Genomic DNA, 51,180 nt, shown 5'->3' on the forward strand with positions numbered 1-51,180 from the left:
GCGCCACGAGGAGCTCATCCTGGTGCATGACTTCGCCCGGCGCCGGGGGCTGCCGCTCGACGTGAGCGCCCCGGGTAGCGGCGGCCTCACGCCGCTTCATCTGGCAGCCCTGCAGGGCCACGACATGGTCATCAAGGTGTTAGTGGGCGCCCTGGGGGCGGACCCCACGCGCCGCGACCACAGCGGTCACCGGGCTTGTCACTACCTGCGGCCCGATGCGCCCTGGAGCCTGCGGGAGCTGGCGGGGGCCGAGGACTGGGAGACGGCGGTGGGCAGAGACCGGAACAACGCCAACAACAACAGCAGCGGCGGCGCCGCCGCGTGGACGCAGCGACGCACCCCGAGCGCAGTGGGCGCGCCGGCGGTGGAGACGACGGCCAGAGCGGCGGCCGCGCCGGCCAAGGAGAAAAACTCCGTGGGCAGCCGGGTGGCCCAAATACAAGGCCTTCTCCGCCATATGTTCCCCTTCTTCCAGGACCGTTGAAGGCGACGGAGACTGGTGAGCGTGGAGGGACCGCAATGCTGAGGCGAGGCTTCGGTCCCCACTTGTCCCGGGTCCCACCGAAGGGGCGGCGCCTCGGACGCAGCTCGGGCCTCAGCCGTGGGCGCTGGGCTTGCGAGGAGCCGACCACCCCGGGGTCTGTCTCAGGCACCCGTCCCAGGTCTCCTACAGACATCGGCCAGGAGACGTGGGGTCCAGGGCACCCCTAACTGAGAGAGAGCAAAGACCAAGACGAATCCCCAAACTGTAGGACTGAGGAGTTAGGAGCAGGAGCCTGGTGCTGCTTGGAAGAGGGAAAGCTGAGCTTCCAGTAGCCATTCTGGGCAGGCAGAAGCTCTAGGTTTATTAGGAAACATTTGCTAGAAGAACGAGTTAAGATTGTAAACTACTGATTTCTAAGTAGCACGAATGACTTCGTAAACATATTAAAGGGGAATATGTTTTCCTTTCAGATGGCAAAGCTGAGTGACTTTTTTTTTTCATTAACCACCGAGGAGGAAGCTTCCTACGCTTGCAGGGAAGAGGTCATCAACCCATGGCCACGAGCAAGTGATCCAGATCAGGCTCTGGACCTCATTCTCAGAGCAAGTGACCCAGCTGTGCACCGAAGGAGCTACCTTCACCTTGGCTCTGAGTAGAGACACACAGTTTGTAATACTGCCTAGCCTACCTCCTCCTGTCTCCTGGGCTCTCTGGCATCTAGGTCTGGCCTCCCGCACAAGTCTCATCCCAGAGGAGTTGTCTGCAGGGAGCAGAGGGGAAGTGAAAGGAAAAAGCCTTCAAATATATATTTCTAATATCTCCTGGTGAGTCATGTAACTTACTTTGACTTCTGCCCTCCAGTGAGACACAACCCCTGGCACTTTTTTCCAAGATAGTTCTTTAATAATCAGCATTTTAAGTGGGTTTCTTTTAATTACATTTAATGTAGAAGTTGTAGTTTGGAAAATTGCTCCCACTCAGAAATAGTATGAATTGAGTAGAATACAGGAGGGTTGATTCTAGCTGAAAGGAGGGAGAAGTAGTTGGTGGCTGGAAATCTATGCTGCCTTTGAGAACAGTGCATTTTCAAAATACTACTGTATCCCTGGAGGTTTGGGGAGCCCTTGCAATGGACTGCTGTGTCCCCAGTCCTCCTATCCCAGTCCTGGAATACCAGGGAGGAACTGAGTCACCACAGAACACAGCCCAGAGACACCACCCTGAGCCCATCAGTCCAGGTTTCCATCTTCGCCTGGCAGGCCTGTTTGCCCCTTCTGTGCTCAAAATGTTCCCGCCTTCCCTTAATAATCCATTAGATTCTTCTCATCCATGAAATGATCCAAATCCTTCGTATTGATTTTCTGCCTGTCCCTTGTCTCTAGGAACTACACCTTAAACATATGTACATAGTATTATGTAGCATTGCCTTTTTCTTCTTCTAAATCAACTTCTTTGATGTTTGAAGTGGGAGGGTGAGCAGTTCCTGGCCTGTGGCTTTGGCATCTGGCACAAACCTCCTCCACCCCTATGCCCATTTTATAGATGCAAATTGGCTAACTGATGCAGAACTGTGGTTTCTGCTCCACAATCTCTCCCCTGACTGCTGCCAAGGTGGGTTGGGCTCAGTGAAGGCTGTCAGGGTAGGGCCTTCCTGCCACATGGCTGAGTGCGGGCTCCTGGCTTGGAGGGAAGAGTGACGTATGCCTTTGCCCAACATTTAAAGGGCATTTAAAACGGTAGTCCCCTCTTCCTAGGAAAACTTTGAGCCTAAGCATCTTAACTATTAGCAGATTTGGGGACCTAAGGCCAGCATCTGCTCTGTCTTTCCAAAACGAAAACGAAGTCAGCTGGAAGATTTGAAAGCGGCTTTCTATAGTTTTTCCTGTAGTCAGCTATTCTTCCCCACAGATTTTCCTCATCATGTGATATTGCCTAGCCTACCTCCTCCATGTAAAATTGAGGTTTGGCTGCAGGGGACACACTCCCAGGCTGCAAACTCTCCATGCCTAACATCAAGTCATTGGCATTCCTGGTATGCTTTTCGAGGCAAGACTGGTATGCTCACCCCAAGAGAAAGAACAAATTCCCTGAGAAACTTCTTTCCAGGGGAGCAAAACAGAGTTAAGCAGATGATGCAAATCTGCATTCTAGTGGGGCCATCAGACAAGGAGACAGAAGCAGGGCTGTGACAGGTAAGTATGGGGGCTGGAGGAGGGGGCGCTGCACAGAGGGTGTGGCCTAATTCAGGCCAAAAGGTGCAGGCACAGCTTTTCCCGGGAGGAAGATTACACCTGAGCTAAGGCTGGAGGGCTGAGTGGGAGTTGGTTAGTGGAGACAGGGGAGGGGCCTCCTGGCAGAACCCCTGGAGTATGTATGGGTGCCTACAGCCAGTGCCCGGGGCTCCAAGTCAGCCGGTTTGGCAGGAAGGTGGGAGCTGAGTCACTCTAGAGAAATGGATGGGGTCCAGGTCACTAAGGGTCTCATAGGTCATGCTAAAAGAGGAACATAGATTTTAACCTAGAAGTAGCTGGGAGCCATAGAAGGTTTCTGAGCAGGGGAGTAACATGAGATTTTAGAAAAATCACTCTTCCAGTTGCGCGGAGAATGGATGTGTCAGGTGAGACATCTTGGGGGGGAAATGCATCATACAAGCAAAGAGTTTCAGGAGAAACTCTTCAAGAAAAGCCAGGCTTCAGCTGGGAAATTCAAAGACCCCTGTGGAGGGCAGTGGCCTTCAAAGTTATTTTCTTCTTCTCTGTTAGCCGTTGCTCAAATGAAGCTTACCTCAGAGTCCCAGGTGTAAAACTGACAAGTGCAGAGCCACTCTGGCTGAAGCTGGGTTGGGACCTCCCCTCCCGACCCCCTGCCTCTATCTTAGAGCCATAGGGGTGCACAGTGGCCCCTGGAGCAAAAGTCCCCAAACTGCTGGTGTGGTGGACAGCGCTCAGCCTAACCTGGGTTCCAAACCTGCTACTGAGGAGTGACCTTGAGCAAATCACTGACCTTTCTGAGCCGCAGTCTCCACATCAGTAAAATGGCAACAATACAAACTCCCTGGCAAGGCTGTTCTGTTGAGTCAAGAAAGTATGTCTGCAATGCCTAGCAAGGCTGCAGGACATGTAGGAAATAGGAAATAACAGAGAAGTGACTTATTAGCAAATTTATTAGAGAATTTATTAGCAAATAAATTCTTGTTTGGAAAAATTGAAAGGCACTCAGCAGGCTTTTGTGGTGAAACGATTTTCTCTGCTAGGATAGTCCAAGAGGAATCTGGTGCTCACCCACATTATCCCATCTCTAACACGTGTCCACGTTGATTGCAAATTATCTTCCCTCTGTGCCAGTTGAATGGCTGCTCCTCAAAGGAGATACTGGTTCCTTTGCTGATGTTCTTCACCACCTACCCACTTTTACTTGAGACAGAGCCATAACAGGCCAACTTAACTTGTTCTCAGCCCACAGAAGTAAAAGTAGCTACTTAATAAGTAATTGCCCACCAAATATTAAAGAAGTTAGATATTATTTCCAGATAAAGTCATAAACTGGAGTCAGAGCTAAGCCTGAAATCCTCTGAAGAGAATAAAAGCATACAAGCCCTTCGTCGCCTGACCCTGTTATCTATAGAAATGCCCCCCTCCCATCCCAGCCAACATACCCTACATTCCACACCCAGTCTCCCTGACTTCCTTCTTCCCGTTCATTTTAACGAAAGGAAGGAGCATGCCTGTCTCCTTTCAAGATTAACTCCTGCTCTCAACGCCGCCGCCTAATCCCATCCATTGTCTCTCTCCTGTGTGTTGGAGCGCACCCTCAGTTTAGTTCAGTGCCATAAATGTTTGTTGAGCGCTTCCCAGGAGCCAGGCTCTCTGGGTGACAAGCCGGCTCAAGTCTCCCTCAGCCTTCTGGCCCAATCACGTGATCATCTTCTCTTCCCAGCCAAGCTTTTCCAGAGGGAGGTCTCCTCCCCTTACCATCTCCATCTCACCTCTTAATCACTCCTCATTTCTCTGCCTTCTGGTTCCTGCCTCCATCATCCCAACACAATGGCTTCATCCCAACACAATGGCTTCCATCCCATGATGACCTCCCACCTGCCAATGCAAGTCCTGATCTTTGTTCACTTGGCAGCACTGGCCACTGCTGTCTATTTCCTCCTCCTTAAAACTCTCTTCTGCAGTCTTCCATGACCCCCTATGGCTTTATTGCTGGCACTTACCAGGTTGAAGTCCTGGAAAATTCACTCCATAATCTCTCCCTAAGTCATTGTGTCCCTTTGCCACTCACCCTCCCTCTGTCTGCTCCAGCCACACAGTCCTTGCTGTTCCTCAGAAGAGCCATGTTCTCCTGAATTCCTCTGGGATTCCTACATGCTGTTCCTTTCCCAGGAACACTCTTCCCTCTATTCCTTGACCCCTTTCACCTGGCCCACTCCCACTCATCCTTCAAATGTCAATCTAAATGTCACCTCCTTGGGGAGGTATTCTCTGACCCTCAGGCTAAGTTAGAACTGCACCTTTTCTAATCCTTATCACACTTCAGAAGTTATTCATGTAGTTATTAGATTAATGTCTCCCCTGCCCCCACTAGACTTAAATTCCATTGGGGCAAGGACCAAGTCTGTTCTATTCACCACATTATCCCTAGTTCCTAGTAGATGGAAGGTGCTCAATAAATAGGTACAATGGAGTCATACATATGACCTCAAAAGCACAAGAAACAAAAGAAGAAACAGATAAATTAGGCTTCATCAAAATTAAAAATTGGGGAGCCTGAAAGGAAACTACCAAAAGTAAAGAAAAACCCACAAAATAGGAGAAAATATTTGCAAACATGTATCTCATAAAGGGCCAGTATCCAAAATATATAAAGAACTCCTACAACTCAACAAGCTATAACACCCTGATTTAAAAATGGGCAAAGGTATCACCTCACACCAGTCAGAATGGCCATCATTCAAAAGTCCACAAACAGTACATGCTGGAGAGGCTGTGGAGAAAAGAGTACCCTCCTACACTGTTGGTGGGAATGTGATTTGGTGCAGCCACTATGGAAAACAGTATGGAGATTCCTTAAAAAGCTAAAAATAGATTTACCATATAATCCAGCAATCCACCTCTGGGCATATATCCAGTGGAAACTAATTCTAAAAGATACATGCACCCCAATGTTCATAGCAGCACTATTTACAATAGCCAAGACATGGAAGCAACCTAAATGTCCATCGACAGAAGACTGGATAAAGAAGTTGTGGTATATAAAAAATGGAATACTACTCAGCCATAAAAAGGATGAAATAATACCATTTGTAGCAACATGGATGGACCTAGAGATGATCATACTAAGTGAAGTAAGTCAGAAAGAGAAAGATGAGCTCAGTTCACTGTGATAAATGGTGTTTGCATGGGGGGCCTGGGTTATGACGACCAGATTAAAGTGTTTAGTATCTCTGTTGAAGAAGGCAGAGAAGTTTGTGATGCATCCTAAATAGACAACAGTCTAAAAGCTTGGGTTCCTAAGGCAGTAATCCTCAGTAATCCAGAAAATGAACATTTATGGAACACAGTCAACAGATGAGGTGCTCCTGGATTCAGAACAGTTTAAAGGTGTGATGGCCTATGTCATCTTGGCTGGGCTACTGTCCCCAATTACTCAAACACTAATCTGGGTTTTCCAGTCAAGGTGTTTTGCAGATGTAATTAGAGCCCATAGTTAGCTCACTTTAAGTAAAGGAGATTATCTTAGATAACCTGGGTGGGCCTGATTTAATCAGTTGCAAAACCTTAAAAGCAGGGATGAGGCTTTCCCAAGAAAAGAAATTTCACCCATGGACAGCAGCTTCAGCCAGTGGACAGCCTGTGCCTGTGAGGTCCTGTCGCTCTTCCTGAAGACCTGTCCTGGGTATTCCCAATTTGCGTAGCCAGGCCTCACAATCACAGAAGCCAGTTCTTTGCAATAAATCTCAATGTATATCTCCAACTGGTCTAGCTTCTCTGGGTGAACCCTGACTCATACAAAAATCAATTATGGTACTCCAAGATAATAAATTTGTGATCAAATTTAAGTGTATTCAGATGGAACATACCTAATGCCCAGATGGTGGTTTCTAATTCCATCTGCCAATAAAAGGAACTAAAGGCCCTTGTTTCCTTGGAGAAATGGCTGATTCTAGGGCTAGGGAAGTATTGGGTTATATCATAAATTATAAAATAAATATCCTTAAGTCCATTTTGAGATAAAGAAATCATAGGATAAATAAATGGAGAAGAGACAAATCTCTCATGCAGAAAAATTCCAGATTATGGAGATACTCCCCCCTTGAAGAGTTAAAAGACGGGGAGCATAACTCCCCGCTTTTTAGGAGAGCTGCACATTGTGATTTCCTTCCAAAGAATACAGTCAGGAAGGGGGAAAACAGAGTAAATGTACAGTGGAGAAACCTGACCAGCACTACTTTAGCCAGTTGATCATGGTCAAGATCAACAGTGATAAATCATGATGAGAATATTATCTTGATAGGATCTGATAAGAAAGGCACTTTACCTCTGCGATCCTCCTTCCCCAAACTCATAACCTCAGTCTAATAATGAGAAAAACATCAAACAAAATCCATTAGAGGGCATCCTACAAAATATTTGACCAGTGCTCCTCAAAACTGTCAAGGTCATGATGTTGAACCCAAGATCTTGTGCCCGATGCACAGTGAGGCCAAACAAACAAAATGTCAGAGTTTGGAGCAGAGAAAGGTTTATTGCTAGGACCAAGCAAGGAGCCAAGCAAGGAGTTCGGGCCTTGGGAGCACAAGCCCCCTTTTCACCTTGCTTGGCCCTGCAATAAAACTTTCTCTGCTCCAAATTCTGACATTTCGGTTTATTTGGCCTCACTGTGCATCAGGCCCACAAAATTGGGTTCGACACTAGTCATCAAAAACAAGGAGAGTCTAGGAGGAGCAGCACGTCTGGTCACTGGAGAGGTAGGTGCTTCACTAACAGCGATGGCAGCCAAGGCATTGGCGGTGAGGACGCGGTTCAGCATGTGGAGGGTCTGGGCCATGGAAAGCCGAGGCTTCAGCTCAGATCCGCCAGATAATGTCTGTCCCAGCGAGGGTGCTATCCAGGACGTCGGTGGGGCCTTTGGAAAGAGAGAGCAGGCTGAAGAGGAGCGAAATTTCTGAGCTCGGACTAGAGAACAACTGGCATCCTTGAAGAAACACCATGAAAGTGAGACATCTCATCATGGGAAGGAGATTGAGTGCCTGCAGAAAGAAATTGAGTGGCACAAGCAAGCTATCAAGAAACTAAAACAACATGATGATGATGATTAAGTTCACACAGTTCCCCATAGAATGACTACCTATTATTGCCCACTTCTATGTAGACATAGTTCTGGTTTAATTAATATCAATCTGTGTGCTGCCAACAAATTATAATAAATTGTCATCAATGAAAAAAAAAACGAGAGTCTGAGACACTATCACAGCCAAGAAGGACCTAAGAAGACATCATTCCCATATGCAAGTGGCATCCTGGATGGATCTTGGAGCAGAAAAAAAGGCTATTAGGTAAAAACTAAGAAAAGCTGAATAAACTATGAACTTTAACTCTCTGTGTTATCTTCTCAGTTTTTCTGTATATCTAAAACTGTTCTAAAAAATAAAGTCTATTGAAAAAACTAGATCAGGAAAAAATCAGAGGAACAAACACTTCTGAATATGTACTCTACAAATTTCCATACTAGGCAACAAAATGAGGAGTCATTCCACTGTTTCTATTGTAACTTTAATATAAAAGAAAGTCTTGATGTTTTAAGTGGCTGGCAGTCTATTGACCTTCTATTGATAATGACTGTCCTGCCTCCAAGTCAATGCCAAGTGAGTAAGTTTTCTACCCACAGAGACGTTAGCAGGTAGCCCTCCAGTAGATAACTTCACCTTCTATTTCATCAAAAAAAAAAAAATAGAAACCACCTAAAAAGAATTTGTTCAATTTCCTGCAACCAAACCTATGAACTGACCTGAATGTGCACTCATTTTTTTCCCTCTTGTGCTCCTGTTAAAGTAATAACAGCAGCTACCATTTATGCCATGTTAACTACCTGCCAGGCACAATGATAACTCGGACAAAAAAAAATGTTGCCTGCCATTTCAGTGAACAAGAATGTTGCATGTTATCAAGCCATCAGCCACTGCAGATGGTGCACCCTGAGGGGAATTCACTATAGAGAAAAACAGGATACTGGCCCTAGATAGTTAAGATGCATATCTGAGGAGTAGTCTCAATAAGCCCAGATTCTTGTATCTTCACATACAAAGAAAAGCAATAAAATCATTAACTTGAGATGTATGTTTCTTGTGATTATCAGTAATCTTTGATGTTCAAATACATTTTTTTCAGCAAAAACTCCTAGGTATCCTGGCTCCTCACTTCCCTCTTCTGAACAGTTCTTCAGAGCTATCTGAGAGGCTGTCTCCCGGGCTATAGCTCTTAGTAAGTTCCCTGAATAAAACATAAGTCGCAACTGTTAGGTTGTGGGGTTTTTTTCCAGTTGATGGTAAGCATATTATGTGCATTATCTCCTTTAATCATCAGATTGAACTTATGAGGTAGGTTCCCATAATTTCCCCATTTTACATTCAAGGAAACCTGACACTCAGGGAGAGTCAATGACTTGCCTAAATTCTCACAGCTAGAAGATGACTCCAGACTCCAGAGTCTGAACTCTTAACTCTTAGGCTGTCATCTTCTGTGAGACAAATCCCTAGTCCTGTGCTCTGACTCATTCCTTTCCAGCCCTTGGGAGCTTTTTGATCCATTGACTCTTCGTATTGTCCCCTCTGTCTTCCTGCTTCTTCCTTTCTGTGTCCTTCACTCCATTATGCAAATAAACTGTCACTCCCGGATCAAAACAAAACCCCTCCCCTAACCCCACAGCCACTTCCAGTTCTCTCTTGACTTGCATAGCCACAACCCAACTATCTACTGAACATCCTCACCTGGAAGGCTTACAGCCACCCCAAACTAGATGTACCCCAAATGGAACACTTGTTCACTCCACTTTCCCACAAAAAACTATTCTTATGGTCTTTCCCTCTCAGTCTACCCTGGTACACAAGCCAGAAACTTGGGCATCATCCGTGCCACCTTTCTGTTCCTCCTCCCCTCCACTCAGTCAATCACAAGTCTTGTAGATTCTATGAAAACTCTCATCTGTTCATTTAATTCCATCTCCACTGCCTCTGCCCTAGTGCTGGTCACCATCATTTCTCACCTGGACTACAAACCACAGCCTCTTACTAGTCTCTACTTGTAGCCGATCCTGCCCCACCTTCAGCTGGTCTGATCTCAGCACTCCACATGCTAACCTCGGTGATTTCTTAACCCAAACCAGATAGGCCTCTGTCCAATCTCAAGCTCTTCAATATTTTTCTGGGCCTCAAGATACAATCCAAGCTCCCTCTCAAGGCATAGCGGCACCCAGTCATCTGGCCCCTGCTTACTCACCAGCCTCCTCCTTCATCACTACTTCCTCTCAGCACCCTCTCCGGCCACCCCCGATATGTCCCCTTTCTACACTTCCACCACACAGAGTGACTTCCAGTTTCCTAAAGTGTCCTAGCTTTCTCTTGACTGGGTGTCTTCTCAGTCTGTCTCCCCTACGTAGGATAAGAACACACTGCACTCCATCCCCCAGATCTAACTCGGCTTGCTCTCCCTCAGCCCTTCCTACGCACAGGACAGGTTCCCAAGGTCCTGGTGCCTTTTCCTCCACAGCCCTCAGTATCAGGGCTGCAGCTCTCTGCACGCCTGCCCAGCACCCAGCACCCAGCACCTTGTGTCTGTCTCATAGTCTGCATGGGGTGTTTGCAGAATGAACAAGTGGGAGTTGGAGGCAGCTGACCTTAAATTTAGACCCACAGGCTTTCTGATTAAACTAATAGTTGCTTTTTTTGGAGCTCATTTGCCTTCTGTTCCCATGCCCTTCTCCCTTTGCTGAGTCCTATGAAAACACTTTTTCTAATAAATATTTTATCAGATGTACATTTAGAAAGTTACAAATGTGGCATTAGAGGTTCGTGGTTTTACAGCCAATTTCCTCATTTTGAGTGGCAGAAAACCAAAGTCCCCAAAGCTGACGTGGTTTGGTAGTAGTGGACTTGTAGCTGTAAAACTGGGACAAGGCCTCAGATTTCTTGGTTCCAGTACTCCATGCTGTGACTAGTTAAAGATGCCCGTGAGCTCTTTGATACTCTTCCCAACGACAGGCGGGGTCCATATCCCCTTCCCTTGAGTCCAGGTGGGTTCTGTAACTGCTTAGACCAATAAAATAATCAAAAGAGATAAACTGGACAGGGCCTAAATGGAAAATGCAGGATCCCTTCTAAAAATGTATTAAGAATTTCAAGATCAAAGCAGGGCATCAAACTAAGTGCAGGGTCCCTTGTGATGACACAGGTCACATGCCCATGAAGCTGGTCCTCCTGCCAGTTGTGGGCGGGGATTCAGGAGACTGGCAGCAGCTTCCGGTTCCTGTCTCTTGGAACACTCAGTCAAACTAGCTGCTACCTAAGCAGTCGACTACCTTGAGATCGCCCACTGTGAGCAGCCCAAGCCACAAGGAGGGGCCTGGAGGCTGAGATGCCCCGTGGGGAGAGAAAGGCCAAGGAGCACCAGGCACATGGGGGAAAAAGCCATTTCAGAAGCTGATCCCTCAGCCCTTGCCATGCCCCCCAAGGCCTGCCCAAGATCCCGCCCCACAGAGTGATGACAGAAACAAAATGCTTGTTTTAGGCCACTAAGTTTGGGGATAGTTTGTTACCCAGCAAAAGATAATGGAAAAAGATGCCATCGTTAGCCTTCTTCAAAATGTCAGTGAAAAGGTTTCTTTTAAAGCACAAAGTTTTGTTTGTATAAAATGTTGCATCCTGGGATCCCCAAAATTGCATGCTAAACATAGTCTGCATGGGGTGTTTGCATATGACAAACATATGAATGTCACTTTGGTCATTTAACCATATAAAATGTATCTCACACCAGGGACATATACAGCTTTGCCTTAACCAGACCTCTTTTACTTAAATATGTGAGTTCAGAATACTTCCCTTGACCCCTAGGAATACTTCTCTATCCCTGCACTTACAACACTGTATGATAATTAATTGTCTGTGTCTATCTCCTTGTCTAGATGAGTGTTTTTCAAACTGCAAATGCAACCTATTGGTGGGTCATGAAATCCATTTTTTTTTTTTTGGTGAGGAGAGCTAGTTAACTTTACTTACTTATTTTTTTAACAGAGGTCCTGGGGATTGAACCCAGGACCTCATGCATGTTAAGCATGTGCTCTACCACTTGAGCTATACACTCCCCCCATGAAATCCATTTTTTAATGAATTTATTATAAAAATATAAGTATGTGTTGCACATAAGTATTAAATCTAGAAACTTGCAGGGGTGTGTGTGGCCACTGGACTAGACCGTGAGATCCCTCAGGGCAGCGTCCACACCTAGTCTGTTCACCACTTGACCCCAACAGCCGGCACACTGTTTGGCATGTGTAGATGTTCTGTAAGTAGTTGTTAAATGAATGAATGTTATTCTGTACTGTTACTATTTGGAGATGAACATCCTCATCTTCTTGGGACTTTTTACTGTTTCCTAAGAACAGCAGCGGGCTCCAGACTTCTACTTCCTCCATAAGTCAGGGAGTCTTAGAACAGTTTAATTGTTATCCATTCACTTTCAGTTTGCACCTGAATATCTACACCAGCATCAGCTTTCTGGTAACTACCTGCTGAAATAGAAACCGTCCATCCCCTCCCCAGTCTGGTCAAAAAAGAAAGAAGGAAGAAAGGGAGAGAGGGAGGGAGGACAGAAACAGGGAAGGAAGAAAGAGTGGAAGGAAGGGAAGAAGGAAAAAGAAGAAAAAAAATATTGGTTACAGGTTTACACCAGGAACTCTCAAAGATGACAGCCACCATTTACTAAGTCCTGGCAATAGACCAGGCACTTTGGACATCTCATTTAATTGCCACAGCAAGTCTGTAGAACAGTATTATTAACCCCCATTTTACATATGCCCAGAGAGCTTAAGTAACTCCCCTAATGTCACTCAGCTGGTAAGTGAAAGGCATGTGATGTAAACCCAGGCCTGCCCAGCTCCAAAGCTGTGTGAGTTTTCCCTGTCACTCTGCTGCCTCCATGCAATTAACCAAAGTGTCTACATGGAGGGTTGTGCTATGAACAAACAGCAAACAAATAGTACACTTTCTCTGTCAACCAATGGGGAACCAACCCGTGTAGATAGCCTTAAGGTAGGTGTTTATGATGTAGATATCGCTTGTGGAGCAGAGCAGCTTTTGGCGATTTATAAACATACCAGGGACTCACTCTCCCATGGACATGCCTCCTTGAGCGCCACACTTTAAAATGCATGCTTAATCAGTTTAACCCCTAGACTTAGGTGTTTGATTGGTTATTTTATTTTAAAATAAATGTTCTATTTTCAAATAGTTTTAGATTTACAGAAAAGTTGCAAGAATATTGCAGAGAGTTCTCATATACCCTGCATTCAGTTTACCCTATGGTTACTTTATTTTTTAATGTTTTTGCTTACAACCACAATAATGAATTGAGAACAATAGAAAAAGTTACCTCTCTCCTGTGCTGCTTGGAATCCATCAAAATAAGTGTCTCAGAGAACAGTAAGACAGGTGGCAGGCCATGGTGTGACAGTCAGTCACAAGGGCTTCCTCCAGAACAAGCAGCTCCAGATAAGAACGTGGGACTCATCCTTGAGTCTCTGGAGAGAGGTAACATTTGATTCTAGCTTGAACTCCTAACTGATCTTGCAGCCCAAACCGAAGAATTTGGTCTCAGGTCGATAGGGTATGTCCTTTTCAAATCCCACAGCTCAGAGGCTTATCTAATTTGTTTTAGGATTCTCTTGTTTACTTGACATATCTTTCCCATGTCTCAGTATTCTTGGAAGCCTCTAAAAATACCCACAGAGAAGCAAACTTAAACAGAAATCAACATAAAGGACTGTAGGAAGCACTGGCTGAAGACAAGTAAACAGAAGAGGTCAAAGGCCCAGAGGAGTAAGGGGTTTCTTGAGGCAACAGCAGGACTAGCACGCAGGTCTCTTGTTCCCAGCTCAGAGCTCCTTTGGAGTAGATGCTCTTGGGGATGTCTGCTCAGTCCATACTGCTCTCTCTGGGCACAAGCCCACCCCCAGGGCAGTCATGCTTATACAGAACCCTGCCCCCTCAGCCACAGTTGACTGACTCTTGACTTCGCCAGTCAGGCTCCCCTTCTCATGATCTTGGTGTTGGGATTCAGTGACTCATCCCATTTCTCTCTGGGATGGAGAGGATGCCATGTTTGGCCTTGTGCTGAGAGAAGATAAGGAAGCAGTTCTGCCAAGAGGGATAAGAGTAAAGCGGACATTCAGGGAGAAGCTGAAAGAAAGGCCCCAGAGGGAGAGCAGCCTGTCTGCCTGGCTTCTTAATGGCTTTCCAGGACCTGGTTCTGGTTTTTCTTGAAGCTTGGCTGTCCCCTGCCCTTGGATTCCATGAGACATCTTTGAAGGCTTGTCTTAAATTCCCTGCTTAAAAAACAACAACACATGTGAGTGGCTCTATTCTAATCCTGACAGTTAAGTTTAATATTCCTGTTCTGTACAAGAAAAAATTTCTGATTATAAACACATGCTCACTGTAGAAATCCTAATTAGCTTTCTTCTCATTATAAAAATATTTTTGTCTATACATCCAGAGAAATATAAAAATGAAAACTAAATCACCTGTAATGACCTGCATACATATGATGTTAGACAGAAGATATGTACAAAGATGTTCCTAGCAGCACTATTCATAAAGACTCCAAACTAGAAACTACCCAAATCCCTATTGACAGGAGAAAGGGGAAGTAAATTGTCAATTCACACACAGGAATAATATACAGCAATGAAAACAAATCATCAAAAACTGTCTGCAACAACTTACTCTCATGTGATGGTGGGTGAGCAAAAGAAGACACAAAAGTACGAAGTTTAGTATTCCATGTACATAAAATGGAAAACCAAGCAAGAGTTATCTATGCTGTTAGATGTCAGGGCAGTGGTTATACTTAGGGGTGATGGTATGGGAGTGAAGGGGGCTCAAGAAGGAGCTTCTGAGATGCTGATCATGTTTCCCAATCTGGATGGTGGTGACTCAACTGGATTTACTCTGTGAAAATTCATCAAGCTGTACACTCATGGTAAGTGCAGTTTTCTGTATATATGTTTCAATAGCATTTTTAAAAATAGCCTATAATTCCGGTATTGATCATAGTGGGGAGTTTTGGGGTTTTTTGTTTTGTTTTTATTTTATTTATTTATTTATTTTGAGGGGAGAGAATTGTTAACTTTTTAACTTTCTCTCTGTCTTTGCTTCTTCTAGAAAATGCCTCTGGCCTGGCCTGTGTTCCCAGTGTTTACTGCTTTGGGGTGTTTTTCTATCATTTCCCTCACTGCTGCTATTATAGGCATCTGTGTCTTTATGAAACATTTCCAAAACATTTGTATCATCAGCCCTGCTGAAATCTAAATTGTTCAAATTGACCAAGAGAACACAGTTCCATTTAAAGTCAGGCTGAGACACAAGTCCTGTCTGGCTGTTCCTGGGTCACCAGCAGCCCCAGGTGGGCCTCATCAGTGACCACAGTTCAAGTGCAGGTGCAGGCCCACCAGTGTGGTGCATGAGGGGCTCCTACTGAGGGTGAGGGGTGAGAACAGTGCCATTCCCAACTCGCGTATGCCCGAGCTCTCATGATCTCCCCAGTTCTCCAGATCCTTTCCCAAGGGCCTTAAACCCCAGCTACCTACCTACCACGCGTGTGCGCGTGCGCGCGCGCACACACACACACACACACACACACACACACCATTTGCCTCCTTGTGAACCTGGGTGAGGCTTTCCCTGACTCCCCAGGCAAGTCATTTCTCCTTCACTCTTTGTATACGCCTGCGAAGGCACACATTTTGTCCTGCTCCCTTGTATGTCCCTCTCCCCATTCATTCATTCAACAAACTTATTGAGCACCTCCTTTCCTCACTCACAGGACAAATATATTTATTGGGCACCTCCCATTATGCCAGATGCTGGTAGGTGAGAGCAGTCAGCAATGAGCAAGACAGACCCTATCCTCATAGAGTTCAGCCTAGTGAGAGAGGCCTATGTCAATTCACTAACAACCACACACAGACTTTTGCAGTTACAATTGGAAAGGAAACCTACAGGGTGAGTTAAGAAGTACTGAGCAGAAGGAGCTAACTAGGTGGAAGGTAGAGGGGCTGTCAGGGAAGCTCTTCCTGTGGAGGCGCAAAGCAGCTTGAGACCTGAAGGATGAATGGGAGTTCACCAGGGGAGGGGGAGTACATTCCAGGCTGAGGGAATAGGATGCGGGAATAGCTGAGGCCAGGTGGAGCTTGATGCTTTGAGGGACAGAGACCAGTGTGGCTGGATCCAGCCTAGTGAGTGGAGAAGGGGTCAGAATCACCCCGTGCTCCTTCTGGGCCATGTTAAGGAGTGAGATTTATCCCAAGAGCAGTGTGAAGTGGAGGAAGAGGGAGGGATGTGCCCAACAGATCTGTCTCCAAAAAGCTCACTCTAGCTGGCTGCAGTGTTATTAAACCATGGTTTCCCAACCCAGGCACTACTGACACTTTTGGCTGGATAATTCCTTGTCGTAGAGTGTTGTACTGTGCCTGGTAAGGATATTTAGCAGCATCCTTGGCCTCTATCCTCTAACTGCCTCCCCTCTCCTGAGTTGTTGCAACCAAAGATGTCTCCAGATATTGCCAGATGTCCTCTGGGGGCCAAAGTCGTTCCTGATGAAGAGTGACTGTGCCAGACTATTTACTGAGTTGATTAGTTTTCTCTGAGGAGGATCTGCCACCTTCCCTCCCTCTGTTCCCAGACAGGCATATATGATGTGTACAGGCACGTATGCCCGGCATGCGCTCTTGGCTGCAACACCTTTGCAGGTCATACTTGCCTCTGGATCCCAAAATACCCAGAGCTTTACATAAGCAGGGGCTTTGTGTTTGCTTCTCTGGGCTAAAACACCCTCAGGGAAGTGTAAATGGTTAATAGTTCACCCTGTTCATTCCAAGAACTTAGAAAATCTACTCCTTGTTCAATCTGGTTCTCACCTGTTCCTGCTGACAGCAGCTACCTGACACATTAAGCACTCAAAACTATCAACTGCTATTAGCAGGAATGAGAATTGTTTTTCTTTTTAAAAATTTTATATTTTTGTTTGAGAATTGTTTAACTTTTTTTCACCTGTAAAATGGGAGAATTATCTGGTAGAATTGATCCTTTACAGACATTATCATTCAATCCTTACAAACCTGAAGTAGTCAGGTGTGAATCTGGGTCTCTTGAGACCAAGTTTCCACAGCTGGTTCAGTGATAGGTCTGGGATTCAGGCTCAACTCAGACCTGTGTAAGGCCCAGGATTTTAACTCTCAAGTCATCCTGCCTCCTTTCTGTCCAAGACCTCAAGGGTTACTCTGCTCCATATTCGAATCCTGCAATTGGAAGGGAACAGGCATCTGTGTAGTGGCTGACACCAAGCACCAACTCCACGCCAACTCTGCCTGATTTCTCCCACAACAACCTGCCCCAGCCCCCACTATTTTTGGTCACTATCTTTTATCCAGCATATAACACTTCTGCTGGGGAGGGGCCCACATCAAAGCTTTTAATCCTGCTCACTTCCTCATCCTTCTTTCCCTACAGTTAGGTACTAAACCAACTGCTTCAGTGTATTAACTTCATCCTCTCAGCCCTCTAAGGGAGGTCCTATTGGCCCCATGTTGCAGATGAGAACACTGAGGCTTAGAGCTGGTGAATGGTGAAGAGGACTTGAATGCAGACGATGCAGTCCTGGCACTCCTGACTGCCAACTCTTGCCCACCACTCTGCTGCAGCCTGCTTCTCAGCAGGACCACCTCAGAGTTAACTGTCTTTTAAAAGCTGGCATCTTATGCTGCACCTGTCCTAAATGTCTCAAAGTTCCCATTCTTCCCTCCAGGAAGCACAGATCTAGTCCCAAGATGAGGAAACAAATACCTGTACTTGTACAAAGCAGTGAGGGGCCACTGGAACCAGAACCTATGTCCAACCCCTAGGCTCAAAAGAATTCCCTATTACAAGGCCAACCAACCCTGGTGTCCATGTCCTTTTCCCTTTCAATTCTAATCTTCCTTATTGAAGGTTTGTAGAGAAAGTGCCCTCTGCCATTAGTGTGACCTTGGCCTTGTCATAACCTCCCTCAGCCCAGTGAGGATTCCCCAACCTATTCTGAATAGTGAGGCTGGGGCATTTCTAATATTCCAAAATGGTTAAGAAACTTGTCACATGACTGTCAATTGTATCCAGTCTGCCTGCCTTGGACTTGAATAACCTTTTTAGTAAGTTAACATTTACCAACTGCTATTCACAGAGGCAGCTGTCTTTGAATATGAATCACTGATGCAATGAGAAAAAATATTTGAAATCTAGGGACTCGCAAAGGAAGGTGAAATGTATTCCCAAGATCCACTGGCACACTCTGCACGGCACCTGACATCTGCCACTTGCTTTTTCAGTGCAGGCTCCCTATGAACCGGGGAGGCAGTTAGCACCAGACTCACCCCCATTCCCCTGCTGCAGCTCCATCCTAATTCCACGGGCTGCTAGGGCACTGTGGCTCCCTGCCACCTCTCCCTGACATTCATGAGCTATGGGGTCTGTATTCGTCTATTACTAGCCAAACATACCACACACTTGCCTATCCATCAACTAATCCTAAGTAGCTAGGAATAGTGCCTGGCACAAATCTGAATTTATTAAATGTCAAAATATCCTTGATTTCTCTCAACCATTTAAAAAAGATGCCTCTTAAGAATGTGCTACCCTCAGGTATGGGGATGATATATGTGCACTTCCCATAACAGAAGCTTTAAGAGCTGCTAGTCACAGGGAGCTATTTAATTACAAATAAGTAAATTGAAAAAGAAACCCAATTTCTTACTCACACTAGCCATACTTCTAAGTACTTGGCAGCAAGAGAACATTGCTATCACTGGACAGTCTGTGTTAAATCTGACAGGAGGGGGGATTCAGTATGTCCTCACAGACCAGAATACAACAGAGTTTCAACAAAAGGTCTCACATATTTATTACTGAGCAAAAGCAACAGACCACAGACATGGCCACAAAGAGAAACTCCATATTCCCAAACATATCCAGCTGTTCATGCAACAGCACTATCTTCAGAGTGATATGGTAAGATGCAGAAGAACTTGACACAGCATAAATATGTGCACCACCTCATGTGCGGCTCCTTATAGACCCAGCTTGGTTCTTCTCCAATGTCTTCTCTTGGAGTTGTACCTACACAGAAGGAAACTGCAAGTTACAAAGGCAGTCCTGACCTCAATTTAGCTGCTCTTATTCACCACAAACTTTTGCCTTAAAAGTATCATAACATCTTTGAAAGGCAAAAGGTCCCGTTTTTCCTTCCTTTAACAAGTTTGAAGCTCTTTTTGAAGTGTCAAAAATTATTTGCTAGATGTGCTAAAGAACTACTCAAAAAAAATTTTAATTGAAGTAGTCAGTTACAATGCATCAATTTCTGGTATACAGCACAATATCCCAGTCATGCATATACATACATATACTCGATTTCATATTCTTCCAATCAAATGTTTACCTCTCAAAATGATTCCAGGCTAGGAAAAAACACACTGGTTCTTTATTGGGACATGAGTAGTGGAGAGAAGCTCTCTCCCCTCCCCAAGTGTACACTCACTCACAGACCTGGGCAGACCCAGAGAGACATATGCATTTAACCCCTCTTTCTAAACTACAGCAAAGTCATTTCTACATAATGGGTCACACACATATATAAAAGCTCCTATATAATTTTTATAATAGATTAACACTGCCAGTCATTTCAATACCAAAGCAAGTGATTTGCAGAGCTAAGGCCATCTCAAAATTGTCCATGTCAATCTGTCATGATTTTACCCCAATAAAGGCAAAATCAAAAACGACCAACACAGATTTTCTTTCAGCAGGATAATGTCAGTACTTCCACAAAACGAAGCACTGTAATTGCAACCTGCTTTCAATACATTTTAAAGTTAGAAGATAGCTGAGGCAATAGAAAAACCATTTGCGCAAATTTTCTGGGCCCAGAGTATATAATCTTCAATGTAGTAACTTCCAAACTCTAGACTGCAGAGCGAGACTAATAATCTGATAACTGCAGGTACTCTTTACTGAGCTAGGCACCACCATCACTGAATAAGGACATGATAAGGTTTCAATTAATTGGCCTTTAAGGCTACAATGGGCAGTGATTTTCACATCTAACTGGCTAAATGAATTCAGACAATGGGCCCTCAATTTTAGCCCTGACAATTCACATCTTAGTCTTCATTATCAGCAAACTAATCCCACTTCTATTTGCCATACAACCAAGTCAGTGTTCTATACTAGCTTCAAGATATCATCTTACTCCTGAGCTTCTTACCTGGGCAAGGACCCACCGGCTAGGACCACCCTACAGTGTCAGCTTAAAAATGCTTTGAAAATAAGTATTCTGGTAATATCTGCTCCCTCCTCTTTTGTGGTCTTCAGGGCTCAATTATCTGGGGGAGCCAGAAAATCTAGTATTTCATTTTAAACAAACCAAAGTCCTGAGCCCTTGGGAAAGTTATCACTGACTTTTTTGATGCTTTATTTTCCTTCCCTTCAAGATCTGTCAAGGCCCACCCATTCCCCAAAGAGCCAAAAGGCAAGCAGAAGACCTGAGTATTAGATCTAGCTTTGCCTGAAGTTAGCCTAGATGACCTTGGAGGTCCTTTGTAGCAATTTACCATCAATTTAATTACTTCTGCAGTAGAAGGCAATCTTCCAGTCTTTAGAAAAGATAAACATTTCATTGCCTTTTCTACTAGGATGTGTAATGACACACAATCTTCCACCTTATGTTGTCTCAGACTGAAGACACCAGGAAATTAACAAATGCTGGAATGTCTGCCTCTAAGCCCAGCTATGGGCTGGGTGCTGTCCAGAAGCCCAGAGGAAACACATTAAAAAAAAAAGAAATTCAGAATGGTGGTACAGGATGAATTAAACTGTATATAACTTTCAGTTGCATATTTATGTCCAGAAAGCAACCCTAAGTATAACAAAAAACAAGTGTGGGGTGTGTGTGTGTCCTCTTACCTGATTTTATTACCAGTTTTCATTCGAATCCATTGGGGAATGGGACGATTCTGCTTTTGTTTCTTGGCCAGGAATCGCTTGATCCTGAAAGTCTTGTGAGAAGACTGGGAAGGAAATGCAATCAATTTAACAATACCAGAGCTTGCTCAAATGATTCAGTCAGAACTCCCTAAATCCACCATTTGAATGCTTAACATATACCAGAAATAACTCTTGATGCTAAACCCACCATGCCCTTTGCTTTGTTCCTCACTTCTCAACATGCGAATACCATAATTCCCAGTGTTCAAATAAAAATCAGTATTGAGGACGGTAGGTAATCTGTCCCAAAGCAGAATGTTAATGTGCAGAGCTGGGAACCCAGGTCCTCTCTGTTCCAAGGCTAGGGCGCCTTCCTGTCTTCCCTGTTGTCACTCTAGGACTCAGAGGACCACACCAGAGACGGCTAGGACTAGAGCATGAGGCCTTTAACGATCACTTTCAAGTCACTGAGCCTCTGCACTATTTTGTAAAACCGGGGTACCTACTTTCAAAGGTCATTGCGACAGTAAGATTTACACAAAATTCTTGACATTCGGTAGATCGGTTCTAACCTATTGACCATTTTTGTATTAATTCTAACTATTTAAAACATCACTCTTCCAAGGATGACTTTCTCAATTTCCCGTTCCTTTTTTTTTTTTTTTGGCTTTCATGAAGCACTTGGGTCATCTAAGCCCAATCCCAACCCCTTCCCTGCCCAGTTTGCACGAGGGTCCGGAGAAATGGCCAATGAGGCCCGACATACTCTTGGCGTAATAATAGGGGCCATTACAAAGAAGGAAAAGACTGCACCCCTCTCTCCCAGCTCACGCAGTAGCTGTAAAATTTTGTTAATAAAACCATAAAATACCAGATACCGATCCTCTCCATACCTACAAGCTTAGACAGTTTTAATTTTTCAGGGAACGATCACAGGAAAAGCGCAGTAACTCCGTATCTGGTATTTTACAAAGAACGCCCGGATGGCATATAGATTTACATCACAGCACCCCTCGTTCCAGGCGCTTCCAAGGTAACGCTCAAATCCCTTAACAAAGAGCTAAAGTCTGGTAATCTCATAACATAGCATACTCCTTGTCCCCAAGTGAAAAGTCTTCGAAAAACGCAACCCACATTCCCTTCTCAATGCTCAGAACATCTAGCGTGTCGCGAGCCACGACCTCTGGGATGCCCCCTCGATCTCTATCTTTGCCCCAGGAACACAGTTCACTCCGAGAGAAACGGAAATCCCTGCCCGCCTGAGTAGCGGCCTGGAGCAGAGGAGCGCCCCCTCGGACCTCGGCGCGCCAGAGCAGTCCGCTCCTCCCCAGGTGCCCGCTCGTTTCCCGCCAGGCCCGCGGACCGGAGCGGTAGACAAACTCGATCTCCCCTGGGAAAAGCCTTAAAAAGGGACCTGCAACTCGACGCAGCCCGCGGCGTCGGGCGAGCTCGCGGAGACCTCAGGTCTCGTGAAGCTACCCCGGAGCGGATGGTAACGGATGGACTTACCATGGCGAGGACCAAACTCAAGCGCACATACGATGGCGGAGAAGAGAAGAGAGGAAGAAACCGCCGGAAGGACGTGTTTAGAAGGCGCCGTTGGAGGCGGGGCTTGGAGAGGTGACGCTATGCGCCGACCATCGCCCCCTGGCGGCCTCTCTCTGAGCGCGCTCCCGTGGGGCCGTGGGAAACAGCGTTCGTTCGTGCGAAATGGAGTTACCTTCGTTTCTCTTCCGTAAGTGGGTTCCTCAGGAGCCCGTTAGTGTGCCCGGGCACCCTGTGTCTTGGGTGAGGCAGCCAGTCCGTGATAAATACCAAAGCAGAATCCCTTCCAAAGGCCGAAGGAGCGGGGTGGGAGGGGCTATCTCTAAGGGAGGGCGGGGGAGACGTCACGTCCGCGCCCAAGGGACTTGAGTGCTGCGCTGGGGAAGGAGCGCGCCGAGGAGCGGAGGTTGGGAGCGCCCCGCCAGGGTGGGCTCGTGGGTCGTCGCCCAGCTCTTCCTCTGCCCTAGTTTCGACCTGGCTGGGCGGTGCGGGACGGGAAAGGACTGTAGTGTTCGGCGAGAGGTTGCCAATAAATGTTTTAAACTGAAAAATTTCTGGACAGTGCCGTTTCCTTTGGCTGCTGGGAAACCCAGAGCAACTTTGTACCCCACCTTTGGCGAAGTATACAGGAATTAATGGCATACATTTTGAATGTTAATGTTCCCCGTTTTCATATTTTTCTTCTCCCCGTTTAAAACCAAAGGCCTCTATGTGTCTTTGCAGTCACTTCAAGCATTTTTGCACCAATAGAGTAAGGGAAGAGTTTTTAACCTGAGGTCCACAAGGGTCTGTGTATAGAATTCACAGGGTACATGAACTTGTATGGGGAAAAAATCACAACTTCATTTCATCAAACTGACTGAAATGTAGAGCATTCTTTATTTACAAATGTAGCCAACAGGCTACAGTGACATTCGCAGTACCTGTAACTTGATCACCAATAGTAATCAAAGATGCTTTCGTATCACATTGCAGTTGATGCAAGTGTCTCGAAATGTCATTTTTATACTCATCACTTCTTTGAAATTGCAGTAGCTGTTAGACCCACAGGTAGAACTGTGTTAATCCCACATGTTGCTGTAGCACACATTTCTTTTAGTAAATACATTAATAGCTTTGGTGAGTGATAGCGTGACTGGTTTTCTTTGTAATCATGTGTACTTTGTTTTATGCATTTAAAAATTCTGAAAATAAGTCCATAAACATCACTGCCAAAGAGTTCCTCGGCACAAAAATGAATCCCTGGGTTGGGGTATAGTGATAGATGGTAGAACAAACAAACTAGGTAGGAGGCTTTGGAAATAGTCTGGACAAGAAGTGATGGTGGCCCAAAGTAAGGTAATCCCCATAATGTTGAATAAGAAGAAATAAGATCAAGAAATGATTGTGACATCAAATTAACAGGACTCGGTCCCAGGTCTCTGCCTTGGGCAGCTAGATGCTGGTACCTTAGATCTAGAGAAGGAATACAGATGCCATAGGAAGCTTGAGCCCAAGTTAATAATTACTGTTTTTTTAACAGCAAAAGTTTAGTTATTTTAAGCCCATCTAGTTTTTAGATTCAGACCTTCATCCAAATAATTTTACATTTAATTTGACTGAGACCTCAGGCTTCTTAACTTGGATTTTTATTACTTATTTAAGAGCAAGAAGAAGCAGCAAATAACCCTTTAGTAGATAAATTATCATCATCATCATTATAGCTACCATTTTCTCAGGTTTAGTGTGTGACTGATACTGTGAAGAGCTTATATAAATCATCCTTTTAATGCTTATAGCTTTAAAGGGCACCTATTCTTGTTCTTGCTGGTTTTCCTTCTACCTTGCATGTCACCCCTTCTGAGTTTCTTTTGCTGATTCTTCCTTACCTCACTTTTTAACATTGGAGAGCCCTGAGGTTCAGATTTGAACCTCTTCTCTTTTCTATATACACTCCCTCCTTTGGTGACCTCATCCAGTATCATGGCTTTAAATACTCTTCTTGGTGGATGACACCCAAATGTACATCTCTGGTCTAGACATCTCCTTTAACTTCTACTACTTTCTCGATGTCTCCACCTGGATGTCTAATAGATGTCTTAAACTTAATATGTCCCAAACAGAACTCCTGAGCTTTTCACCCCCAACTGGGTCATTCCCCATCTCAGCAAATGGCGCCTCCATTCTTCCTGTTGCTCAGGCCCAAATTTATCTTCCACTCTTCTCTTTTCTGTCACATCCCACATCCAGTTTGTCAGTAGATCTGATCAGCTTAACTTTGAAATTTATCCGAATCTGAGGACTTATCACCTCTATGCTGGTCCAAGCCACCCTCTCTCATCTAGATTATTTAAATGCTCCTCGCTAGTCTCCCTGCTTCTGCTCTGGCTTCCCTCCTGCAGCCAGAGTGCTCCTTTCAAGGCCCAAGTCAGATCATGTCACTCTTCTGCTCAGCACCCACCAATGGCTCCCCATCCCTCTCCTAATACAAGTTAAAGTATTCACAGTGGCCTTTTTAAAGCCCTACTCTGTAGGATCCCATTACTTCTCTGACTCTCCCTTTCACTCACTGTGCTGAAGGCACACTGACCTCCTTGCTCTTCCTCAAACACGCCAGACACATTTCTCTTCACAGCCTTGGTACTAGGTGTTGTCTGCCTGGGACTCCATTCCCCTAGGTGTCCCATGGCTGATTTCCTCACCTCCTGCAAGTCAAGGCTCACATGTAGCCATTTTAGAGAGACCACCCCCTGAACACTCTGTACCCTCCTTCCTTGCTTTGTTTTTCTCAGTAACACTTATCATCTCCTAACACAACCATCATTTATTTGTTTATTGTCTAACTTCCCACTGGAATTAACCTCAATGCTTGAGATAATCATAGATTCACAGAAAGTCAGAAAGAAATGCACGAAGAAGTCCTGTACTCCCTTCACGTAGCCTTCCGGGTGTTAATGTCTTGCATAACTATTGTGCAGTATCAAGACCAGGAAATTGACATTGGAACAATCCGAAGAGCTTACTGAGATTTCACCAGTTACACATGCACTCACTTGTATGTGTGTGTGTGTGTGTGGTTCTATACAGTTTTGTCACATTGTAACTGTGGAACTACCACAACAAAATAGAGAACTGTACCATCACTACAGGGCTCCACAAGGGCAGGGGTTTTTTTGATCAGATTTGTTTGCTTCTGTACCCCCAGCACCAAGAACCAAACCTGCCACATAGTAGGCCTCAGTATCTGTTGACCTGAAGAGGCACCAGACTGTGGTGGTGACAGCAAAGACTCTGAAGCCAGGACCTGGATTTGAACACAGCTGTGCAACATACTAACTATGTGACCTTGGACAGGTAACTTACTGTGCCAGTGCCACAGTTCCCTCTTCTGTAAGATGGGGATCAATAATATTACTTAGCTCATCGTGCTGTGGTGAGGATTCAGAGTCATTGGTAAGCATGTTAAGCACATAGCAAGGCTTGAGTTAATATATACCCAGCAGATAATAGCCATCAAGCTCAGTGTACAGAAGCCATTGTTACTTTTATTCCCTTGTGTTGTGACAGGGCACTTAGTGTTAGGAACTATAAGAAGGGTGCAAATAGACTATTACAAGAAGGTTGAAGAGGTGCCAATTGCCAGCTAAGGAGAGGAGGTGGCATTTGAAGTCAGCCTTACAAGGCAAGTGGTGGTGTTATGGCTGAACTGTGTTCCCCCAAAATGTGTATGTTGAAGCCCTATCCCTAGTATGTCAGAATGTGCTTTATTTGGAGGTAGGGCCTTTACAGAGGTAATCAAGTTAAAATAAGGCTTGCTGGTGTGGCCCCTAATCCAGTCTGATTGGTGTCCTCAATCAAAAGAGATTAGGACACGCAAGGAGACGCCAGGGGTGCTTACATACATGTGGAGAGACCATGTGACGACACGACGGGAAGGTGGCTGGCCATCTGCGAGCCAAAGAGAGAGGCCTCAGCAGAAAACAGACCCGCTGATACCTTGATCTCGGACTTCTCGCCTCCAGGACTATGAGAAACTTCTGTTGTTTAAACCACGCAGTCTGTGGTATTTTGTTATGGCAGCTCTAGCTGACTGAGACAGGTGGGATCAGGACATGGGGAGCTGGGAGGAGGGCATTCCAGCTAGAAGGAACAGCGTGCTACCAGTCACAAGAGTCAATGTGCTATACATTCTGATTGGCTGGAGCCAGGGAGGCTGGTTTCAGGAACTGGAATTCCACAGAGCTGGGTCCCACAGGGGTCAGAAAGGGCAAGGGCTGTGAAGAGGCTCCAGGATATGACATCAGGTACCCCTTGGTGCCCTTGAAAGCTGGGCAGTATAGATGGGGGGCAAAGAAGGGGGAAAGAGAGGAAAGCGTGGGTGGTGAGGTGGGGCAGGTCTTGCACACAGGAGATGCTTTTAGCAATTTGAGTGTGAAGGGAAGGAGACAAAGGAGGGTAGTGAGAGAGGGTGGTGAGCTCAAGAGTTCGTCGTTTCTGGCAGATGATGGGAAGGAGAGAAATTAAACATGCAAGGAAACCCAGATATAATAGATAGCATGGGGGTCTCAGAGGACATGGTGGGGGCGGAATGAAGGGCATCAGAAGAGAAGTTGGCCTTGAAAAGGAGAACAATCGTTTCCTGCATTGGAGAGGAAGGAGAAGGACAAAAGGAGAGAATTTTTTTCTGTAAATTTAATTCTGTTATTTAGTCATGTAAATATTTTTCATGGTTCCATTTACATCCTATATAACCCTACATTTCCTCTCCTAGGTGTTTCTCCAACAGAAAAGTGAACAGAAGTGCATCAAATGGTATGTACTGAGGGGAGGGAATAGCTCAGTGGTAGAGCATGTGCTTAGCATGTATGATGTCCTGGGTTCAATCCCCAGTACCTCCATCAAAAAAATAAATAAATAAAACCTCCCTCCACACAAAAAAGGTATGTACTAAATTGCTTATAGCAGAATTATTTCTAACAGCCCCAAATTGGACACTGTCCTAATCTATCTCCAGCTGAACAGATAAACTGTGGTATATTTACCCAGGGCTACTATACAGCACCAGTTCTCAAAGTGTGATCCAGGGAACTCTGGGGGATCCTCATGACCTTTTCGGAGGGTCTGCAGGATCAAAACTATTTTTGTAATAATACAAAGAAGTCATCTGCTTCTTTCACTCTCACCCTCTCATGAGTGTACCGTGGAGTTTCCAAGTGTTTAAATGATCTGTCATGACTTCATTGCTCTGACAGGCAATAGATGTGTGCTTGCATGTGTATTCTTGGGTTTTAAATATTTCTCAGTTTTAATTTCTAATACAGCAAATATCATAGATATAATCCACACAAACAAAGGCCCTTTGGAGTCCTCGATGATTTTTAAGTGTAAAAGGGTCATAAGGCTAAAACATTTGGGATCCGCTCCTATACAGCAAGGAAAATTAACACACTGCAGCTACCCACGGTGGCATGAATGGATCTCACAAACATCCACAAATGTGGAACAAAAGAAAGCCAGACACAGAAGCATGCATACTGTATGATTCCATTTACGTAAAGACCAAAAATGGGTAAAACTAATTTGCGTTGTAGAAGTCAGGATAGTGGTTATCCTTGGGGGCAGGGGACGCTGGTCTATTCTGTTAGCCTGATCTTGGTGCTGGTCCTGTGGGTGTGTTCCCTTTGTGAAAAGTCAACTAGCTGAAAACTTTAGGTTTGTGCGCTTTTCTGTGTGGGTGTTATATTTCAATATAAATTAAAAATACATTTATGTGGGTCTACAGAGAAAACTCGAGATGGAGCATTTACAGAGGTCTGTTATCCCAGTCTCTCCTCCCTGCCTTCTCTCCCTCCCCCTTAGGCTGTTTTTCCCCTGTAGGTGATTTGTATTAGTTACTGATTTCTCCTTCCACTGTTTCTTTTGGATAACATCTGAATATTTTCATTTTCATTTCATTTCAGATAGTCATATATTTGCTTGAATAACCCCCATCCTTGCCTTCCTGTGGTGAAAGTAGCATGTCATGCCCAAGAGAGGGAACTTGAGAGGTGGAGAGAAGGAAAACGGAAGTGGTACCCAGCAGATGGCTTGGAGCTCAGGAAATTAGGAGGCTCAACAGCCTTCTGCAGACAATAAAGGGATTTAGAGAAAGAGGAAAGGATTTGGAATAGATACATGCATTCACTCAAGAAGCTGAATGCCCTTACCGGGCACAGTCATGGGCTGGACTGTACTGTTCTTTGCAGCACAGTGTGGCCCACCTGCTGAGGGGATGGATGCACGGATGCTGGGAGAGCACAGAGGAACTACCCACCGCATGCCACCCCCCCTCCCCGTCCCGGCCCCCAGGCAGTAGAGGGTCCTTAGAGAAGGAGCTGCTGGAGGGAAATGCTGAAGAAAGAATAACAAGGGGCAGGGAAGGGGTGGCTTTCCAGGAAGGGGGAGCTATATTTGCAAAGGTGTAGAAGCTGAGAGCAGGTTTCCAGGGCCTCCCCCAACAGGCCCCAGAGTCCAAGCTTTATCCTGGAGGCCAACAATTTGTAATTTCTTTATTTTTTGTTTTAAAAGCTATTTTATAGAGAAACCCATCCTTGACTCTTCTCTTTCTCTTACACCCCTATTCTAATCTGATAGCAAATCCTGTCTGCTCTCTCTTCAACACATATCTAGAATCCAAACACTCCTCCCTATCCCCAACCCTGTCTCAAGGCACCACCATCTCTCACTTGGATCATAACGAAAATCTTCTCCCTTCTGACTCTGCCCCCTACCTCTCTTCTCACCACAGCAGTCAGAGTGATCCTGCCAAAACCTGTCAGATTGAGTCACTCCTCTGCTCAGAGGCTGGCTCATCATTTCACTCAACTAAAAGTCCAAGTCCTTACAACAGTCTACAAGGGGCAAGCACCATCAGACCCTTCCACTCAGACCTCATCTCCAACTGCTTTCTCCTTCAGCTCACTCTGCTTCTTCCACACTGGCCAATTACGTTCTCACCCCAGGGCCTTTGCACTTGCTGTTCCCTCTGCCCGGAAGCTTCCCCCATCAGTCTCTTTAGGTCTCTATTCACATTCCACCTTCTCAGTGAAACTTTCCCTGACCACCCTATCTCTAAAATTGCAGGCTCTGCTCTCCACTTAGTATTCCCTACCCTGCTCCTGCTTTATTGTTCTCTGGAACTTCTTTGCCATCACGTACATTTTCTTTTTTTATGGCCTGACTCCCTCCCTAGAATGTGAGTTCTGTGAGGCTGTGGATTGTGTGTTCTGTTCACTACCATCTTCCCTTAGCCAAAATAGTGCCTCACACATAGTAGGTGCTCAATAAATATTTGATGTATGAATGAACAAACTCAAAAACCCAGACAGACAAAATAGAAGAGTAGACCCCTCAGGGCAGTTGACAGCCTGACTGTTTGGCATGAGCACTTCAATTCTCGTTTGAAGAACCCCAAAAGTGCTGCTGCCCAGCCAAGAGGGTTCCTCAGAGTGGAGCTTCAGTGTGACTGCCAAAGGCATATGGGAGCTGTTGAAAGCTTTTGAAGGGTAAGTGGCAATTAGATAGTTATTTTAGAAGGATCACTTGGGCAGCTATGCAGGTAGCAGGTGGAGGTGGAGGCAAGAGTAGAAACAAGGAGATCCACGGGGGCTGATGCTGTGGTCCCAGCACCACCACGACAGTGATGATGATGACATTCTTGTTTGCTGCAGCTGCCTCCCAGTCCCCGAGTCCCTACCTCCCATTCTTTGCAGATTTAGCTCCTGGCTCACTGCTGCTATCTCGAACACTACTCCTGTCACAGTTCTTGGTGCATTCAGTATCCATGCAGACACTTCTGGCCCCTTGGCCTCCTCTCCTCAGGCAATCCGGTCCCCCACCGCATCTCAGCCCCTGCTCCCTTGCCATACCTTTGACCTTGGCATTATCACATTCTCTGCTGTCTTTGCAGCCAACTTCCTCTAGGACTCCCACACTAACAATGCTTCCACTTCCCTGGGACCATCCATCCACTGAACCCATGCTCTTTCCCTGTTCTCTCCACCACCCCTCCGTGTCTCCTCTTCCCTCCTTACTTCACTTAAGCTTAAATCACTCTCACACCCTATCCTTTTCTGTACTTGCTTGGAGAAACCGTAACCCTGGTATATCCATTTCTCCATCTGCCTGACAACCTGCGCCTCTGGCAACTGAATGAGGGTGGGGAAACCAACTGGCCTCACTTCAGGTTCACGAGCACTGACTTCAAGTGGGTCCTCAGTGCTGCCCCACAAGCCTTCATTTCTTTAGCCCAGCCACCCTCCCGTTCTCCTAAAGCAGTGCTTCTCAAGCTTAAATGGGCCCATGACTCACCTGGGGATCTTGTTAGATGACAGATGCTGATTCTGCATCTCTGACAACTTCCTGGGTGATGTGCGTGCTGCTGGCCCGTGGATCTGCCCTTGGAGTAGAGCCTAGACCAGGGGCCACCAAACTTTTTCTTATACCAAATATTTTAGGCTTTGCAGGCGACATATGGTGTCTCTTACAACTATTCAACTCTGCTGTTGTATCTAGACAGTACAAAAACGAATGGGTGTGACCAGCTTCCAATAAAATTTTAGTTATGTAGACTAAAATTTGAATGTTATAGAATTCTCATATGTCACAAAATATTCTTTAGATTTTTTTGAAATCATCTGAAAATACAAAAGCCATTCGTAGCTTGCAGGCTGTACACAAATAGGCAGTGGCTGGGCTTGGTCTACAGTTTGCCGACCGTTGGTCTAGTATGACTGTCTCAACCCTCCCTCCTCCATTCTCCCTCTCAGTGATGACCTTGCTTCCTAGTCACAGAGAAAATTTTGACAATCACAGAACTTCCATAACTCATCCACCATATCCCAGCTACCAGCACTGTACTCGAATCCTCTGCCTTCGTCCTGTTCCTTCAATGGATTCTAACCCCTGTCACCTATTCAAGAGCTTGGCTCTGGCAGCTCCTCCCTTTCTGTCCCTGCTTTTCCCTGGATTGTTCCCATCAACACATAAACAGGCGGTCATTTCTCCCATCTTAAAAACCTGCTCTTCACCCCAGTTCCCTTTCCAGCTACTGCTCCTTTCCCTCCTTCCTTTACAACAAAACTGTGAAAGATTTGTCTATATTTACTGTTTCCAATTACTCTCCTCCCATTCTTTTCTCTCTTTTTTTTTGAGATATAACTCACATACCATAAACATCACCACTTTAAAGTGTACAATTCAGTGGTTTTTAGTATGTTCTCAAGGTGGTACAGCCATCACTGCTATATAATTCCAGAACACTTCCATTACCCCCAAAAGAAACCTGTACCCACTAGCAGCCATACCATTTTCCTTCTTCCCTCAGCCATAGGCAACCACTAATGTACTTCCTGTTTCTATGGCTCTGCATACTCTGGACATTTCATGTAAGTGGAATCATACATCATATGGCCATTTGTGTCTGGCTTCTTTCACATATTATAGTTTTTCAGGGTTCTTTCATGTTGTGGCATGTATCAGTACTTCTTCCTTTTTAGTGGCTGAATAATATTCCACCGTGTGGACATAGCCTTTTGTTTATCCACTTATCAGTTGATAGACACTAGGGTTGCATCCACTTTTTGGCTATAGTGAATAATGCTGTAAGCACTGGTGTGCAATTATGTTTGAGTACCTGTTTTCAGTTATTTTAGGTATATATCTAGGAGTGGAATTGCTGGATCATATGGTAATCCTGTCTAATCTTTTGAGTAACTGCTGGAGTATTTTCCACAGTGGCTGCACCATTTTAAATTCCCTCCAACACTGTATGAGAGTTTCATTTTTTCTGCATCCTCCCTAATGGTTGTTCTTTTCCATTAAAAAAAATTATAGCCATCCTAGTGGGTACCTATCCTCTCAGGAGCTCACTCCAATCAGGTTTATCACCTAGCACTCAAGCTGAAACTGGTTTTAAGATCATCAGCAACCTCTGTGTTAATTAACCTAAGTTAATTTCTCTGATCTGATCTTATGTGACCTATTAACATTTGTCTTAGTTGACCTCTCCTTAGAATACTCTCTTCACTTGGCTTCCAGGACAGCACACTTGCTTGGTTTTCTTCCTGTCTGTCTGCTCCTTCAGAATCTCTTCCTCTGGTTCTTCTTTATCTCCTTTCCTTAAGTCTTTACTCAAATGTCACCCTTTCATCTCCCCATGAACGTATACTCCTTTTCCCTGATTTATTTTTCCTCCTAAGCACCTGTCACTTTCTAACAATATGTATTTTGCTTGTTTTATTTACTTTCTCCACTTCAATGTAAGGTCTGTGAAGGCAGGGATTTTTGTCCATTTTGCTCACTGATATAATTTCAGAACCTAGAACATGAATGGCACATGGTATGTGCTCAAAAAATAATGAATGGATAAATGAATGCTTGAGTGATGGCAGCCTGAACTAGGGCAGTGAAGGGATAGAGAGGAAGGAGATGAATTGGACAGAATACAGTGATTGATTTGCTGTGGGGAGTGAGGATGGCGTCAAACATGATCCTCAGTGCTGAGTGAATAGGTGGGTAACATTCTGTCAAACAGGATAGGAGGAACCTGAGATACTTGGGGTCTTTGGGTGCAGATGTCCATTAGGTAACTGGATCTGAGATCAGGGGAGTGGTCAGTGCTAGAGATAGGGAGGATAACCTTCAAGTCTGGCAATATAGATAATACATCATGTTTTACAGTAACAATGAACAATTATGTATTTACCCATATCTCCATCATATGAGCTTAATAAGTATTTTGTGAATGAATGAGCTCTGTGAGATTTCTGAAAGCTAATCCTATGTAGCTGTCAGTATATACTTTCCAAGAATTCACCAAGTATCAGCCTATTTTTGCTACCTTGCCTTCCTTAATAATGATATAAAAGGTAATACTAAATTTTTATGGTATACAGGACAATCCCAGAGACAGTGAAGAAAATTCTGGGCACCCCCATAAAAGTATATAACATACAGAGCTTCTACATACCAACAAAAGGCCACAAAACTCCTCTACTTAACCTTTCTCCTACAGAATTAAAGGTAAGGTCTGTGAATACCATAGAAAGGTAGATCTTAATTTATCTTCAGTGTTAAGTTTCTGCCTCAGGACTACCTTGTATATGTCTGCTAGGCAAGGGGGTGTGATTTTCTTATTTTGAAGGCACAGTAGCCTCATGAATGCCCAAGCCACCCCCTTTTCACTGCCCTGGAGGTACCTGTTCCCAGTGCCATCACCTCTTGAATTTTTCCTGCCTACTTCCTTTAGCATCACTTCTCTGTACCAGAGCAGCAAACTCTCCAGGGCTGTAAGCCTCAGGAGGGCAGGGACCTTGTTCACAACTATGGCTTCAGTACCAACATATAGAAGGTGTTCAATGAATATTCAGATATCCAGTGTCTGAGCTGTCTCCATCCTGTCTTTATTTCCAAAGAAATCAAAGAAATCATGTGTCTGAAGTATGAAAAAATGGAATAAATGCTTACTTTTATAGCAGTTTATTTTTATTAAAGACATGAAATTATGAGTTATGAGGAAGTGGCCCTCACTTCCTTCCTGCTGACACAAGAAAGAGAACAAGGAAGCAAACTAGAGAAAGAAAGAGGTGACACTGTGGAAAAGGAAGTCAAGATGGATTTTTTAAATTGCTGGGAAGGAGGGAGGGCCCTCCTGTAGTCTCACCAGTTGATCTGGTTTAGGAATTTTCTCCAGCAACGCTTGGCAGCTTAGTGGCAGGAGACTCCCACACCAGGCCGTCACCACAGCCCTTTTCACATGGTGCACTGTGCTCTGGTTATTTCTGGTTGTCTCTTGATACCACTGGCCCATGGTTCCTTAAGGACAAGGACTTGTTTGAGTCCTTGAACCCCAGAGCCTGGCACAGTCAGTGACTAATAGATGTTTAAGTGAGTGCATAAATGAATAGAAGAAATTTAAGAGAGTGGGGAGTATGGTTTACTGAGCTGGACTGGCAAGGCAAGTACAACAAAAAAGGGAGGTGCTGACATGAAAAAAGCCTGGAGAGGGCTGGCAACAGTCCCCAGGCTGGGTACAGAAGCGAGCGATGCCAACTCACCACTGATGGTTCCGGGGTGACTCTTCTCCTAAGGCCAGCTCCTCTAACCTCGGCCGCCAAGAGGCTCCCTTTTCACCTGCCTAATCCGGAAACCTACACTATGGTTATCGCTTCCCCTGGGTGTTCATCCTTTCTCAGAGCTTTCCTTTTGGCTTCTAAACATGCTTCAGTATTTCTTGTATTTTAGAAAAATCTTTCACCAACATCCTTGCCAAATTTCTCTAAAAGGTTGTCTATGCTGTTTCCATTCTCAACCCAGTCTGGCTTCTAGTCTTCGTAATTCCAGATCATCAGTGATTTGTAAGTCACCGAATCCCATGGCCTTTTTTCAGCCATCACACTCCACCTTCCAGCAGCATCCAGCCCTGATGGCCACTCCCCTTTCCTTCTTCATTCTTTTCTCTTGGATTAGATAATATCAGTTTCCTGGTTTTTCACCTACTCTCTGGCTACTCCTTTTCTGTCTTTATAGATACATTTCCTTACCTGTATAGTATCCTTAGCGTTCTTTAAGGCTGGGCCCTAGGTCTGTTTCTGTTCTTTCTTTACTCTCTCCCCCTGACTAAATCCAGGCCCATGGCTTCAATGATCATCTGAAAATAGATGAATTCCAAATCTGTATCTCCAGCCCAAATCTCTTCTCTGAGCTCCAAGACCTGTATATCCAACTGCCCCCATCTCCACTTCCCACCTGCCACTTACCCCTCACTGTAACGTGGTTTCTGCCTCACCAGTTCACTCATGCCTCAGTACTGCCAAATCCAGTGAACGTGAACCCTTCATGTTTCTTTTCTTCCTTAATCTCTCTGTGGCATGGGACACTGCCAGCCACTCTCCTCCTTGAAAATATCCCTTCCCTTATTTCAGTACTCTCTCCCAGATGAGGACTACTCTCTTTGAATCACCTTGATGGCTCTTCCTCTTTACCTGCCTCTTGGGATGCTGGTTTGTAAAAGCTGAGTAAACATAAAGCAGTGACTTATTGAGTAAAGGCAAACTGACCCCTAAACTGACTCCTAACTGACATTAGGAGAAGCTAGCAGGATGGAAGTGAAGCAGCAGCTTAAGGATGTTGTCCAAACATTTTGGTTCTTTTGGAACAAGAGTAGTGAACCATGATTTGATCTTCTTGGTGGGCAAAATAAAGGCATAGTGCTAGTGAAGGCAGAAACAAATATCATTCATCCACTTTCAGAATTCTCAAAAGATTAATTAAGTATCAGAAGTTTAATTTCTCAAAACTAATAGCTATTTAGTAAAGTTAATAAACACACTTAGCTTCATACTTGAGTGATGTTGATATTTATTGACATCAATGCAAAACAAGCTAAGGCTAAGAGTTGCTATTTAACAGGAACAAATATTGGTGCAGTTTCCTTCCTGGAGAGGGTATGCACTCAGCTCATGAGACCTAAGATAAAACAAAGACTGGATTGTCAAGCACCAAATAAGGGTTAAACTTTACTGATAAAAAAATTGCTAAAGGCAAAAGGAGATGTTTAAAAATATTTTTATGCTAAGCTTACGTAAGCAAACAAAAAGCTAAAACTAATCCTAAAACTTTAGGACATAGGATATAGACATGACTATTTGAATTTTTCCTTAAGCGAAAATTTGTTATATCCTTCACTCTAGTTGTATTACAATTACATGCTTCTTGCTTCTACACTACACAAAGTCGACAGTTCTCACCAATAATGACTATAACTAGATCTGAACAAGACTTCAAAGTGACTCTGCTCCACTGAAATTACAAAAATTCAATCCAGGATTAACAAAACCTTTTGATTTTGGAGCCAGTTCTCTTTTCTTCTTCTCGTGTCATACCTAATTAAGTCCTCTCTTGACATTTCCTGCCTGCAAATTACAATGCATGTCCTCTCCCTCAGCTTTGTCTGACACTTTAAAATTAATTTGTAGGAACTGCATAAAAAATGAAATTGTACTTCCAATCTGAACCTGCAATTGGGTTCCTGCTTTGACGCAAAACACACTCCTCTGCAGTGTACCCCACCAGCACAGCGACCCCCTTACTCTCTCTCTATTCCTTTGCCCTGAAGGCACTTCTGGATTGCTTAATACGTGCTCTTTGGCTGCCTAGACAGTCAGGACACCTAAAGCCATTCAGACCTATCACTCCTCGCCTCCTTCTTTTCTATGGCTAATACCACTTTCCTGCTTTTTTTCTATGGTTGAATCTCCAGACTTGGTGTTGTCATCAGGGGGACAGAGTCGATTTCGGCTTCGAGCTCCTGGTTGGTAAAGCTGCATTGCTGGGCGATCCTACAGTAAAATGAAATATTAGTGTTACAACACAGCTACTAAGCATTTACAGGAGATTTTCAGAGCATAAGTTATGTATTGATATATACCAGAAACTCATACAAGACCAAAAATGTGAGGGCGCAGTACGTGACAGTAAGTGTTGACAGTTAATTTGCTTCTAACTGCCCACTTCCTTTCCCCTATCTGCAAAGGAAAGCAACCATTTCATAAGCAATATTTTATATGCCTAGCATAAATTTTTGATAACTCTACTGCCTAATTTTCTTAACCATCTCAAGATGGTTCAGCTTGAATGAACTTGAATAGTTTTTACTTAAAAGCCACTGCCATTGTCCATCTCTCATCCCCATTAGTAAATTGACTTAAAAATGCACCACCACCTAAGAAAATTTTAGGAGTTAGAAACAATTATAAAGAATGCAGTCTTAAGTGGAGACCTCCCTGAAGTTATGAGCTCAGATCGTTGTAACTTACCTCAAACATGACTGTCTCTTAATTCAGGTTTGACAATGTAACAGCCCAGCTTGAGGCTCTCTAGGTGGCACTTTAGATCTCAGGTTCCTAAATAAGCCTCAATAAACTCACCATGTACCTTTCAGTTCAAGTCATGTGTTTGGTTTATGACAGTATGATCCTGGAAAACTTAAATACATAGGTCTTTTTCTGAATTGAACAAAACATGACATGAGCCTTCCTTACCCTTCCTCTCTGCTGTATTAAAGTTAGCCTTAAAGCATTATTCTCAAGTGAATAATTACAGCAAAATATTTCATTATTTTCACAAGATGAAATGGTAAAGCATATGATACTCCTGCGTGGTATTTAAAGAAATGGATGATGGGGCTCCATTGTGCAAAGATGGGACAATTTAAATATCAACAAGGACAATAAATGACAATAACAAGTTGGAATACACCAAATATTTCTAAATCCACAAGTTCTTAAAGACTGAACAGAACAAAACTCATTGATAACCCCTAGAAGTTGCTGTTACTCTGAATACTGTAAATAAAGGTAAAGGATCAAGTGTTTATCTTGCCTTTCCTGTGTAAACTGAATTTTAGGCTAACCAAATAGTTGATTAGGGGAAATTCCTCTTTGTAGAATATCAGATAATAAATGCAACAGTAAAGGCAGAATATATATGTATATGACTGTTTTCCAATCTCCCACCATGAAATAATGAATCTAAGCAAAATCATTAGAAGAAAGGATGATAAAATGTCTTACAATTGGAGGGAAGGTATAGCTCAGTGGTAGAGTGCATGTTTAGCATGCACAATGGATGTCCTGGGTTCAGTCCCCAGTACCTCCTTTAAAAAATAAGTAAACAAATAACCTAAAAAATAAAATAAAAAAATAAAAAATTGTATAATAGATGGATCAGGCTTCAAATACCCGAACCAATCAGTTGTTTTTTTCTACTTTTTATCTTGAAAATTTTTAAATGTACAGAAATGTTGTAAAACTTGTACAGTGAATACCTCATACCCTTCTCCTAAATTCACAATTGTTAACATTTTTGTCACATGTGCCTCTTCTGTCTCTAATGTGTGCACATGCACGCACGCATACAGACACATTATTTTTGCAGACCATTTGAGAGTAAGTGCAGACAGACATTATGACCCTTCATTGCTAAATATTTCAGCTTGTATATCCTAAGAGCAAGGACATCCTATCACATAACCACAATACAACTGCTATTGATCAATCTTAACATCACACTAAAAGTACACTCAGATATTATATGCTTCCTGATATGATGCAATAGGAACTGCACACCACCGCCTATGAGATGTTCTTGCCTAACATTGAACCTGAATATATTCAGGCCTCTAGGTGAGGGGCCACCTGTTTTTGTGAATAAAGTTTGATTGGCAGACAGCCAGGCTCATTCTTTTATATGTTGTCTATGCCTACTTTTCTTCTAAACTTACTGGTTGTGACAGAGACCACATGGCCCACAAAGCCTAAAATATTTACCATCTTGCCCTTTACAGAAAAAATGTGCTGACTCTGCTCTAGATATGACTACCAGTTCTCAAGGGAACAAAGAAGGTAGAGAAACATGTTAAATGATGCCACAGGGATGTAATTAGGCAACCTGGACTGTTAGAAGCTCTATAGGACAAATTGGTTTCTGCAACAAATAAGTGGTAGGAAAACAAGAGGAGGAGGAAGTGTTTAGATTAAGAGAGTTAAGGGGACATTTCACAAATACAATTTGTGGACCTTATTTAGAGCCTACAGAGAAGATATTAATGAAGCAATTAGGAAAATCTGAACACTGAGTAGGCAGGATGTTAAGGAATTATTGTCAAGTTTTTTTTCTGGTGTGAAAATGCTGTTATTTTATTAAGAAAAAGAGTCTTTACTCTTAATAGTGACATATTTAAAGAAGAAATTGTTTAGGATTTGCTTGAAAATAATCCAGTAGGGGTAGGATGGGGTAGAGTAGAAAGAAGCTTGGCCATGAGGTGATAACTGCTGAAGCTGGGTGATGGGTACATCATTTTATTCCTCTATTCTCTCTACTTTTGTGTGTTTTAAATTTCAATAAGCAGTTAATAAAAGGACCCCACCACGACTACAGAAAAGGTGCAGATAGTTAAAGTTCCTCTTTAAAAATTCTGTAACAAACAACGAGCTAGTCCTTTACACTTGCAGGAAAAGAAAAAAATCCTTGTGAAAACAAACAAGTTTAACAAAAAACGGCACCTTGTTTCTTATGCGATCTCTCTTAACCACTTCCTCTTTCTTTTCAGTTTTTTCTGAGCTGCCTACTGGCTCGGTACTTTCAGTCTTCTTTCCTTTATCCCGAAGTGCTTCTTTCTCTTTTTTTATTTCTTCTTCCTTTCTTTTAAAAGCCTTCTCTTTCTCATAGCGCTCCTTCTGCCTCCGGCGCTCTTCTTCCTGCCGCTTCAGCCTCTCTCTTTCCCTAAGGATGCGCTCTTGATCGCGTTCGTAATCTCGTTCCCGCTCCCTGTAGTCTCTGGCACTCTCCTCTTCCGGTCTGCATGAAGAACAAATCTGAGAATGTACCCTCGAAGTTCTCCTAATCACAAATGAAGGAACACTCTGCTCCTGACTTGGCCACTACAATGATGTTGTACTTTTGGAGCAGCATTAAAAAAAAAAACCACTAGTATTTTGAAAAACAACAACAAAAAAACCCATAAGTCATTCACCCAGATTAAGATACTAAAATATTTGAAATCTTTCCTCATCCCTCTGCTCCTTGGAAAACCATGTTATCTTAATTCAGACACAAGCCCAGGATATAGCAGTAAAACTAGCACCTAGAAACATGTTGAAAACAAATGTACCAAAGACCCCCCGACTACCGACCTCTTAGGCTTTTCATCTTTAAATTCACCATCAGAACGCTTGGGCAATGTACAGCTTTGCCCACTGGCCCTTTCATCACTCAGATTCTCTTTGTCCAATTTCTTGGCTTTCTCTCTTTTGTCCAATTCTTTTTCATCTCCTTTTTCTGGCTTCTTGAGCAGCTTTAAAGAGAACAAATTTGTTTATTTTGAAGGGTAGGACATTGTCTTCTGATTCTACCAAAGAGAACAATACACTAAATATTTTCAGTTTAGGCTATAGAAGGCCCCTATCTCTGCAGGTACTCAAACTTTCAGGTGAACAACTAATGCACGAGAGCAGCAATTTGCTAAAAGGACGCTATTAATGTGAAAGTGTTATCCACTCAAATGAAGTGGTTTAATCACTTTGTGGCAATAGGATCAAAACTCCTTTGGCTTTCAGTGGGTCAACCTTTAAATGGACCAGTGCACACTTCCAAGTATGCCTTCTGTAGCAAACCAGCATGTCAGTATAACTTGATGGGAAAATATGCCATGAATTTAAAATGCTAGGCAGACAGACCATTACTGTTGGACTATTTTTATGTAGTAATTAGAATGACAAATACCTTGGTCACCAAAGGAGAGATCCATTGCAAGAATAATTTTGCCTTGAGTCTGAGAGAAGTAACATACTTATGATGGTACAACCATATTATCATTAGAGATGAAAAACAAGAATTATTTGGCATTTGATTTAAAAATTCAAATACCTCATACAATAGAATTGTGAAGTTCCATCTCTACCGAGTAGGAACTCTGCTCAATGTCATATATATATTACATATATACATATATATATATAATATATATATAGAATACATATTATGACAGAATGCAATTCCAAAATAAAAGTGGTTTATGTAGTCCAAATTGCTGACAAAACAGTTTCTTTCCCATGCCACTACGACAAATCTCTCTAGAATACCCCTAGGTGTTGGATATTCAGAGAGGTTTTTAGGCTAAACAGAAGAATTTCAAGTCTCAGAGTGAAGGCATCATATAAAGTTTCATCTCAGGGTGAAGGCATCATACAAGCCACCAAGCAAAAGGCAAAGCACCACAAGACTTAAGCATGAAGTATTTCAGCACACAGACAGCCACTGCAAATGGCGAGTCCAAACTGGACACTAAGAAGGCACCAGTGTAAAGTGAGGATACCATGTGCAGGTTTCAGTGGAAGTGTTCTTATTTCTCTAATGAACATCTTTGTTAGAAGCCAAGATGTTCACCGCTCTAATAAGAACACTAACGAATGTCTCTAGCATGGCTGGCTCTACCTTCTGCCTTGCTGATAATAGCAAGTCAAGTCACTTGTGGCATGGCGGACAGAGAGACTGCTAGAAGGAATTAAGATGGGAACCTCCTCACCCTGCCGCCAAGCCCCTTATCACCAGTACTGAGCCCTGGAGAGCCTTGGGGAACCCTAGCCACATAAATGGCTGAATTTTGAGGAGGGTAAAAGGAGACCCTGCCACCACCTCTGTGAGATCTTTCTCTGACTTTCTCTGAAGTACTATGTACAAGTACTTCTCCAGAAGTTCGTTGGAACAAGGGCTGCCCAAGCCATGCCCTCAGAAGGGAAGCAGCAAGGCTGGGATCTTTCTACAGGCTTTCCTCTTCCGACATGCACTGCGATAATCAGAATCTGCTGCTCACAGATTCCCAGGTAGATGCAAGAAGATCACATGGGGAATCATGTGAGAAGGGGAAGGATGTAATGCAGGATGTATATCCCTAGGACTCCCACAAGGCAGCCAATTAGGAGAGGCATATAAAAAGAAGAGAAAGAGCTCTTTAGGCATGGTTGTCCTCTAGCTGTATATTGTTGAAGCTTCTGGATACGCAGCAGAGCATCAGGAAGTCATCTGGGCTCCCTTCTAAAGTAGGAATTAAAATGGCTCAGCTTTTAAGAAGACTCAGGTCAGTCTGAAGGGGTTTTCTAAAGGTAATAACACTACCACCACCACCAAAAGGACTTATTAACTAAGACCTGTGTGTGTGACATGATACTAGGTGCTCTGTATCATGTACTTGGTCCTTACATTTTTCTGATTCACAGCTTGTAACAGAAACCTGTGTACCTGAAGACAGTGGAAAACAAACAGATGAGGCAACTTCATGTATCAAATATGAAGGAAAAGCTGAATAAAACCCGTAATTCATGCCAGCCAGCCCTAAGCCCTTATTTATAAGAATTGAGAGAATAATAATTCAAAAATTGAACATTTTTAATGATTAAAAATAACACAGATCTGCACTGAAGAAATACCCTATAAACTACTTAATCTTTTCAATTGTCTTAAATTTTAAAAATAATACTATTACAGGAAAGATTTCTATGGATTCACCCCCCCCCAAAAAAAGACAAAAACAAAACCAGAAAACTGTTTACACCAACACAAGATGCATGCATATTTGAAGAAGTAGATACATGCAATTTTCAGCAACATGCAGTCAGTTTATTTTCATACCTTAATCTTTGGTTCATCCTTTAATTTGTCCCTTTCTGGAACTCTGTCTATCTTCTTTAGCTTTTCTATATCTTTCCTTTTTCGTTTCTCTTCTTCCTTCCACTTCCTCCTCTCTTCTTCTCTTTGCCTTTTTCTTTCTATTTCTCGCCTCCTCCTTTCTTCTCTTTTCTCTTCTCTCATCCTCTAGAAGAAAACATCAGCACAAGCCTTCAAACAAGATAATCACCACCAGAAACTTAATCCTGAAGATACGTTGGGCACCCACTAAACTGTGTCATCTTTCCTTCCTACTTTCTACCTCCTTAAGCCCCTCCCCATCCCATTCAGAATGAGAGAGAAGAAAGACCAGGGCCTGCTGGTATCAGAGTCTCCCACGGCTGCCTTGCTATAAATTGAGGCTTTCAGGAAATCAAGAGTGTCTCTGGAACAAGCTAAGGACGCTCTGGGTTTGCAGAGTGAATCCTTGGTCCAGCAACCAAAGTGGAGAAGAGGGTCAGGAAGTGAGACCGATGAGCCAAATCTTTAAAGAATAATGGTAAAAAAAAAAAAGCAGCTATTTCTCCTATAGGATCCCAATGCTCTTATGTTTACAGAATGTGAACCAATGAAATAAAAGTATTGAGAGAACTATAAAAACAAAAGGTTTACCTGCTTGTTTTTCAGGAAGCTCAAAAGTGGGGTTGTCTTTTTAGCTACATAAATGTAAACAGATTATTAATATTTATCAACCCCTAGAAAGGATTCCATTTTCTGACATTCCCTGCCAACCACCCGAGGCAGGAAAACCACACCCCTTAAACAGTTAAATTAACAACTATATTATTGGAAAGAAGTTTTACAGTATTCTATTTCAATCCTGAAGGTTTAAAATACTTTTTTAAAAGTTAAGAAATTCAAATTAAAATAGTAATTTTTCAAAAGAGTAATTCCTGCTGTCAGAATTAAGTGCAAAGGACATTCTCTTATTTTACAGATAGGAGTATAAATCTGTTCAACTGGGAACAAATTAGGGTAAGGGGCTACACATATCTAACCTTTTAACCCCGTAAACCCACTGCTGGGAGTTTATTCTACAGAAACTATCAGAGGTGGTCTTATACTACGTGTCCATTAATAAAATCCAAGTTTTAGAAGAATATTTAATTCATTTTTCAATATTCTGAACAATGCTATCTAGCCTCATAGCAAGCTTTTTGAAAAACATACTTCCTTCAGATAAGTTCCTAAGATTAGAAACCTTGTGTCAGAGGCTATGTTTATGTTTAGAGCTGATATAGTTGTCATAACTTACAACTAAAACCAACATCCAAGCTAGAATTTCTCAAGAAGTGTTCCATTTTGCAGTAATTAATTTCATTTTTTAGTATTTTCAGGTCAAAAATTTTTTAGGAATGTGAACTTATTACTAGAAAACACCAATTGATCTTCAAAGGCTTACCAACATCTTAAGGTCCCATATGACTCTTCAAAGTTTTTACATTTGTGTACATTTGTGTGGCACTAAATAAGTCAGAGAATTTTCCCCATCTTATCAATACATTCTCAATCCTGTGAGGCAGGCATTTTCTGTACTTTATAGTAGAAGAAACATAGTCTTAAAGAAGTTAGTGCCTTTCCTATGGTCACACAGCTAGCAAGTGACAGAAGTGGGAGTCTGATAAGTCTTCTGATGAAAAAGCTGTTGCCCTTAATTCCTTTTGCCCACTTACCTATTAATTCTCTATTTTTTGCTTCTATTTCCTCTAGCAGTGTCTCTGGAGTAGATGTCATTTTCTCATTATCTGCAGCATAACTTTCCAAAAATTTTCTATATTCTGGATCTAAATAATTGTTTAAGTAAATAGAAAATATAGCAGACTTTAAACAAAATAGGAAATATCTAGGATATTTACTTATCAAAGAGGATAATTTTCTACTTCCTGGAAGACTGAAAATAAACCTACCCATACCCTTAAGATAGACTATTTAGGGCTTTATCAGTCACTTACTCTCAGAACTCCTATTAGGGATACCCACTGAGGGAGTCTGGTGTAACACGGAGTCACGGAAAATGAGACACTACACATTATAACACAACCTCCAGGAATGTTAAGTACTTCGCTTTTAAAAATCACTGCTCCTACTAATCCAGAGTCACACTTATGGGAGAACTGCAAGCTACAGTTACGGGACTTTCAGAGAGTACTGTGTGTAGTGTGTAAGCAATTCCTGCATATATACCTCACTTTAGTTAAACTCAGCATATGAAAATCAGGTGTTCCAAAAAGGTAAATGAGGGGGAATGTCCTAGATGTGGCACTAGAGGTGACGATAGCTCCTGGAATTCTTTCCTAGATGACTCTGACATCAGGAAGGGTAACACATGAGTTGTTATAGTGCTTGTATTTGGAGCATGCGCTGTGGAGCATGTCACCCTGATCTAGTCTTCCAGGTCTGAATCTATGATATAATCAATAAGCAGCTGTGTGTCAAGTCTTTTCTGTGTTTTCTTTATAAAATGCCCATTATAGTAATAAATAATGGAAACCAAACTAGTTGATTCTACAAATCAATCTGATATAAAATACTACAGTGAAGTCCTTATCCAACAGCTACATTACAGAGATCTCAAAATCTGGATCCAATTTCCCTTAAATGGCAATTACTTCAGTTTTTTAGTTCTAGTATTTCCGTTCAATGTAATTACTAAGTGTGCAGTTAACTGCATATTCAAAGCCTAGAAAACAAGACTGGCCACTTCAGCTACTTTATATTAAGCTACTCAAGTATAGAAACTTTTCCATCACAGCTCTTCCTCTTTATAAAAATGAAAACCAAAAGTCAAATAAATCATTGTAAAAATGGTAAGGGGCCTCAAGGAGTTGTACTTTGAAACATCTGATTTTTTTTTCCATTGTCTTGTAATCAACAAACCTAAGGTGATTTACAGAAACCCACCTCCACTCTAACAAGCAAAGCTTTCATCAGTGAGTTACATTTTGCATGAACTTTATTTCATGTTTTCCTAATTTAAAAGATTGGAGTCCAATTAATTCCCACAAAGGTAGTATTTTAAAAAACCCATAGCAATAGCATTACAGAACTAGAGCTATACTGTACCATCATCGATAGTCCCAACTTTAGTATCTCTTTTCTTAGTCTTCTTTTTTGCAGCTTTTTGAAAAGGTGCAAATTCTACTATGGCAGGATATTCCTGACCTGTTTAGAAAAAATACCACACTTGCTATAATAAAGAAAACGTCAAAAGTGGATACAAGTCAACCCACTGCTCTCTAGGTCTCCTTTGATGACAGTGATCTGAATAGAGTCTCCCAACAGGCATAAATCACACTGGCACAACTAAAATCAACATGTTACCAAAGGAGCTCCCAATTCATACTGATAACATAATGAAAAGATATGAGAGGGAAGTAAAACATTCATTTAAATTCGACTTCTAAGGTGTGACATTGTGATGCGTGGGGGAAATATCTACAAACTAATTTTCATTTAAAAAATACATCAGAAATCTCTAGAACAGGCAAAGCTATAGAGACAGAAAGTAGATTAGTGCTTGGCTAGAGCTGGGGGGTAGTGGTGGGGAGAATGGGGAGTGACAGCTAATGGGTATGAGGTTTCTCTTTGGAGTGATAAATGTGTTCTAAAATTAGATTGTGGGAAGCAGAGTACACTTTAAAAGGGTCAATTTCATGGCATGTGCATTTTATCTCAATAAAGCTGTTATTAAAAAATACAACAGGAGACACGAAAACCACAGGCAACAAAAGTAAAAAATAGATAAACTGTGCTACATCAAAACTAAGAACTTTTGTGTATCTAAGGACACAATCAACAGAATGAAAAGGAAACTGATGGAACTGGAGATCTGCAAACCATCTATCTTTATAAGGGGTCAATATACAGAATATCTAAAGAACTCCTACAACTTAACAACAACAAAAAACCCCTAATAACCTGATTAAAAAATGTTCAAAGGACTTGAATAGACATTTCTCCAAAGATGATATACAAATGGCCAACAAGCAAATGAAAAGATGTTCATATGCTCAAGCATATGAAAGGTTAAAATATGACCTCACTAATCATTAGGGAAATGCAAATCAAAACCACAATGAGATAGCACCTTACACGTGTCAGAACAATGACTATCAAAGGGGGAAAAACAGAAAATAACAAGTATTGACAGGATGTGGCAAAATTAGAACCCTCATGCATTACTGGTGGGAATGTAAAATGGTATATCTGCTATGGAAAACAGTATGGTGGTTCCTCAAAAAAATAAAACAGAATTACCATATGACCCAGCAATTTCACTTTTGGGTATATATTGAAAAGAAGTGAAAGCAGAGACTTGAACAGAGGTTTGTACATTCCTAGCAGCATTATTCACAATAGCCAAATGTCTATTGACAGATGAATGGATAAAGAAAATGTAGTATATACATACAATGGAATATTAGTCTTAAAAAGGAAACTCTGACACATGCTACAACATGGATCAACCTTGAGGACATTACATTAAGTGAAATAAGGCAGTCACTAAAAGTCAAATACTATATGATTCCACTTTTATGAGGTGCCTAGAATGGGCAACTTCATAGACAGAATGCTGGCTCATAGAGGTAGAAAGGTAGTTGCCAGAGGCTCGGGGGAAGGAGAAATGGGGATTTGTTTAATGGTCAAAGTTTCAGTCTTACAAGATGAAAAAGTTTCAGAGATTGGTTGCAGAACAATGTGAATGAACTCAAAACTACTGAACTGCACACTTAAAAATGGTTAAGATGGTAAATTTTATTTATGTGTATTTTACTACAATTTTAAAAAATGGAAACAAAAAAAGCAATGAGGTTATAATACATATTATAACATGGATGAACCTTGAAAACATACTGAGTAAGAGAGGCAGTCACAAAAGGTCACATGTTGTATGATTCTGTTTATGTGAAATGTCCAGAATAAGGAAATCCATAGTTAGTAGATTAGTGGTTGCCAGGGCCTAGAGGGAAAGGAGAATGGGCAATGACTGCTAATGGATATAGGATTCTTTTTGGAGTGATGAAAACATTCTGGAATTACACAGTGGTGATAGTTGAAAATCTTTGTGAATATACTAAAAACCACTGAATTTTATGATATGTATCGCAAGAATAATTTTTAAAAACCCCAAATGACTACTGGAAAAATATACCAGACCCTGTTATAGAATAGTGTCATACAAGGTATAAAATACCCTTAAATCATTGACATGCAAACATAAACCAGAATACATTACTAGAACTGATCATTAAGCATCACAAAGCAGTCACAAAAGGAAACAAGATTTTAGAAATCCTAGTGAATGCAGAATTAGATTACCTTAATAACTGATATATTTGAGGAATAGATAAACCAGACCGAAGCAGAAGGAAATTGTGGATGACAGGCTGAAAAAAACAAGTGAGGCCAAACTATCAAGGATGCTGACTACCAGACTAAGGAATTTGGACTTTTTTTCACAACTGCTATCTTAAGTCACTATTTTCAAAAAGATTAATTTCACGGTAATATAACAGATTGAATTATATAGAAATGGAAAAAATGGAAAATCCTGTAAGTTTAGACACAGTGGTTGTCTAAGCATTAGGTGATGAAGACATAAAGTGTGAAAGTACTACTAAGTCTAGATGAACAAGATATTAAAAGGCAATAAATTGACAAAATCCATCACTCGTTTAAATGTAAGAGATAAAAAAGAGAGGGAAAAGTTAAACACAACTCAGATTTCCAGAAAATCACTGCTATCTACTAAAGTTAGAGTGGAGAAATAGCTGGTTTTGGGGGGATTAATAAAAGCTGGACAAACACAGTAGCAGTCCTTCAACTTTTACTGGCATATTCCCTGACAAAGATTTCATTTTTATCAACTTTGAAGTAACACTGAAAAAACATTCTAATAAAAAGACACATATTCATTTATGATTGCAAAGCCAAAAGAAAAGTGGCAAATGGCAGCTTGGACTTTCTCTGGCTAAATGTTGCAAGCGGCAGATAATAAAATCAGAGCTAAAGCTGAAATTTTTCTTCCCTATAAACTCTCCTGAACAGAAGGTGGGAAATCATCAAGTTTGATGTTTTAATTACATACAACTTAGAATGCTGAACAGTACTCCAACTGAGAACTATTGACATAAAGAATTTGAATTAAATAAGTGTTGGTCCTTGAAGCAAGATGAAAAGTAAATATTTAAAACTTGTCATACAAGTTTAAAGGGTCATTTATCAGTATCACTGATGAAACTAGTAAATCTTCAAAACAATGGATCATCTAATACAGGGCAAAAAAATTGTCACAGGAGGAGAAAACAGTGGCAATTTCATTCGGTTGATCAAACTACAGAAACAATAGGTTAATAAAAATACATAAGGGCTGTGAAAAGTCACATTATCTATTTATAAGGCTGTAATAAGATTATCAAATGTGTAAAACTCTTTAAATGTTGCTCATTTTATCACCCAGGATTTTAGAAAAGCCATGAAGGCATTGAAAAAGCACTGATGCACATATTGTCTTAAACATACAAATGACAAAGAAACTCCCCTTCAGTTAAAAGGACTCACCTTTATTGTCAAGGAATACATAACCATCAAAACGATCCCTGAACAAAATAATGTCCTCTTGGTTTTTAAAGTTGATGTATGCTCTGGCATACATATGAGGATACAGACTGCAGGGAGGAAAGCAATTATGTAAATGTGCTTGCAGGTGTCTGGCTGAATTACAAGTATGCATATATTAAAGAGACAGGTTCAAAAATCAAATGGAAAACAATAGGATAAAAAAGAATGGAAGAAACCATTTTCATTTACCCCCGCCCTCTTTTATTTATTTATTTTACCTAGTATCATTAGAAAAAAACTCAAAATAATCATGCTCAGGCATAGGCTGAAGATGTTCCTGAAGCTGCTCCTTGGTCAAAGTGGGCGGTAATCTCCGAATTACCACCTTAAGAGATGAATAAGGAAAATAAAATTAGTACAAATCACATTTTCTGTTATATCTGAATCACTGTTCCTGAAGAAAGCTGGCCTTTAAAAGATGAGATCACTTATAAAAACCCAGAAGAATGTTCAGAATGATTAGTAAAACATAATAGTAAATCGATTAAAAAAAAAAAACTCTCATAAGTGAGAACTGCCTGGAGCAAGGAAAACTTAAGGTTCAGTTAATCCGAAGCCCCGCAATTTACTAGGTTTTCGCCTCATTTTCTATCACCCATTTTTCAATAGATGTAGTGGTAAGAAATTAATATGCCAATCCTGGTCTTTTGTGGGTGCCACGAACTCTTGATTTTATTAACATTTCCCTACCACATCCAACACATCCTAAAACAAAATCCTTCCTCATTCAGCATAAAGAATTCAAAACTCTAAATAATACCCAAAATTCCCTCTTTGCTCCCAAAACAGGATGCACCCGACCTGACCCCCAAACCATTAACTCCTACCCCCGACTCCCTTAAGTAACCTACATTAATATTCCTATCACAAACTACTCCCACCCTTAATGGCCTTTCACTATTTAATAATTCCCCCCAGTTAACCTTTTAATTCCCCATTCTCTTCACTCTCGTTCCCCGCTCCCATTATCTCACAGGTCTGACCTAAATCCTTGTCTGGAAACCACCCCGCCTTCCCTCACTCCCATCCTGGAGCTTGGTCAGGAGGGGCTCCCCGATTTCGGGCGAGTGGATGAGACAGGGTGATGCGATTTTCACTCGAGTGAAGAAATAGAGGAAGAGATTGGGAGAGGAAGAGGGCAGCCCCATTCCCAACCATCCTCCACGGGTGGCGGAACCGTCCCGCCCTCTCCTGGGCCAACAGCCGGCCAGACACCTTGCTCAATGCCTCTTTCTTCTCCTTGTTCCGATCCTGCTTATCTTCCCCTTTCGTACTGTCCCCCGAAGCCCCACCGCCGCTGCCTGTGGCTCCTGGGGGAGTCAAGAGGGTTACTCGCTTCTCCTTAGGCCTATGCTCCTTCTCCTCCTTCATGGCCTCGGCTTCGCTCCTAAAGCAGCAGCCTGGCCTAAACGCCGCTACGCCGGGCACATACGACTCCCGGCCCACTCCGGGCAGAGCTCCGCCCCCAACAAACGCCCCTAGTGATAAGCCGAGCCCAGCGTTCCATTGGGTCACGCCAGAATCTCGCGAGACTTTAGGGCGTCCGGCTTCCCTCGGCGGAAAGGTTGTAACACCTGGTCGTAGCTTCCCGCCGGCGGAATCCCCGCACCACCCAATCCCCTCGCGACCCAGACTCCCTCGGGGCACGTCATTAGCAAGTCCGCCATCTTGGCTAGAACGAGTCTTTCACGGACTACAAATCCCGGCGTACAAAGCAGGTACCCGCTTCTGGCCGGGAGTTCTGGAGCAGTAAATATTTCAGGGTTACTATTTGTAAGTAAGTGAAATTCTTAATTTTGAAAATTTAGGTTTTTTTTGATCAAAACATACATTCTGTAGGCTGTACTTCTCTTCGTTTTCCCTAGATAAACCCGATGTTATCCTAATTTTACCTCATTTGTGTCTTCTATCATTGATTCTCAAGTGTGCTTTGAGAAGCTTGAGAATTTCTTTTCCCTATATTGATGAGGATTCACAGACACTTAGTAAACAGGCACAAAACACTGAT

The 51,180-nt window shown here is 42.8% G+C and overlaps 3 protein-coding genes, 1 non-coding gene and 1 pseudogene across 5 annotated transcripts in view; 2 read left to right on the plus strand and 3 right to left on the minus strand.

Moving 5' to 3' along the window:
• Positions 1-1,305, plus strand: part of SOWAHD (sosondowah ankyrin repeat domain family member D) — a 2,110-nt gene extending 805 nt beyond the window's left edge. Inside the window, exons 1-2 of the mRNA XM_072956119.1 lie at positions 1-499; positions 955-1,305. The exon at positions 1-499 is cut by the window's left edge and continues 805 nt beyond it. Of these exons, the coding sequence (XP_072812220.1) occupies positions 1-484 (484 nt within the window). The 3' untranslated portion in view covers positions 485-499; positions 955-1,305. The remainder of the gene's footprint in view (positions 500-954) is intronic.
• A 6,170-nt stretch (positions 1,306-7,475) lies between these two features.
• LOC140692063 (ATPase inhibitor, mitochondrial pseudogene) lies at positions 7,476-7,929 on the plus strand (annotated as a pseudogene).
• A 10,733-nt stretch (positions 7,930-18,662) lies between these two features.
• On the minus strand, positions 18,663-22,413 carry RPL39 (ribosomal protein L39). The gene is made up of 3 exons (XM_015249211.3): positions 22,275-22,413; positions 20,745-20,848; positions 18,663-18,902 (listed from the first exon to the last, which is right to left on the minus strand). Exons 1-3 carry the CDS (start codon positions 22,275-22,277, stop codon positions 18,854-18,856), a joined length of 156 nt encoding a protein of 51 aa, XP_015104697.1. The 5' UTR covers positions 22,278-22,413; the 3' UTR covers positions 18,663-18,853.
• On the minus strand, positions 19,508-19,639 carry LOC116277298 (small nucleolar RNA SNORA69). The gene has a single exon (XR_004186776.1). It is a non-coding gene; the product is annotated as a small nucleolar RNA SNORA69 (small nucleolar RNA).
• A 13,257-nt stretch (positions 22,414-35,670) lies between the features above and the next one.
• On the minus strand, positions 35,671-50,719 carry UPF3B (UPF3B regulator of nonsense mediated mRNA decay). Of its 2 annotated transcripts, XM_006215884.4 has the most exons (11): positions 50,388-50,719; positions 49,391-49,497; positions 49,113-49,219; positions 45,615-45,713; positions 44,225-44,335; positions 43,164-43,207; positions 42,516-42,698; positions 42,087-42,125; positions 40,022-40,182; positions 39,392-39,686; positions 35,671-36,667 (listed from the first exon to the last, which is right to left on the minus strand). In XM_006215884.4, exons 1-11 carry the CDS (start codon positions 50,541-50,543, stop codon positions 36,518-36,520), a joined length of 1,452 nt encoding a protein of 483 aa, XP_006215946.1. In that variant the 5' UTR covers positions 50,544-50,719; the 3' UTR covers positions 35,671-36,517. The 2 variants fall into 2 exon arrangements, with proteins under 2 accessions (XP_006215946.1, XP_006215947.1); XM_006215885.4 differs by lacking the exon at positions 42,087-42,125 and having other exon boundaries at positions 50,388-50,717.
• Between the last annotated feature and the right edge of the window lie 461 nt (positions 50,720-51,180).

This window comes from Vicugna pacos, chromosome X, assembly GCF_048564905.1.
Source record: "Vicugna pacos chromosome X, VicPac4, whole genome shotgun sequence".
NCBI classification, from domain to species: domain Eukaryota; kingdom Metazoa; phylum Chordata; class Mammalia; order Artiodactyla; family Camelidae; genus Vicugna; species Vicugna pacos.

Excerpts from the sequence above, each read along its gene's own strand:
- UPF3B (XM_006215884.4), bottom strand. The coding sequence starts at position 50,543 with ATGAAGGAGGAGAAGGAGCATAGGCCTAAGGAGAAGCGAGTAACCCTC. Across the intron at positions 43,208-44,224 it reads AAAAAATAGAGAATTAATAG|CTAAAAAGACAACCCCACTT; the intron begins GTAAGTGGGCAA and ends ACATTTATGTAG. Across the intron at positions 42,699-43,163 it reads GCTTCCTGAAAAACAAGCAG|AGGATGAGAGAAGAGAAAAG; the intron begins GTAAACCTTTTG and ends GTTTTCTTCTAG.
- RPL39 (XM_015249211.3), bottom strand. Across the intron at positions 18,903-20,744 it reads AAAACTGGTAATAAAATCAG|GTACAACTCCAAGAGAAGAC; the intron begins GTAAGAGGACAC and ends CCTTCTGTGTAG.